Source organism: Castor canadensis, chromosome 15 (genome assembly GCF_047511655.1).
Source record: "Castor canadensis chromosome 15, mCasCan1.hap1v2, whole genome shotgun sequence".
Lineage (NCBI taxonomy): Eukaryota > Metazoa > Chordata > Mammalia > Rodentia > Castoridae > Castor > Castor canadensis.
The window spans coordinates 68,887,229-68,959,317 of record NC_133400.1 but is presented as its reverse complement, the minus strand read 5'-3'; positions in this window follow the sequence as shown (position 1 = coordinate 68,959,317).

Below are 72,089 nucleotides of genomic sequence, written 5' to 3'. Positions count from 1 at the left end.
GGAGAGATCCTGTAACCAGAGCTCTGCCAGCAGAGACTAGGTGCTATGTGTCAAAATTTTCCTTGGGCAATGAAACTACTCTCACTGGGTAATGTGGGTTGCCAACCTCTGGGCCTTTTGCTGCTTCTGATGCTCCTGTCAGGATCCCTCAGCTCTTGCAAGTCAAAACATCTCCCTGTCTACATTTGCCTTCAGTGGCAGTCTTCCACCTGGCAACCGTGGCTGGGAGTCCCAGAACTCTTGGTTTTGCAGTTTTTCCTTAATTATCAATTCTCTTGGGCATCTCAGTCTCAAAGCTTGCCTGCCTGCAGGCAGCTTGGAGGAGTTTCTGTAACCTGAGCTTTCTGCCAGCAGTGGCTAGGTACTCTGATTTGGAAATTGTCCTCAAGCAATAGAGCTGTTCTAACAAGGTAGGGCTAGGATACTTACAATTTTGCCTTTCACTTTTTGAACCCCCTAACCCTGAATCAAAGTTTCTCTCTCTACATGAGCCTCTTGTGGCCATTGCCCTCTCATACGCTATGGCCAGCTGTCTCCAGATTCTTTGAGCTACAATTGCTTCTTCTTTTCAAGACCCTCTGAGTACCTCAGCCTTGAGCAGTAGGCCTTCTCTGAAGATTGTGCCTTGCATAACTTTCCAATGTATGGGGAATGAAAAGTAATCTTATCTGATGCGGGTCTGTCATGTTGGGGAAGTCACCGTGCCACCAAACTTCCACACTGGGTTTTAAAGTGTGCAGGAAGTGTGGGTTTTGTTCCATGGCTAGTTCTGCCAGTTTGTTGCAGAGGCTGCCTGGCTTACTTTATAGTAGAAGGTTTGGCTTCCTCTCCCACAGATCTATAGCCAGAGCTGCAAACTGTTTCTTAATCTACTCTGTGTCTTTCTATTTTGCTATATTTTTTAGCTGCCCTGTCTTTTGTTCATACTCAGTGTTCTTCCTCTGTTCCTCTTCTAAACATAGTCTCTCCTTTGTTATACAGACTCCTCTTTTCATTCATGGAATCTGACTGAGAACACTTCTACTCCTCTACCATCTTGACCTAAAGCATGATGCTGTTTTTTTACTGCCATAACATTTTGCTTATTCATGGGTTGAGTGCTGTAATTCAATTCATGTAAACAATGTGTTATGATCAAATCAGGTCAATTATCATTTCCTCAAACATCATTTCAATGCAATGGAAGACTTTAAACTCTTCTTCTCAATAATTATTACCAATAATTATTGTAGACTATAATTGCTTTATATAACATTAGAAATACTTCTCCCACCCTCATTTGTGCTTTGGTGATCAGTATACCCTCTCACTGTCCCCTTCATCCTCCTTCTGGGCTTCTAGCGACCCCTTTACTTTACTTCTATGTGATCAACCTTAGCTTTCACAAATGAATGAGAATACAGGGTATTTGTCCTCCTGAACCTGGCTTATTTCACTCAGCATAGCATCCTCCTGTCCCAACTCTGTTGCTACAAATGGCAGGATTTATCCATATTATGGCCTAATCATATTCTAATATGTATACATACCATATTATTTTTTACTCATTCATTCATCAGTGGACATAGGGGTTGACTCTAATGTTGGCTATTGTGAATAATGTAATAAACATGGCCATGCAGTTATTTCTTTGCTATAGTGATTTAAATTCCATTGTATATACACCCAGTGGTGGGATTTATGGATCAGAAGATAAATCTATTTTTAGTTTTTTTTTTAAAACTGGTTTCCATAATGGCTGTATAAATTTGCATTCATACCAACTGCAAATGAGTTCCCTTTTCTCTGCATTTTCATCAGCATTCCTTATTTTATTTTTTATCTTTATGATAATTGCTATTATAATGGGTGAGATGACATCTCATTGCAGGTTTGATTTGTGTTTCTTAGTGATTAATGATGAGCAGTTTTACATATGCTTAACACATTCATTTAAGTATTTATTGTCTTATCTTCCACACTAAGTTCTGAGATCAATTCAGTACTGATTATCCTTTTTGCTTTACCTTAAGGTAGAGGAAACATATTTTTTCCATGTAAATATCCAACTTACTTACAGTCATTTATTGAAAAGACCACCTTTTCCTTATCGTGGTATAGTCTCCTTTGTCATAAATCATACGTCATATGTATATGGGTCTGTTTTTAGACTATTTCTTTCCTAACGGAAAGAAATAATTTCCCTTTTACTTATCTTTCACTCCTTCTTTCCTTCAACTTTCCTTCCCTCCTTGTTCTTCTTTGTTTGCTAGCATTATTTTATCTTAATTACTTTAGCTTTCATATCAGGTATGATATCAAATAGTGTAAATCTCCCATTTTTGTTCTATCTTTCAAGATTGTCTTGACCTGTTACATTTATTTTAAGTAGAAAATATAGAATCAGTTGTATTCTGAGAACCCACATCCTCAATTTCTAAACTTACTAGTCCCCTCCTCGTAACCATCAACAACTTAGCTGATTCATTGGTAGCCAACTTTGCCTGGATCAAGACCCAAATTACAGCCCAGAATAACAAGTGGACTCAATGAAAAAGCAGAAAATTATATCCAACTCACCACTGAGAGGTTTTCTGCTAACTGAAATTTGCTTTCTATAGTCCTGTTCATTTTTTACTTTTCTAATGCTTTTAAATACATGATTTTTGGAGAACAGGAGGGCAGAATAGGTTCTGCCCAGAAGCGGGAGTGGGGGTGGGGTAGGAGGAGGGCAGGGGGGAGGTGGTAGAGAAAGGAGTAGGAGGATGGATACTGCTGAAGTAATGCATACACATGTATGTAAATGCAAAAATGATACCTGGTGAAACTGTTCTAGGAATTGGAGGAGGGAGAATGAAAGAGCAGTGGAGGGGGCTCTATGACATACTTGATGCATTGTAAGAACCTTTATAAATGGTACAATGTACTCCTATCTAGCAAACAATAATAAAAAATAAATAAATCATAACAACAACAACAAAAGAACAACAAAAAGAGCTAAAGAACCCTAAATTTCAACTCTGAATTTGCCACATTTTAAAAAGTCACTCTGTGATACTTTACACCAGAAAGAACAAAAATAGCTTAATTTTACCTAAGGATTGGAGAGGCTCAATATCTCTCTTCTACATATCCTGGTGACTAACCTCAGCACTCCCACATATGCTAAATGCCTAAACACATCTTGTCCAAAGGCAGCAGTTGAGATGAGTTTATGATATATATGTTTTTGTGCACAAATACAAGAATTCCAAAAAGTCACACAATCCCACAAGTTGGTGTAAAGTTGGATAAAATTGTCTCTATTTTTGTTTCTCTTACCTTGAATAGGTTAAGAAATAAAATTAAAACACAATGTACATGGTACCTACTATAGTTAATATAAATAAAACCTTTAGACGTTTAACAGTAAGTCATTTTGCCTTCTATGCTTAAATATGTCCAGGCAACTACTGACCTAAAATCCAGACACCAGATTAAGACTGTTCAAATTAATGTTTAACTTATAAGAGCTGTGTGAAATGCACTGTTAGTCAAATCCTTGATCCTGGGTGGAGATGACTATTTGGAAGCAAGAAAAGATCAGACTACATAAAGATAAATAAATAAATGAATAAATAAATAAATACATGATTTTTCTTGTTGTCTGACTTTCTAATTATTTTTGGTGGGACATGACATCAACCTCTTGGTTGTCAAATTTTCTTCAGATTGACAGTTGCACATTCTGCTATTGATTGCTTTAGGAACTCAAATAAATAATTTGCTACAATCAAATATAAATTAGTAGCTTTCTATAAATTGGAATTTTTCAGGCTTATGTTGAAAATCTAGAATGAGAGTTTAATGCACTCTTGTCAAGACTTTGGGTAAATCTTTTTAAAAAATGTTTTCTGATTCTGAATACATTTTCAGTCTCACAAAACATTATCATTATTGTTATATGGTCAATATTCTTTTAGTTTTGGCCATTTATTTATGGGTCCTGGCATTCTGCATTCTTTCTTCAATTTTAATTTTTTCTGTAATTTTTTTTCTGGTTAAGGAACATTTCCATTTGTGTTTTACATAGGTCTGCTGGTGAAAATTCTTTTGGTATATTTTAAATACTTACTCTGCTTGTGTTTATTGTGTTTTTTTTCAGTTTGTGAATTGAAGTCCTTTTTGACTTTGCAAAAATATTGACTATTAACTCTTCAAATACTGTTTCTAAGCAATGTTTTTTCTCTTCCACACTCATTCTTCCTTCCCTTTATGAGACTTCAATTACAAGTATGCCACCATCTCATACATAAATTTCCTGACATAGGGAGCAAAAAACCAGTATTTTACAGTGTAGCGTTGCTGGCATTTTTTCAATGTTATGTTTTGTGTATCAAAGTCCTGTCATATCTATAATACTGAGTGTTTACATGAGACATTCAATATTTTATTACAAAGTAGACTTTGTGTGAGATGTACAATTATGCACATTGCTTTAACTAATGCACATAATCTGAGTGTGTTTCAGGTAAGCTAGAAGAGGCTGTGATGTTCAGTATGTTAGGTCTGTTGAATGTGTATTTGCCTTATGGTATTTTCAACTTAAGTTGGATTTATTAGTAGGTAACTCCATTGAAATTGAGGAGTAGCTATAAATTTCATTTGTTCCTTTCCCTAGGTGCATGTGTATACATGTGTTCATTAGACTTTCTGACCTACAAGCTTCTGCCTGTATATTTTTTACTGACCTACTCTCCAGACCTTTAATCCTGTTTTATGTTTGCTTAATTTCCTATACAACACATTCATTAAGTTTTTGTTTTTAGGTATATATATATTTATTTTTAACTTCTATTTGATTACTTTTAAAAGAACCTCAGTTCTTTGGTAAAACTGAGTATTCTTTCCACATATTTCATTAAACATATTCATAGCTTCTTTCATTAAAGTCTATACCTGACAACTTTAATGTTTGACTCACTTGCGAATCTGTTTCTATGATCTATTTTTTCCACTTATTTCCACTTAATTTTTAATTAAATTCTGGAAATTGGCATGAAAAATTGTAGCACTTCTGAATAGTGTTTTCTTCTACAAACGTGTGACCCCATCTCCTGGCAGGTGATACATTACCTGTAGGGGGAGCACATTACCATAATCCCTTCAGTTGTACAGCTTACTCAAGTTTGGATTTCAGGTTTTGCAAAGGCTTGATCTGTATTCTGTATGTTTCACACCTTCTCTTTTACAGGTATCCTGACTTAGAGCTAAGGGTTTTCTGTGATCCTTAGTCCTTGCTTGCTACTTCTCACCTCAGTACTGTCACAGCTCTACTTCTCACTGCCTTACTGCTTATGTTCTTATGCAGTTGAAGATTCAACAAATAACTTGACATTAGACTTCTTTCTCTCCATCTTCCTTCTCATAATCTTGACTTCACAAGTTTTGACTTTCTTGACATTCTTGTCATCCCAGTTTTATTTATTCAAAATAGTCAGACTGATGAATCTCTGATAAATTTTTTTTCTCTTAGAAAAAGCTTTCTACAATAATTCTCAACTTCTTCTTTAAAAAAGGACAAATGTCCTAAACAAAAAACCAGAAAAAATACATATTATGATTTCATTCCTCTATAGTTTTCTTTTTCCCTGACTGCTTCATCACCTCTCTGATGCCTTCACACACACACATACACACACACACACACACACACACACACACACACACACACAGAGCCATTCTTGCACATTGCTTTGTTTCTTATTATAGTACAATGTGCATTGGTTGATATGCTTTGGGAGTAGATAAAACCCATAGTGTTCTGAATTGCACTATTGTGGGGTCCATTGAAAAATGAAAATACAGAGCCCCTTATTCAAAAATCACTAAGAAATTTTAGACAGCACCAGCAGAGCTTGAACTAAGTGCACAAGCCTTCAAAATGTGAGTCCTATGCAAATGCATCAGTCACACACTCTTATCCCAGTCCTGGTCACAGGACCATTAGACTCAGAAAACACTGGGAAGTGTACTAAATCTATGTCAGCTCTCCTTCATTTGACTCCATTTTAAATAACATCTGATTGACTTGGCACAATTTATCTTATAAATTTGCAAAGATATAACTATTTAATTCTCTCTCTGTTATGACTGCATATACAAGCATTTCAATTTTACCTTTTGGAAACTCTGAGTTTTTGATAAGAATAGGCGAAGATAAGTTTTCAATGTCATATTTGGAATAATTTATATCTGGGACTGTTATCTATAGCTGTTAACTGGGAAAATACTAAAAGTGTTATTCCCTGCAAGCAGAAATAGGATCTTCAGGATGTCATAGAGTACATCTATGAAATCATGCACATTTACAGAGACATCAGTGATATTTATGTCTCATCAAATTTATGTCTTACTGTGGAAGGATATCCTTGATAATTTTCTAACTTATGGTTACAGCTGTGCATGTTTTGTGGGCTACAAATGTCAGCATTCTTCCTCCAGATGCTTCATGCTGTTAACAATTCAGATAGAGGTTTTCACTTTTAAAGTACTAAATTGTGTGATTCTGTGAAATAATAAAATGTGCTAAATGACACAAGGATGATGTATTTGCATAATTCTTTTCAATGTTTCATGTCTTTAAAAAATATTAATGGAAAACTTATGCTCCCTCGATTAGAGTATTCTCCATATTTTTATAAAGCACGGAGACTGCAGCTTCCCTGTAGAGTTCTTCAGGACCCATTTGCAGAAGCATGTACCACTGAAGAAAATGCTGTAACAAATGTTATGAGCTTCTCAAAATAAGAGTTAGAATAGACTTTAACTCAATCCTCATGATTTCAACAGGGTAGTGTAGTTCCTGGACAAATGACACTGCCACAGATGTGCATGAAGCTTTGTATCTCTGACACCTGACAGGCCCTGTGCTGGTTTGTTACATAATATAAAACCTAGCAATCAACTATTTTAGCCACATCTAATGCCTCTCATGAAAATCCTAATCAAGCAAGGTTTGGAGAGAGCATGACTGCCTCAACTGTGGATCCTGCAGCAAGAGGTGTCTCTTTGAAGTGTTGTGCATTGATAAGACAGAAGTGAACACCCTTTGGATTTAGGTTCTTTTAATGCAGTTTGTTCTCTACCATAGAAAGTCATAGCTTCACCTGATCATGAATACCTCCAACTGACCAAAACTCAATCATCTTAGCACATGAGATTACAAAGTTTCCTTGTTTGTTTCATTGTGGTTGTTTGGTTTTATTTTTGATGGTACTGGAGTTTGAATTCAGGGTTTCACACTTGCTAGGCAAGTGGTCTACCACTTGAGCCAGGCCTCCAGCTACCAAAGTTGTTTGAAAATAAGATAATGTATACTTACCTGGCAGGGGAGATAATGTGTGATATGCAGATATTCATATAGAAATGGACAAAGATCATCAATTCTTTCATGTTCTTTCTTAGTTTCACTTGTATTTTAAATTTTCTTTAGTGGGAGGACAGGTTACTGAATACATATCTTCAAACACTGACCTCATACACATTGAAATACATTTTATAAACTGAAACACAATTATTTTTATGAAATCAATTGTATTCTCCCCATATTGATTTCATTTCATATGAGGTTCACTACGTAGAATTAATTGAATTACAAATCATTTCTATCCTTCGGGAAATAACTTCAATGGAACCAGGTATAATAGTAGCAGCTGTTTTGCCTCATGGAAAGTATTTTTTCATTGTTGTCTCAAACCCATCATCAATTTTATAAAGAAAATAAAATCTTTCCTTGGCTGCCCTCCATCTCCATAAGGCTGCTCTGACTTAGTTGAATCACGTGGCTAAAATGCCAGTCAATATTCTGCATGCTTAAATATGAGGAACAGAAAATGCTAAAGGAGAGAAGAACTAATTTAAACTATAGCTTAACCAAATTAAACTATAGATAGAGGGATTGTTGTTAGTGAACAGAGTTTCAAAATATTTAGCTGCCATTTTGCTGAGATTGAAATTTTTAAAAATTGTTTATTTTTCCTGAAGGACATTGATGATATGGTTTTTGTGCTTTGTATTTTTGTGTTTTTAATTTTTTATTTTGACTTCTTATGGCTTATTTAATTGATAGGATGTTCTGAGAAAAACAAAAGAGCCATTTAAACTCTATATAGTGTTCAATTTTATTCATTTGCAATCAGTTATATTTAAAAGATTTAATAATCAATTTGTCTAGACATGTACATATTGTTTAAAGTCTGCATGGATTTAAGAGACTAAAATTTGTTGACATTTACATGCTTTTTTAAAACCATAATCAAACACTTTTAAATTTTAATGAGAATCACAATGCTAACATCCTACAAGCAGATGAGTAGATAAATTATAAAATTACTGTAATTATAAAACTGGTTGGAATACCATACCATAGTATGGAAATATTATTGAAAAGTACTTTCACCAATATCATTTATTTAAATTTGTATCCTTATTGCTATTGTTTTTATTCCTTTTCAAGCTGATCCTCCTATAGGCTTCATAATTGCACTTAAAATGAAAACTTAAGTGTTGTCTTACACAAGTCAAGATCATAAGATCTGGATATTAATCAGTTATTTCCTTTGAAGGCATATACCCTGGTGAGCAATGCAAAGTTCTGTAAAACCACATCATGCATCATCATGCTAAACTTCCTAGCTTCCTTAGCCAAAATTGTGCCTCTTCAGTAATACTTATCATTCATGCTTTCACATTAGCTTTAGTTTTAGGCAACTTTTTGTCTAACTCCAAGTGACGTGCTTCACTATTCACAATAGCCAAGTTATGGAAACAGCCAAGATGCCCCAGCACTGACGAATGGATTAAGAAAATATGGTATTTGTACACAATGGAATTTCATGCAGCCATGAAGAAGAACAAAGTGTTATCATTCACAGGTAAATGGATGGAATTGGAGAACATCATTCTGAGTGAGGTTAGCCTGGTTCAAAATACCAAAAATCATATGTTCTCCCTCATATGTGGACATTAGATCAAGGGCAAACACAACAAGGGGATTGAACTTTGATCACATGATAAAGTGAGAGCACACAAGGGAGATATGAGGATAGGTAAGACACCCAAAACACTAGATAGCATTTGTTGCCCTCAACACAGAGAAGCTAAAGCAGATGCTTTAAAGCAACTGAGGCCAATAGGAGAATGGGACCAGGAACTAGAGAAAAGGTTAGATCAAGAAGAATTAACTTAGACGATAACACATGTGTACAGGAAATCAATGTGAGTCAACTCCCTGTATAGCTATCCTTATCTCAACTAGCAAAACCCTTGGACCTTCCTATTTCTGCTTATACTCTCTCTTCAACAAAATTAGAGATAAGGGCAGAATAGTTTTTCTTTTTCTGCCAGGTAGCGAGGGGTAAGTGGGGGATAAGGGAGGGAAGGGGGGTAAGTGAGGAGGCAGGAGGAAGGGGGGAGAAATGACCCAAACATTGTATGCACATATGAATAAAATAAAAATTTTTAAAAAGTGATGTGCTTCATCATCACTAGTTTTCCTGTAATTATGTCAACCTGCTTTATTACCACAATTAAAATTATATAAATTTTTGTATCATTATGATGTTTACATATGACTGAGAGGTGTCCCTAGAAATGAAGTTTGCTCTGCATTTAAGGCATTTGACTAATTTGTTTTCTAAGAAAACGGCTAACTACTCTTTTTACTAATTTGTTCTATGTGATGACCATTGCTAATTAACACTTGCATCCTCTTTTTCACTAAATAACACATGTGTCAACCATTCTGAGCAGGGGTCCTTCATTTTGGGTAAAGGGTTGGTAAACTATCCTGGGCTTATCAAATGTTTTTGTAAGTAATGTTTTCTTGAAGCACAGCAATATTCTTATTCATTTACATATTATTTATGGCTGCTTTTAGGCAACATCTGAGTTGAGTAATTGCGACAATACTTATTTTTCTGTATTGATTGAGGTTATTAAAAAGATCTGATTTCTTTATTCTTGTTTTCAGAGGCAGGAACATAATATCTTAGTGGGGTTTGGTTTAGCCAATTGTTCAAAGACAATTTCTGTTTTCTTCCCAGAACACCTAGCTTAGTCATATTTCTCATCTTTGGCCATACTGGGAATTGAACTTAGAGCCTCACATGCACTATTTACTTGAGCTATACCCTCAGTTCTTTTGCTTTTAGTTTGTTTTTCTGATAGGATTGAATTTCTGTCCAGATTGGCCTTGAACCCTAATCCTCCTATCAATGCCTCTTGAGTAGCTGCGATCATAGGCACTCACCACCATGCCCAGTCTTCTTATCTTTTTTTATCATTTTTTTATGGTCGTGTGACTGAATTCCAGTCAATAGAATGTGAGTGCAACTGAGATTTGGACTATGATATGAAGAAAAAATTATTACTTATTTTTGTTTTACAATGACTAATACATCTTTTAAAATATGTTTAATTTATAAAAGAAAGAAAATCCTCGTAGACATTAATGCTTGAATTCATTTTTCTATTATTTCTATCATTTTTGTGTTGTAATTCTCTGTGTAAAATTTATGCTAATATTTTTTCTTTTGATGATTATTTTGAAGATATTGTCATTTAAACCTAATTTTTCATTTAAATTTAATAATCATATTACTGTAATGTGTAATTTTCAAGTGAAATATAATGGAACCATTACTGTTTATTTTATGTTCTTACTGTTACAAATTGATTGGTATAGTCTTTAAATTGGCATATCATATTTTCCCTAAAATTTACAATTTATCTTTGATATTTTGTGAAAAAATGTTTTAGGTTCATTATAATAGCTTTTATTTCAAGATTCAGAATCATCTAGCCTAAAAGATCTAGTTCCTTTTACTGGAAGATAGTATTACAATTGATATCTGGGCATTAGCATTGTACTAAAAAGTAGCATTGGCTAAATTTTTTTCTATACTAGAGATGGAAAAATATTACCTTTTGAATTCACATTTATTTTTTCAATTTACAATAGATTTCTGTAACCCCACTGCTTCTAAAGTAATGAGATATGTTGATATTTTACTGTAATGACACTTGGTTTTTTGGTAATCAATACTGCAGTTCATTTAAACTTATTTTTCCTTCTTCTTACTGGTTAATAATGGCTTTACCACCTTATGTGAAAAGAAATGTAGTAACAATACCCAGAGACTTGATTTTTTGGTGAATGAAAGATGTGATTTTCCAGTTTTGAAACTTGTACAAATATGTACAAAGCAGATTAATTTTTGAACAGTGTTCAGTGTGAGCTCAGTACCAACTAACACATAGCTTAACATGGATTCATCACCACAAGACAGGGGCTGGGGGTCCTACCACAGATGTCAGAGATGTGCCATGCACTATTTTGGTTCCTCTTATAGACACACTTCCTTTCCTTCTAACCACCTGACATTAGAAGAACATAGGTATTAAGCTCATAGAATCATTATTTGTGATCTCTGGTTACCAGAGAACATAAAAACAAATGTCCAAGCACCAAATTTTGTATTGAGAATATGTGTAACATTTAGATGCTGGGGTGAACAATGGCAAGTTGGAACAAATCAATTTCAAAAGGAACTTCATTATTAAATGAAAAAAAGTACATGAAGAGTTCATGTTTTTACTAAAAATATGGAAATATGAAAGTGTTTTTCCATCACAGTTTTGGAATTTTGAAATTCTACCATAAATAAGAGGAATAAATGTTGGTTTCAGAGATTACAATTCTACAACTCAACAAGGACAACATTCATAATCCTGACTGCAATGAACACAGATACCAAAACTGAAAATAACAAACTGTGGGTGTATATAATATTGCACTGTGTAGTGAGAATCTGTGTTTCTTTAAAAACTGAGATGAGGTTTTCCAAGATGGTGGCTAGAGGGAGGAAGCAGAAAGCATGTCTCCTAAAGTGAAATCTTGGAGAGACTCTGGAGACACACTTTGCAGGCAAGGCCACCGAGAGGAGGCAAAACTTTGACCCCTCCACACCTCCAGCTGGCGCAGAGCATCTCCACTTCACATTGAACAGAGAAACCAGGAGGGCCCCCAGGCTTCCACCAGCCACCCGTGCCCAGACAGCTTGGGAAGATGCAGACAAGGTGAGCTAAGTGGTATGTGGTACTTCCACAGACATCCCTGGGCCAGATCAGCATAGCCCCCTGGACAGACTGACCCCCACCTGGGGAAAAAAGAGAAACTGAATAATAAGCAATAAGAACAATAAAGACATGTAGCAAAGAGGGTGGGGTGCCCTGAGCACTGAAGAGGTGGGGAGGGGAATCCTTCCCAGAACTGTAAATAAACAAGCCAGGCCGGGCCACCAGAAAGGAGCTGGTGGAAGTGGGGGCACACCTAGCAACCAGGAGTGGGAAAGTTTGTAAAACTGGTGGAGAGAGGAAAACTCCACAGGAGAGGGGGGAAGACCCACTTCCCACATGAACTGTAAATAAACACGCAGGCCTGAGAAAGCAGGTGCAGTGTCACCTCCCCCAGTGTGCTTGGAAAGGGGAAAGCTTGTAGCAGTGGCTTGCACACAGAACTCTGAGTAAACAAAGTCTGCGGGGCCAGGTGAGTGCTAAGCTCACTCCTGAGATCTGCATAAATAATGCCTGCAGCAACAGCAGGCTGAGAGCAACAGGCAGGCAAGCCACAGCCACAGATAGCCATTCACAGAACTGTCTCCAGACTCTTTTTTTTTCTCTCTCCCTACCTTTGAAGAGGAAAAAAAATGAACTACACCTGCATGCTGAAAAACTTACTGAAACTGTATTGCATTTGAACTTGGGACAGTTTGTGGGATTTTTTTTTTCCTTATGTTACCCCTTTGATGAGACAACCACAGAACAACATCTGAGGCACCACTGGAGGCTGAGAGATGAACACTAAAATTATTAAGACTGAAACTTCATTGCATTTGAAATTGTAGGGTTTTTAAAAAATTTTATTTATTTTTTATTTTATATTTTATTTATATATGTACTTTTTTCTATCATTTACTTATTTTTTACTTTTACTCTTATCTTTATTCTTTTTATTTTTTATTTTCAATCCTCTCTCTGTCTCTCTAATGCCTTTTCAGCTTACTGCTGATTAGTATACTCTCTGTCCCAGTTTATATCTTTGAAACTTTTTTTTTGTTTCTTTGTTTTGTTTTTTGGTTTTTTTTCTATTTGATTATTTGTTTTTCCCTTTTCCTTTAACTTCTTTGCTTTCCATCTCCTCTCACCCTTCCATTCTAAATATCACTAGTGCTATTATTACAGCCAGAAAATACTTAATGGCACACAGTACAGGGACATTAACAACACCAAGGGCAATGACGGGAAGACAGAAAACAACAGGGAAACCAGTTTCTCCACAGCAAAAAATTAGTACAGGAACAGAGGGAAATGAAGAAAACAGATACTCAGATCCAGACTCCAACAAAATGAAGGCAAACTATGCCAAAGGACCCAATGAAGCGCACAATCTAATCTAAAAGAAGACATACTACAGGTACTCAATGAGAATTTTATAGAGATGATACTGGATAGGGTCAACCAAAATGTACAGGAGACACTCAAGAAATTCCAAGACAACAAAAATAGAGAATTTGAAAAAGCAAAAGAAGAAATAAAGGAAATCATAGAAGCACTGTATAAACACCAAAGTGAAATAGAGAACATGATTAATAAAGAGATAAATGAACTCAGGACAAAATAGACAACATTAAAAAGGAAATGACCCAGGATGTGGAAAACCTCAGAAAAAAGAACAAAACAGAATTGCAAAACAAAACGGAAGGCAAATCCAGCAGAATAGAACAAACAGAAGACAGAATCTCAGAACTCGAAGATGAAATGGTAATTAAAGGAAAAACTGAAGAACTATTAGTTAAACAATTCAAGACCTGTGAAAAGAAAATGCAAGAACTCACTGACTCCATCAAAAGACCAAACTTGAGAATCATGGGCATCAAAGAAGGAGAAGCGGTGCAAGCAAAGGGAATGCATAATATATTCAACAAAATAGTAACAGAAAATTTCCCAAATCTAGAGAAAGATATTCCCATACAGATGCAAGAGGCCTCCAGAACACCAAACAGACCAGATCAAAATAGAACTACCCCACGACATATCATCATTAAAACAACAAGTTCAGAAACTAGGGAAAGAAGGTTGTAAGAGAGAAAACACAAACACAATATTGAAGGTTGTAAGAGAGAAAACACAACATACAAAGGTAAACCCATCAGTTTCACAGCAGACTTCTCAACAGAAACATTAAAAGCAAGAAGAGCTTGGGGTGAGAACTTCCGGGCACTGAATGAAAATAACTTCAACCCCAGGATACTCTACTCAGCAAAACTATCATTCAAAATAGATGGAGTAATAAAAGTCTTCCATGATAAGCAGAAACTAAAACAATATGTGACCACAAAGCCACCACTACAAAAGATTCTTCAAGGAATTCTGCACACAGAAAGTGAAACCCAACATAACCATGAAAAGACAGGCAGCACCAAACCACAGGAAAAGAAAAAGCAACAAAGTAGAGAGTAACCTCAACTTAGGTGCACACAATCAAACCTTCAAACAACTAAGACAACTAAATGACAGGAATCACCACATAACTATCAGTACTAACACTTAATGTTAATGGACTTAATTCACCCATCAAAAGGCACCTTTTGATGAAATGGATTAAAAAGGAAGATCCAACAATTTGTTGCTTACAGGAGACCCATCCCACTGACAGAAATAAACATAGGCTTAGGATGAAAGGCTGGAAGAAGATTTACCAAGCCAATGGCCCCCCAAAACAGGCAGGAGTAGCAATAATTATCTCTGACAAAGTAGACTCCAAGCCTACATTGATCAAATGAGATAAAGAAGGACATTTCATACTAATAGAAGGGGAAATAGACCAAGAGGAAATAATAATTATCAACCTATATGCACCCAATGTCAACACACCCAATTTCATCAAGCATACCCTGAAAGACCTAAAAGCATATATTAACTTCAACTCGGTAGTTGTGGGAGCATTTAACGCCTCATTATCATGAATAGATAGGTCATCCAAACAAAAAATCAATACAGAAATCCTAGATCTAAAATATACAATAGATCAAATGGACCTACTTGATGTCTACAGAACATTTCATCCAACTTCTACACAATATACATTCTTCTCAGCAGCCCATGGAAACTTCTCCAAAATAGATCAATCCTCAGCAACTATAAGAAAATAAAAATTATACCATGCATTCTATCTGATCACAATGCAATAAAGCTAGAACTCAACAACAAAAGTAAAGACAAAAAACATGCAAACACCTGGAAACTGAATAACTCATTACTTAATGAAGAATGGGTCATCGATGAAATAAAAGAGGAAATTAAAAGGTTCCTGGAAGTCAATGAAAATGAAAACACAACCTACAGGAACCTATGGGACACAGCTAAGGCAGTCCTGAGAGGAAAGTTTATAGCCATGAGTGCATATTAAAAAGACTGAAAGATCCCAAATCAATGACCTAATGATACATCTCAAACTCCTAGAAAAACAAGAACAAGCAAATCCCAAAACAAATAGAAGGAGAGAAATAATAAAAATAAGAGCTGAAATCAATGAAATAGAAACCAAAAAAACCATACAAAAATTAATGAAACAAAAAGTTGGTTCTTTGAAAAAATAAACAAGATCGAAAGACCCCTGGCAAATCTGACTAAAATGAGGAGAGAAAAAACACAAATTAGTAGAATCAGGAATGCAAAAGGGGAGATAACAACAAACACCATGGAAGTCCAGGAAATCATCAGAGACTACTTTTAGAAACTATATTCAAATAAATTTGAAAATCTTAAAGAAATGGACAGATTTCTAGATATATATAATCATCCAAAACTGAATCGAGAGGAAATTAATCACCTGAATAGATCTATAACACAAAATGAAATTGAAGCAGCAATCAAGAGTCTCCCCAAAAAGAAAAGTCCAGGACCTGATGGATTCTCTGCTGAATTCTATGAGACCTTTAAAGAAGAACTGATACCAATGCTCCTTAAACTGTTCTATGAAATAGAAAGGGAAGGAAAACTGCCAAACACATTTTATGAAGCCAGTATTACACTTATCCCAAAACCAGGCAAAGACACCTCCAAAAAGGAGAACTATAGGCCAATCTCCTTAATGAACATTGATGCAAAAATCCTCAACAAAATAATGGCAAACCAAATTCAACAATACGTCAAAAAGATTATTCACCACGACCAAGTAGGCTTCATCCTAGGAATGCAGGGGTGGTTCAACATACGAAAATCAATAAACATAATAAATCACATTAACAGAAGCAAAGACAAAAACCACTTCATCATCTCAATAGATGCAGAAAAAGCCTTTGATAAGATCCAACACCATTTCATGATAAAACCTCTAAGAAAACTAGGAATAGAAGGAAAATACCTCAATATTATAAAAGCTATATAAGACAAACCTACAGTCAGCATTGTACTTAATGGAGAAAAACTGAAACCATTCCCTCTAAAATCAGGAACTAGACAAGGATGCCCACTATCTCCACTCCTATTCAACATAGTACTGAAATTCCTAGCCAGAGCAATTAGGCAAGAAGAAGGAATAAAAGAAATACAAATAGGTAAAGAAACTGTGAAAATATCCCTATTTTAGACGACATGATCTTATACCTTAAAGACCCAAAAAACTCTACTCAGAAGCTCCTAGACAACATCAATAGCTACAGTAATGTAGCAGGTTATAAAATCAACATAGAAAAATCATTAGCATTTCTATACATTAATAATGAACAAACTGAAAAAGAATATATGAAAACAAGTCCATTTACAATAGCCTCAAAAAAAATCAAATACCTAGGGGTAAACCTAACAAAAGAGGTGAATGACCTCTACAAGGAAAACTATAAACTTCTGAAGAAAGAGATTGAGGAAGACTATAGAAAGTGGAGAGATCTCTCATGCTCATGGATTGGTAGAATCAACATAGTAAAAATGTCGATACTCCCAAAAGTAATCTACATGTTTAATGCAATTCCCATCAAAATTCTAATGACATTCATTAAAGAGATTGAAAAATCTACTGTGAAATTTATATGGAAACACAAGAGGCCATGAATAGCCAAGGCAATACTCAGTCAAAAGAACAATGCTGGAGGTATCACAATACCTGACTTCAAACTATATTACAAAGCAATAACAATAAAAACAGCATGGTACTGGCACAAAAACAGACATGAAGACCAGGGGAACAGAATAGAGGACCCAGATATGAAGCCGCACAACTGTAACCAACTTGTCTTTGACAAAGGAGCTAAAAATATACGATGGAGAAAAAGCAGCCTCTTCAACAAAAACTGCTAGAAAAACTGGTTAGCAGCCTGCAAAAAACTGAAACTAGATCCATATATATCATCCTATACCAATATTAACTCAAAATGGATCAAGGATCTTAATATCAGACCACAAACTCTAAGGTTGATACAGAAAAGTGTAGGAAATACTTTGGAGTTAGTAGGTATAGGAAAGAACTTTCTCAACAGAACCCCAGCAGCAAAACAACTAAGAGATAGCATAGATAAATGGGACTTCATAAAGCTAAAAAGCTTCTGTTCATCAAAAGAAATGGTTCTAAACTGAAGAGAACACCCACAGAGTGGGAGAAAACATTTGCCAGCTACACATCAGACAAAGGAATGATAAGCAGAATATATAGAGAACTTAAAAAACTAAATTCTCCCAAAACTAATGAACCAATAAAGAAATGGGCAAGTGAACTAAACAGAACTTTCTCAAAAGAAGAAATTCAAATGGCCAAAAAACACATGAAAAAATGCTCACCATCTCTAGCAATAAAGGAAATGCAAATTAAAACCACACTAAGATTCCACCTCACCCCATTACAGTAGTCATCATTAGCAACACCACCACCAACAGGTGTTGGCCAGGATGTGGGGAAAAAGGAACCCTCTTACACTGTTGGTAGGAATGTAAACTAGTACAACCACTCTGGAAAAAAATTTGGAGGCTACTTAAAAATCTAAACATCGATCTACCATTTGATCCAGCAATACCACAACTGATGAATGGATCAAGAAAATGTGGTATCTATACACAATGAAATTTTATGCAGCCATGAAGAAGAACGAAATGTTATCATTCGCTGGTAAGTGGATGGAATTGGAGAACATCATTCTGAGTGAGGTTAGCCTGGCCCAAAGGACCAAAAATCGTATGTTCTCCCTCATATGTGGACATTAGATCAAGGGCAAACACAACAAGGGTATTGAACTTTGATCACAAGATAAAAGCTAGTGCACACAAGGAAGATATGAGGATAGGTAAGACACCTCAAAAATTAGCTAGCATTTGTTGCCCTCAATGCAGAGAAACTAAAGCAGATACCTTAAAAGCAACTGAGGCCAATAGGAGAAGGGGACCCGGAACTAGAGAAAAGGTTAGATCAAAAAGAATTAACCTAGAAGGTAACACACATGTACAGGAAATCAATGTGAGTCAACTCCCTGTGTACTCCTTATCTCAACTAGCAAAAACCCTTGTTCCTTCCTATTATTGCTTATACTCTCTCTTCAACAAAATTAGAGATAAGGGTAAAATAGTTTCTGCAGGGTATTGAGGAGGGAGGGGGCAGTGTGAGTGGTAAGGGAGGGGGTGGGGGCATAGAGGAGAAATGACCCAAGCATTGTATGCATATATGAATAATAAAAAAAAAATCAAGGTTTAACCCATACATGGTTCCATGCAACTCTATAGGCTTCTTTACTCTAGTGCTAGTGCCCTTCCATCCCTGGTGCTAAGTGACCTTCTTCACATTCAGATTCTCTAAGTTTTATCTCCCTGCTATGCCATCCCCTCCCCACTGCTACATTATCAGAACACAGACCTGCTTGCTTCTCTTCTGGTTCTCCTCCCTGCTACATCATTCCCCCTTTGATGCTAGTCCCCACCTTGGGTCAAAGAGCATCATTTTGATTTAGGGGTTTGTAGTTTCATAATACCATTACATGGATGGCTGTTTTTCTCTCTATAGTGACCGCTATAATGGTCCTGATGGACCACGGTACCAAGGGAGCCAGGCAGAGTGACATCAAACAGTGTCCCAAGACAAGCCCCATCGCCTTGCTTTTCATGACAAATATAGCCTGCATTGTTCCTCTTACTCTGGTACTTTTAGTACCAATTACCAGCAACCTCACAAACCTGGGAGTATATGAGCTGATGTGACATCTGACCTGTTGATATGTACATGATACAAAGCATGGCTGTGTGGAGGTCCCAACAATGGCTCTCTTATAACATTTACTACATGGCGGAAACCTTACAAGGGCCAACCCAAGAGGTAAGAGTCCAAGTGTGTAGAGGAGAGCAGGGGTGCATCCTATGTTCAGCTTCCTCTGTGTGTAGACCAGTCAGCTTTCAGAATGACTAGAGTGGGGCTGTTGTCCCATTGTTTGTGGTCCCCTGTTGCCTCCTGGGAAGTGGGGTCCTGTTGAGGAAGAGTGCAGGTGTTCTGAAGGGTGATCTTGGATGGTGAGGCTGAGTCAGGGATGTACTCCTGCTTGGGAGAGGCTGGTTTTACTCTGCTGTGGTGGATCCAGGGAGTAATTTTTGTTACTTTAACTGTAGTGGGGATAGACAAGACAACAACAAAAGGGCCCCTCTAATGGGGTTTTAATGGATGGACATTTCATTCTTTTACCCAGACAATATCTCCTGTTTTAAAAAAAAATTTTTTTACTGAGTAGAATCGTTATGGCAACAATATATTATCAGTATATATGTCCAAGAAAATACATTGTTTAAAAATAGTTAAAAACCGCATCTTTAATTATCAAAGGATATGTTTAGAGCAAGTAAAAATAGTTATTTTGTCTCTATTTAAGTAGAAGACCGTATCTAAAAATATGATTTTTTATTTGGAAGTGTAGCAGGGAGGAGGATCAGAAGAAAACAGACTAGTCCTGAGTCCTGAGAAAGTAGCAGGGAGGTAAGGATGGCATAGCAGAGAGATAAAACCTGAGAAATCTGAACATGAGGAAGGTCACGTAGCACCAGGGAGGGGAAAGTCACATAGCACTAAGATAAAGTAGCCAATAAAATTAAATATAACCCTAAAAAATGACCTAGTTTCATGGTCAACTCTGAATTGTAAAAAGTTTCTCAAATGAACATTTGGAATATCTAAGCATCAATACTTTTGCTTTGCAAATGCATCCATTTTTAATTTTTCTTTATACTGTTAGTAGCACTTTGTGATTAACCTTGAATTATATATATATATATATATAATTTCAGATAATCATAATTTCAGATATGTTTACATTCTTATTTAGAGTGTCAGAAAGTAAAATAAAATTAGTATTTATTTAAATTGTGATTGACATAATTCAAAACTATTCCTTTATTTTCCTCTTTTCTGGAAAGAGTTATTTTGAAAATCTATTTCCTTCCAGTATTGAGAAACACTAGGCATTTTAAAAGTGTTTAGACTTAAATGGAAATACAATGTCATCACTTTGTTCAAAATATTTTATTCCTTGCATTCGTTTTTCCTTGTCAGATTTTCATTTTTTCCTAAATTTCCCCTGAGTTCCTCTACATTTGTATGGCTTTCTTATCAATTAATAGCCCACTAACAGCTGGTCAAAATAAAACATTAATTTTTCAGGGAAGTTTAAAAAGATAAATCAGGGAAAAAAAGTTACATTCTAGAGTGTATCCTATATTGAGATAAGCTGAAAGTTCTTAGATAATAAAGTATTTGGTAACAACTTCTGGGATCTTATTGTCATAAGCAAATGAAATGGTATTCTCAAAAAGAAAATGCAAAAGTAAATAACAGGAAAAAATTATTATATGTCTTCTACTTACTTTTTCATACACACACACACACACACACACACACACACACAAACCAAAATTTAGTGACAGTGCTATAAAGATAAAGAAATGCACATAGATATGAAAACCTGGCAAGTAATGCAATCATAGTGTCATCATAGATCTGAATGAAATGTGTATGTGTGTGTGTTTACAAATTCCTTCAAGTATTTCCTTTGCAGACACTAGAATATGATTTTAATGTGTTGACTAAAACATTGACTCACTTAGATTAACTCCATTGTGTAGAAATGGACACATCATAGTCTCAGAGATGTCCTTTGTGACACACACCTTTCCAGGATCACAATGTAATGGAAAGATAGATGTAAGTCAAAAGAGTTGTCTTTGACATCACAATTTTCAACCAACAAAGCATTCCAAAAGAAACTCAGATATAAGCCATATGCTTTTTTTATCATATACGCAATCACTTCAGAGCAAAAAGCCATTTGTTATTGCATCTTGAATGCCAAAAGATTGATGCCAATTTAACTCTTAAAAATACATTATAAGATATTGCTTGAGGATGACAAATTTTACTCCAATATTGCTACCTTTAAATCTTCTTCATAATAACTTCATTTTATATACATAAATGTTCATTTTAAAGTTAGCTAAAGTATTTTTGCTCTAAAATACACATTTCAATTTTAATTCCATACAAAATACCAATTTTAGTTCTCATTTTTTCCTTAGCAAGCAGATATCCCAGCCTCATAATCGTTTGGCAAGTCCTGGCCTCGAAATGTTGTATTTAAAAAGCAAATAAAGAATACAAACTTGTTCAAACTCTCAGAATGTTTGAGGCTGCCACTCCAGGACAGCCTTTATCTAAAACCAATGAACTTTTCAGGGCTGTTGAGAAATGACCAGAGGGGCCAATTAGCTGTTGTACAATTGAAATCTTCCTGACGCTTTGTCAATAATTTATAAAATGGAGAGGGCAGAAGGGTCACTGTCACTGAGGGGAAGTTAAAATTAAAATGTTTCTCTTAGATATTGTGCTCTAGAAAGCAAGAAGATACTTTTTTCCAAGAGATAATTCGTTTTGTTGTAAAACAGATGATAAATTGTGCTTTATCAAAATCCAACAATTGTGCAGTAGCTGTAATTTGCTTTTGCATACCATCTTTCTTACCTGTCTTAGATTTCAAACACCTGGTAGATAATACAAATATATTGCTTCTGCTTTTTGTAAACCTCCATTGCTATTTCTACACGTTTGGAATCCTACAAATTGCCATTGCTTCATTTCCTGAAAGAGAAGCATAACCAACCTATCCTCTTCATGCTTTGCTTAATAATATAAAGACGCTCACTAGGCAACATTACTTCCCATTTACCTTTGGCTATCTGGCTTCAAATTCTTTATTATTCACAAAGTAATGAATGTGGATCCCTCATTCCTTGTCCTTTTTAGCATATCCTGAAACTGAGATTCTATCCCTAAAATCTAATATTCAATTCAATTCTCAAGCTTGGGGACATTATGTGAGGCTCTTATTGTTTAGTAAATCCTTAATAAGGCCTGATGAATTAGAAGCTACTATATTTAAAGAATATAAACTGAGAGTTTATATTCTGATAACAAGGCACTAGCTTTATGAAAATTTAGATTTAGGAATTTTGAAAGGAACAGTTTAGGGATATGACAACCCTAAAGGAAGAATGCAGGCAAGAGAGAATAGATGAAAATGAAAATGACTCATGCCAAACTGATTATTCTGTTTACTTAATCTTGCTTAAGAACAAGTCACCATGCAAAAAAAAAAAGCCATAAAAATTCTAATGAACATAATTTTTAGGTGAAAATACATTAACAACATTAACATTCAGAAGAATAAAAAATGTTCTGTATACTTGAACAGAATTAACAATAATGATTCCTTGCTAGCCTCTGTCTTACATTTGATTAAAATCACTTCTTTTTCATGGGATGAAAGACTACATGCTGAAGGTGAAGTGGTGATAACGGAATGGCAACACATGGTAAGTAACAAAATTTATTCTGGAACAAGTGACAGACACAGATTAAGTATATATAGCCATTCAGAAAAACAGTGTAATCCATAACTTCATCAATCACATAATTCTCAAGCACCTATGAATTGTGCCAGAGTTACCATGGCAACCAGAGGATCTTGGTACTAAAGAGTTTGTTCCTGGACCTTCTGCTTTTGGAAAAACCAATTCCTCCATTCAATGCATGATCAGATCCTATTTCCTTCCATTTGAATCATTTGACCATGGTTCTACCCCTTATTTTTACCCTAATTTTTTACCTCCACGTTTACAATAATTTTTTGGGCAGTCCCATATTATGTCCCTTAATTATAGCTTGACATTCAAGACTCAGTACACTCTCCACTCAGACCCATCAAGACCAACTCATTTATTCAAGTTTTCTATATCACATTGTGATTAAGTGCATCCCCCCTGAATCATGTCCAAATCAGTTGTGGACCTTGTGAAATACTTATGCAGATTTTTTTTTACTGATTTCTTTATTTCTCCTTCCATTTCTCACCCTCAGTATAAATTCTCACATGGTTTTCTACTAACTTACTCCTCAAACTCTAATCTTCAGAGTAACTTGTTTGAACATCTATTTGTTGACTTGCAATCATGAAAATATATTATAGACAAGATCTCAAATTACCTTACTTCTGCCACTAATTAAATGATATCATGCTAAATTAGCTGATTTAAGTTTCATGAACACTGATTCCTAGTTGGAGTACAGAATATCATCCTGTTTTTATTGGATAGGGTTATTAGGCATGTCAATTGGAGGAGTTAAGGATGTGCCATCTCACAATATGTCTAGTTGGTACCTGGATTCATTCATGCTGAAATCAGTTGTGAAAATGTACCATTTGTCTTATCTTTTCCTACATGCATCAAGGCATAAAGTTTATTTTCTGGAGGGATGGCCTCCACATGCCTTGGCCTGAAAATAGCCTTGAATACCAGAGACTAGTGTTGCAATAAAACTGAATGAACAAATTCTGAAGTAACCCTTATCTTCCATTAGCTTCTCTATCCCTCCTCTATGTCTGTTTGGGGCATCCTTAGACTTCCCCAGGATCCATCCATCCTGTCATTACTTCCCAAATCTGTTGATCTTTTTCTGAAAAGGATAAAAGCATCATCCTTTGGTCATTTGGTCATGAACTTCTTGTCAATATCCCCATGTAAAATTAATAAAACGTTTATGCTTTTCTCTGGTTAATAGCTCTCATATTAATTGTGTCCCTATATCCAGCCAAAGGGCCCACATTAGAACTAAGGTATAATGGAAGAGACTGCTCCCTCCTCTACAAATCTTATGTGTCCATTTCTTTCATAACATTTTCCATTGATGGTAAAATAAAATGTAAACAATTTATCCTAGTAAACACTCTCTTATTTTTGTTGGTCTAGGTACAAGTTTATCAATATTATTGATTTCTTCAAAGGATAAGGTTTTGGCTGTGTTGCTTTTATCTATCTGTTTTATGTTTTTCAATTTGATAGAATTCTTCTCCAATTTTAATTATTTCTGTATTTATGTTTTTCAATTGTTCTTTTGCTAGTCTCAGATTGTTAATTTTAGTTATTTCATCTTTTTGAAAATATGCATTTAATGCAATTGACATAATACAATTAACAATTTTCCTCTAAACAATATTTTACCATAGCTAACAAATTTTGATCAGTTATATTTTCAATTAGCTCAAAATATTTTTAAAATTAATTGGGAAGTCTGGTTTTGTGAACCATTTATAATTGTATTATTCAATTTTCATAGATCTGGGGATGTCCCAGCTAACTTTCTGTTACATATTTCTGGTTGAATTTTATTGTTTTCTGAGAACATACTTTGTATGATTTTTATCCTTTCAAAGTTTGTCTAAGTGTGTTTTATGATTCAAAGTACTGTTTCTTTTGATGAATGCTCCATGATGTCTTGAGAGAATGTGCATGCTATAGTTGTTGGATGGAATATGGTATAAATGTCAATTAGATCCAGTTGCTTAATATTGCCTTTCAACTTGTGTTCTATTGATTCTCTTCCTGCTTGATCTATCCATCAGTGACAGGTGGGTACTGACATATCCAACCAAATGAGTGCAATTGTCTATTTCTTGTTTTAGTGTTTTCACGTTTTCTGTGTGTATGCTTTATGAGTTTCAATGCCCTGTTGCTAGGAATGAATACTGAAGATTAAGATCATTTCTAAGGGAGATCTGATGTCTTTATCATTATGCAACAGACTTCTTTATCCCTATGTTTGTCCAGACTGCTTTGTCTAAATTAATATGGATATTCCAGCTTTCGTTAGATGAGTATTAGTGTAGCATTTTTTAAATTTTCTTTACTGTTAACCTATCTGTGTATTTATACTTAAAGTGGATTTCTTGTAAATAAAGTTATATGAGGGGAGATTCAGAATGGATAAGGAATCAGAATTCCTGAGCTCCGTGATTTAAGAGACCATTTCTAGATGTGGGAGCTACACGTTGGTAATTCTGATTATTTCTAGCCAAAATAATAACTGCCAACACACCAGATGCACAGAAAATTCAAGGGCTGACTTTTAAGACAGCTTTTAATTGCACCTAATACTCAGGAAAATCTTGACATGGCACAGCCAATAGGGCGTGTCTGCCCTGTGAAAAAGCCCCCTGGATGTTTCTTTCCTTTTTTTCCTCCTCTCTTTCTTTCAAAAAGCAGAAGATAGAGCATCAAACAGAACTGAACCCTGTGACATACTGGACCCCTAGCCTGCCAAAAGCTTATCCATGCCCCACTAGGCTGAACCCAGTCCCAGTAAGTGTCTTGAGAAAAGTGGCATGCCATTTCTCCCTACCAGCCAGTTTCAAATCTGCCTGAGTAAATCTGCAGACCCAACAGGTAGGCACCATGCACCACATGGAACTCTCCCACCCATCCCCCAGCAATATAAACCAGTGCAGCCCCTGGGCAGATTGAATCACCCCTGAACAAAACTGAGAAACATAAACAGTGAATTGTAATCTACCACTGACAGTTGGGGTGGGGTGGAACGCTGAACCAACCTCAGAGAATGGAGGCAGGGCAAGGAGCTGAACTCTCAGTGAGCTCAGACAGCTGCAGGGAGAGGAACAAGCACTGAGAGCAGGGGTGGGGAGACAAGCCAACCTCCCAGAGGAGCTGAACACTCAACAAGCAAAGGCAGGGTGAGGAACAAAGGCTGAGAGCAAGTGTGGGGTGACAAGCCAACCTCCCAAAGCAGAGGCATGGCAGATTGCTAAAGTAGTCTCCTGGGACTGAAGGTGGTACTCAAAATTGAATTGCTCCACCTTGCTAAGAGAGGAGCTGACCAGACAGAATTGCAGCAATAGGGCAATGCAGCTGCAACCTGGCAAAAACAACAACAGATCAGATCACTTTGTACAAATTGGTAATGGGATACCACAGGTCCCAACTGCAACCTGCCTTGTGGACAGAGGAACCAAATATTGCTTACAAGCCTGCTGTCTGATGAGACCACCTCAGAGCTCCTGCTTGTGACAGACCACACATAAGGCCAAAGAAATCAGGGGTGAGAAACACTTCAGGCATCTCTTGTGCCCCAAGCTGTCTGACAAGAATGGTGACACCCTTTCCCACATAGCCTAGAATACCAAGCATCAGTAACAGGATTGGACACCAAAGGAATAATTCCAGAACTTTTGCTGAGCTAACTGAACTTTTTTGTTGTTGTTGTACCTCACTTTTCTTTAGTATTATTAATTTTACCATTACTATTTTCTTATCCCTATTCTTCCCCCCTTCACTTTCTCTTCTTTTCTTTTGCCACAACCATTTTTCTCCCCCACAATTATTCTTTCTGCCCCTTCTTATGCACACTCTACTCCATCCTTGCCTCCCTCACCCTTGCCTTCACCAACCTGAACCATCACTCCTGAACATTTACCACCTGCTGAGTTGCCTAATATACCAACCACAAACGTACCAGACCCCTGGCAATCCCTGGCAAAAGCACCCTCCACTACAACAGAATAACTGTACCAAAACACACATAAGAGCCCCAGAACCCAGCAGCTCCCACAACTCTTACTCCACCTGTCCAACCCTTCTTTCCCCCACTTTTAGGGCTAACTTTACCAATTACCAAAGTTTCTATATCTAACCAAACAACCATTACCCTCCCCCAACTCCCACTGTTTATACACATTATCACCAAAGGGTTTTCTATATCATATGTAAACATCTGGTCTGGCATTGAACTTGTGAATTTGTTATTGCTAATTTACACCTCCAAGCCAGTGATAGAAATAGCAAATCAACCTAGCTAACAACTAAGCCAGACACAACACAAAAATTAAATCAAAGTAAAGAAAACAGGCAATTAAAGCAGCCAACAACCAATCAAGAACATAGTTGCACAGTATCAATTAGAATGATGGGGAGAAAAATGGCAAGGAAAATGCACTCCTCAAAAAAGCAATTTAATAGAGGATTTAGTGGGAAATGAAGAAAATGAGTGCCCAGTTCCTGAGCCCAACAAAACAATGAGAAATATTACTAATGAGCTCAATTATGCCCACAAAAATAAATCTCTCAAAGTGGAAATCGTGGATGAGATCACTGTGAAACTCATGGAGAAGCTACAAGAAGCTATGGTTAACCAGAAAGTACAAGATATACTCAAGAAATAACAAGACACCACAAAGAAAAAAATTGAGAAGACACAGAAACAACTAAATGAACTCAGAAAGACTTTAACAAGGACCAAAGTGAAACAAAGGAGACTATAAAAAAAGAGAGATATTAAATACTGAAGACAACACAAGATATGAAAGAAGAGTTGAACAAAGACATGGAAAACCTCAGAAAAAAGAATCAAACAGAAATCCTGCACATAAAAAGTCTTTTAGTCAAATAAAAAACAAAAAAAACAATGGAAGTCTACTCCAGCAGACTAGAACTAGTGGACAGCAGAATCTCAGGGCTCAAAGATAAAATAGATATTAAAGAAAAAAAAACAGAAAAATTCTTAGTCAAACAACTCAAGAGCTGTGAATGAATATGCAAGAATTCATCTTTTGACTCCATCAAAAGACCAAATCTGAGGATCATGGGCATTGAAGAAGAAGAGGTGCAAGCCAAAGGGATACATAATATATTCAACAAAATAATATCAGAAAATTCCCCAAATCTCAATTAAGTTTTGCACATTTATGTACAGTAATACTCCAGTACACCAAATAGACTTGACCAAAATAGAATTTCCCCATGGCATATTATCATTAAAACAAATATGAAAACACAACCTATCAGAACCTAGGGGACATAGCAGAGGCAGTCCTAAGAGGAGAGTATATAGCTTGAGTGCATATATCAAATACACAGAAAGATCTCAAATAAATGATATAATGCTACATCTCAAACTCCTAGAAAAACAAGAACAAGCTAAACTCAAAACATGCAGAAGGAGAGAAATAATAAAAATAAGGGCTGAAATTAATGAAAAAAAAAACCACACAAAAAAAATCAATGAAACAAAAAGTTTGTTTTTTGAGAAAATAAACAAAATTGAGAAGCAAATTTGACTAAAATGAGGAGGGAAAGGACCCAAATTAGTAAAATCAGAAATGAAAAAGGGGAATAACAATAAATACTAAGGAAATCCAAGGAATCATCAGGAAGTTCTTTGAGAACCTATATTCAAATAAATTGAAAAATCTAGAAGAAATAGACAAATTTCTAGAAACTTATGATCATCCAAAACTGAACCAAGAGAATATTAACCACCAAACAGTTCTATAACATGTAATGAAATTGAAGCAGCAATAGTATCTCCCAAAAAAGAAAAGTTCAGGACCTGATGGATTCTCCTCTGAATTCTACCAGATATTTAAAGAAGAACTAATGCCAACACTCCTTAAACTTTTCAATGAAATAGAAGGGAAGGAACACTACCTAACTCATTTTATGAAGCCAGTATCACACTCATCCCAAAACCAGATAAGAACACATCCAAAAAGGAGAACTATAGGCCAATCTCCTTAATGAACATTGATGCAAAAATCCTCAATAAAATAATGGAAATCCAAATTCGACAACATATCAGAAAGATCATTCACCATGACCAAATTGGCTTCATCCCAGGGACGTAAGGATTGCTCAACATAAGCAATCATTAAATGTAATACAGCACATCAACAAAAGCAAAGACAAAAATCACTTGATCATCTCAATAATGAAGAAAAAGTCTTTGATAAGATTCAACCAAATTTCATGATAAAAGCTTTAAGAAAACTAGGAATAGTAGGAATGTACCTCAACATTATAAAGGCTATATATGACAAACCTATAGCCACATCATACTTAATGGGACAAAACTGAAACCATTTCCCCTAAAGTCAGGAACGAGACAAGGGTGCCATTGTCCCTACTCCTATTCAACATAATCCTGGAATTCCAGCCAGAGAAATAAGGCAAGAATAAGAAATAAAGGAATACAAATAGATAAGGAAGTAGTCAAACAATCCCTATTCACAGACAATATGATTTTGTACTTTAAAGACCTGAAAAACTCCACCCCAAAACTCCTAGACACCATAAACTGCTTCAGCAAAGTAGCAGGATACAAAATTGACTTTAAAAAAAGTAGTTTTTCTATATACCAACAATGAACAGATTGTGAAGGAATATATGAAAACAATTCCATTTACAATAGCCTCATAAAAAATCAAATACATAGTCATAAACTTAACAAAGGATGTAAATGACCTCTACAAGGAGAACTATAAAACATTGAAGAAAGACATCAAAGAAGACTGTAGAAGGTGAAAATATCTCCCATGCTTGTAGATTGTCAAAATCAACATAGTAAAAACGGCTAACCTACCAAAAGCAATTTATATCTTCAGTGAAATTCCCATCAAAATCCCAATGACATTCATCACAGAGGTTGAAAAATCTACCCTAAACTTCATTTGGAAACACAAAAGACCATGAATAACCAAGGCAATACTGAGCAAAAAGAGAAATGCTGGAAATATCACAATTCCCAACTTCAAATTCTACTACAGAGCCATAGCAATAAAGGCAGCATGGTAGTGACACAAAAACAGACATGAAGACCAGTGGAACAGAATAGAGGACCTGGATGTGAATTCACACAGCTATGCTCACGCTATTTTTGACAAATGTGCCAAAAACATACAATGGAGAAAAGACAGCCTCTTCAACAAATGTTGCTGGGAAAAGTAGTGATCTGCCTGCAGAAATCTGAAACTAGTCCATGCCTGTCACCCTTTACTAGTATCAACTCAAAGTGGATTAAGGACCTTAATATCAGACCTGAAACCTTGAAACTAGTACTGGAAAGAACAGGCAATGCTCTGCTGGAAGCAGTAGGCATAGACAAGGACTTCCTCAATAAGACACAAGTGGCTCAGCAACTAAGAGAAAGGATTGAAAAATGGGACTATATGAAATTAAATAGCTTCTTCAGAACAAAAGAAATGGTCTCTAAATTGAAGAGACCACCCAGAGAATGGGAGAAAATCTTTACTAGCTATACATCAGATAAGGAACTGATAACCAGAATATACAGGGAGTTCAAAAAATTAAACTCCCCAAAAATCAATTAACCAATAAAGAAATGATCAACTGAACTAAACAAGCTTCTTTCTTCCTTCTTCAAAGGAAGAAGTCTAAGTGGCTAAAAAACACATGAAAAAATGTTCACCATCCCTGGCCATAAAGGAAATGCGAATCAAAACCACACTAAGATTCCACCTCACTCCTGTTAGAATGGCTACCATCAAAAACACTACCAACAACCAATGTTGATGAGGATGCAGGAACAAAAGGAGCCCTCATAAACTGCTAGTGGGAACGTAAGCTAGTACAACCACTGTGGAAAACAATATGGAGGCTTCTTAAAATACTAAACCTAGATCTGCCATATGATCCAGCAATACCACTCCTAGGGATATACCCGGAGTAATATGACTCAGGTTATTACAAAGGCACCTGCACACCCATGTTTATTGAAGCACTATTCACACTAGCCAAGTTATGGAAAAATCCAGGATGCCCCATTATTGACAAATGGATTAAGAAAATGTGGTATTTATACACAATGGAATTTTATTCAGCTACAAAGAAGAATTGAAATTTTGTCATTTGCAAGTGAATGTATGGAACTGGAGAACATCATCTTAAGCAAAGTTAGCCGGGCTCAGAAGACCAAAAATCAGATGTTCTCCCTCATATGCAGATTATAGACCTAAAACAAATGCAGTAATATTTTTGGACGTGGGTCACACACTAAGGGGAGAATGTACACTGCAGGAATAGGGAAAGGAATGGAAACCTGAAACTTGAATGCGGTTGAGGTGCTCTCTGTAGAGGAGTGAATTAAGTAATCTTAAACTGGCAGAGGCCACTATGGGAAGGGGACCAAGAAATAGTGAAGAAGTCTGGTAGAGATGAAGCAATGTGGGTTGCAATACACAAGTGCATGCAAGCAATGCTAGGAATCTCTCTGTATAGCTATATTTACCTCAATCTACCAAAACCACTATGTCTTTCTTATTTCTTATATTTTTAATTCAATGTATACACATGAGTAAATGTAAAAGTGATAAAATTAAAAAAAAGAAATCTCATGTACTGCTATTACACAGCAGGGACAAAGAAGTCATCAGGCCAGAGGAAACCACACACCCAATACTGACCACGCACACACACATTCTTTTATTTACACTCACACACACAAACAAGAGCCAGGTACATCACTTAGAGGTGCAGACAAGACTCTGTCTCCATCTACTAGAACAGAGGATGTTCAGGACATGCAGTCTCTTCCTTTGAGGAAGTCCTTCCTTACAAGGACTTGAAGAGTCTTTGTTTTCTGAAGGCTTCTTCTAGTTTTCCTCTCTGCCATGTCTTTCATGCAAGGAATTACAAAGCCTACTTCAAACAGGAAGAGGAGAGAATGAACAGGAGACACAGAAAAAAATGCTTAAAATAATACCTCATGAAGCAACCTGGCCAGCAATACTGAACATAGAACTGCCATATGATCCAGTGATACCACTCCTGGGCATCCCTTAAAGGAATTTAAGTCAGGATACATTGAGACACCTGTACACAAATATTCATTGCAGCACTGTTCACAATTGCTAACTATGAAAACAGCCCAGATGCCCTACAACTGATGAATGGATCAAGAAATTGTGGAATATATACACAATGGAGTTTTACTCAGCCAGAAGGGATAATGACATATCATTTGACTGTAAGTGGGTGCAATTGGAAGACATCATGTTAAGTGAAGTGAGCCAGGCTCAGACAGACAAAGGCCACATGTTTTCTCTCATATGTGGAAGATAGATCCAAAAGATAAACATATACACAAAATAAGCATGATCATATACAAACTCATATGTAGAACATGTTTGTAATAGTGGAATTACTCTCTGAAACTCAGGGAAAGAGGGAAAAGAAAAGAGAATGAGAGAATATCAGTATTTTCATAAAACATGGCATCTGCAAAGGTAGAGGATATAAGGATGTGTGTTGGAAGCTGTTGAAAAAGGGGGGGTAGGTGGGAGGTAAAGGAGAAAGGGAGAGTAATGGAATGGATTGAACCGACCAAAGTAAAGCATATTCACTGTAGGGGTGTATAGAGAAATGCTTTGAAGATCAACTTAAATATTAATAATGAAATGTATGACTGTAAAATAGGTGCAGTGTGGGGGTCATAGTGAGAGGGGGAGGGTGAATGAAGGAGATGAAGGCAAGGATATATGGTTGATGGATTTCAAATACTTATCTGAAATAGAATAAAGAAACCTCTTGGAATTGCTTTAAGTCTGGCCAGGAAGGGGTTGAGGGGGAGAGAGAATGGGTGTTATCTGACCTATGAACAATACAAGTCTTTTTGGAATTGTTTCTATGAATCCCCCTCCATTTAACTGAATATATCCTAATAAAAATTTTTATAGTAAAAATTATATGAGTATATTTTTTGCCTCACTGACAATTTGTGGGTTTAGATTATACACTATAAAACTACTTGAGACAGTAGGTTGATGGCTCCTATGTTCATAACTCCTTTACAAGCTACATCTGCTCCCTATTTCTCTGTTTGTTTTTCTGCTTTCTCTGGTACTAGGGGAACATTTTTTAGAATTGCATCTCATCTCCTACTGCACTCTTTTGTAAAAAATACCAAAAACTCCTTATTAGCTTGTCCAGAAGTTGCAATGTACATTTTAAACTAATTAGAATCCATTTTCAAATAATGCTATATCATTTCATGTATAGTACAAGAATTTTATATTACCAATTCCTCCTTTCTATTCCTTTTGACATCGCTGTCAAAGTTCTCACTTATCTGCTGTCATCACCTAACACATTGTTACTATTATTGTTTTCAATATTTATCATTTAAATTCACTAAAAAATAGAAAGGATTAAAAATTTTTTACTTTCATTTAATATTTTTGATGGTTTTCCTTTTCTTTAGGTTGTCTAAATTCCTGTTGCATTATTTTCATTCTGTCTGAAAACTTCCTTTAACATTTTCTGTGGAGCAAGTCTTCTGACCTTGAATTTCCTGTCTTTGTTTTCTTTTCTTTTTCTTTTTTGGTGCTGGGATCGAACCCAGGGCCTTGCACATATTAGGCAAGTGCTCCACCATTGAGTTTCCTTGTTTTGTTTTCTGAAACAGTATTTATTTCTTATTCACATTTTAAGGATAATTTCACTGAGCATAGAATTCTAGATTGGTGTTTTTCTTTTACTTCCAACATTTAAAGTATTACATTTCATTCATGTTTCTTATGAGAAGTCCACTGAAATTGTCACCTGTGTTCCTGTATAGCTAAAGTGTCTTATTTTTCTCTGTCTTCTTTCAAGACTTTGTTTTTCTGCAGCTGGCATATGATTAATACCTAAATGCAGGTTTCTTGAGGGGTAGGGAGCTATTTATTGTTCTTTCTTCTTTCTTTCCTTGTTTTTGGTATTCCCATTACTCATATGTAAGACCTTTCAAATTTTCCCATAATGCTTGGTATATGGGGGACTTCATTAATTCTATTAGTCCCACCTATTTCCTCATTGTTTTAGGAATTTTCTATATTCTTCAAGAATACTGAATATTCTCTTGGTTGTGTGGGGTTGACTAATGAGCCTATCAAAGACATTTTGAAATATTTTGTGCTTGGTTTTTAACATTAATTTTTATTCTTTCGTAGAGTTTCCATCTCTCTGCTTTCATTATCTGTCTGTTTTTATATGGTGTTTACTTTTCTCATTATGTCTTTAAGATTTTTCTCATCATATTTTAAATCCTCTGTCTGATAATTTCAACATCCGTGTCATATGAGTCTGGTTCTAATGATTGTTTTTTTCTTCAGAAGATGCTGTTTCTTGACATTTGTGATGCTTTATATTTTTTCTTTGTTAAAATCAAGACAGTTTGTATTGGTCAATAGAAATCAACATAGATTTTTAGTATAAGGTTTAAAGCTATTCTGTCTACAAGTTAGACTGTGTTTAATATTTGCAATAGCAGTAGTCATAGAAGCTTCAAGTTCTTCTTGTGTCCTTATTTTTGCTTTCCCTCTTGGACTTGGGCTACTGTAAAAACTCTTTCTCAGAGACAGTCTGTTCTTTACTTTTCTTTTAGTTATATTCCACTGAAGTTGTACTGGAGTTCTGTGAAAGGAGAGCATTAATAATTGAATCATAAATTAATTACAATAACTCTATAATGAGTGAAATCTCAGTATTTCTGTGAGCAGTATCTAGGGGCTGTGAATTTCATAAGAGTTTCTCCAGTGGTGTAGCTTTTAGTCTTCCTCCTCTTTGCTACCTTTTCTCTTCCCTGGCTTCAAGGTATTCAATCTATTTTCTCGAAACCTTGATTGTTATTCTCTCTTTCTCTTTCCATACACACACACATATATGTACATATACACATATATGTATATACATATTTTTTTAAAACTATACTAATTTAAAAGATAATTGTAGACTCCCTGAGGTTGTAAGAAATAACATACATCCCATTTACCTTTTACCTAGTTTCCCCCAGAGGTAAGAACTTGTACAGCCATATTACATAATCACAACCAGTGTGTTGACATTGTTGTGGTCAGCAGTACATTTCTATCAGCACAAGGATATTTTATGTTGCCCTTTTATAGCCATACCTTCTTCCCTCCCAGCTCCATCCCATCCTTAATCCCTGGTTATAGTTAATATCTTCTTTCATTCTATAAATTTTTGTTTGAAAAATGCCATAAAAATAAATGGAATTCTACAGAATGTAATTTATTAGAATTGGCTTTTTTCCCCACTTCTAAATATTATCTGGCAGTTAATCCAGGTTGTAGTATATCTGAACAATTTATAAATTTTTACTGCTAAGTAGCTTTCCAGTTCACATCCATACAGATATACCACAATATGCTTAACCGTTCACGTATTGAAGGACATCTATTTTGTTTCCAAATTGAAACTATTGTGAATAAGGCTGGTGAGTAATATTGTGTTACATATAGGCTTTTGCATGAACATAGTTGTCGCTTCTCTAAGTTAAGTACAAAGGAGTATAATTTCTGCTCCTATGTAATTGCATGTTTAGTTCGTTTTTGTTTGTTCTTTTGTTTTTTTCAAGAAACAGTCAAATTGTTTCTAGAATGGCTATAAAACTTCTGTTTATACTTGCCTAGATACATTATTCTGTTATATTCATCTATCTGTTATATTGATATATGTTCTTATCCTTCTCAGCAATTCTACATAGTCTCCATTACTACACATAATCAGGTAGACAGATTCTTGAAACTTTATTTTTCTTTCCAAAAATCATATTTTCATTTTTGTTCATCTTCTTTTTGAGAACTCTCTTTGAAAAATGGATTATTAATAAATGAGATCTTTGGAGTTTGGACTTTTTTATGCTATTGATTTTAAATCTTACTTCATTGCCATTATAAAACATACTGTATAATTTCAATTACTTTAAATTTATTTTTCTTTTGTTTTTGAGCTCAGAAGATGGTCTATTTTGGTATATGTTCACTGCTGTTGTTAGGTGGCATGTTCAATAAATATTAATCAGATCATGTTTGTTGATAGTACTATTGAGTTTTGTTGTATTATTGCTGATTTTCTATCTCATTGTTTTAGCAACTGAGGAATATTGAAGTCTCCATGTATAATTGTGGGTTTCTTTATGTCTCATTTTGGTTCTATCAGTTTTGCCTCAGTATTTTATATCTCTTTTGTTCAAGACATATATATTTAAGATTGATATATCTTCTTTATGGGCCAATTATTTTATTTTTATATGATGTCTTTCTGTCACTGGTAAGTTTCTCTGCTCTAATATAGCTGATGTTAAAATAGATACTTTGCTTTCATTTGATTAACTCTGTATAAGGTAACTTTTTCCCATATCTTTATTTTCTACTTGCCTTTACCATTACACTTGAAGTGGGTTTTGTTTGATGTATTTAAACCACTTATGTTTAATGTGACTCTTTGGATTTTAGTGCTAAGTCTTTCATTCTATTTTTTACTATTTTTTCTTTGCTTTTTATCTATATTCATTGATGGTATTGTTTAGTGGGTACCATAGGTGTTAAATCACACATACATACTACAGTCTACTGGTGGTGGCATTTACCAGTTTAAGTGAACTATATATAAAAACCTTAACCTCTCTTTACCTCCTTTCCTCTCTCCTATTTATAGTTTTCTTAAAAATTTCCTGTACATACATTTAAGAAACACATGTGTTATAATGTTTTGCTTCAACTATAAACATAAATTAGGAAAGTCTATTTGTCAGTAGCTCAGCTGAGTTGTAGAGAGCTAAGCCTTCATGTTTCAGAGTAACAAAAGCAAAGTCCATAGTGAAGTGGTTTAAACCACTTATCATAACAGCATAAAGCAAGAGTCTAATCAAAACAAAAGGCTAATGCAATCTTGTGTCTGAGAGTGGGGAAAGAGAGAAGGATAAGGGCTAGGGGCGAAAAGTACCAGGTACTGACTCATGGGGGTAATAGCGATTTCAAGGTTTTCCCTCTTTTTCTGATAAGGTCTCTGCAGAGGCTCTTAAAAAAGAATTCTGCTCCAGTTCAGATAAAAAGACTAGGAAAGAGCACACTTGGGCTAGGAATGCAAATACGCACTACAGTATGGCTGGCCAGGGGGCCTGAGTCCTTGACATCAACTACCCTGTGAAACTCCAGTGCCCCAGTTGTGCACCAGGCCTGGTGTGGAGAGGACAGCTGTCCTCTGTGGAGTCTGCCAGGTAAGCCTTTGTTGTTGCCTTTGGTAAGTCCTGAAAAATGACAGTCAACTATGTGTGGAAATCCTCTGTACTTAACCATATTTGTGCTTCTTGTGTACTTTCTTTTGGAGGACCAAGATAGAACCTGATGGCCCAAGGTTCTTTCTTTTATTGTTTCCTTTGTATTTTAGAGAACATTGTTTAGTCTTTGTAAGAGCAGGTCTTGTGACAAACTGTCTTAGTTTTTCTTCACCTGATAATATGTTCATTTTTCCGGAGCTACTTCCTTCAGTCCTCCATGGTTTGCTTCCTTTATTTTTTGTTTTACTTAGATTTCTTTGAGACAGGGTCTTGCTGGGTAGCCCAGACTAACCTGGAACTCAGGATCCTCCTAACTTAGCCTCCTCCATGCTGTGATTACAGGTGTGTACCACCATACCTGGCTTCTCCATGGTGTCTGATGAGAAAACTTCTGTCACATGACTGTGATTGCCCTATTGGGTAGATGGTGTTTCTCTCTTGCTACTGTTAAGATTTTTTTGTTTTTTAATGTTTAGAAGTTTAATTATGATGTATCTATGTGTGGATTTTTTTCATGTTTACACTGTTTTGGATCCACTTACCATCTTAAATCTGTAGGTTTATGTCTCTTGTCAGATTTGGGAGGTTTTTAGACATTATTCCATCAGGTATTTCCTTCAGCCTTACCCTCTTTCTGTGTTTTTGGGACTTCAGTAATAGGTTGTTGGATATTATTCAATAGTCCACAGATCCCTGAGTCTGCTTACTTTTAAAAAAATTCTATATTCTTTCTGTGTTCACACTGAGTAATTTGTTTTTCCCCTCTTCCAGTTCACTCATTCTTTCTGTTTCTTCTCTTCTGCCACTGACAGAACTTTTGCCACTGTCTGTTCTCTGAACTTTAAGAAAATTGTAGTTTTCAATTTTGAAATTTTCACTAGGTTCTCCTTTGTACCTTTTACTTCTATACTGAGGTTTTTTATTTTTTCACTTCTTTAAAGTGTGTTTGTAATTACCTACTGAAGTTTTAGGGGGTTTTTTTTGTCTGTTTTTGTTTTTAGTGTTCTTGGTGTGGTACACCATATCACCTGACTTAATAAAACTTTTTTCTGCTAGTATTCCAAAGCCCAGGTTTTCAGTAGATTCTTTTTGGTTAGGGAGAGGGGTGATATGCCACCAGATTTTTTGATTCTTTTATCCATTGGTGCCTTTTTGCTTCTTACTCCATTCACCCTCATCTCCCAGAAGATGCCTCTCCCTCTACCTTATTGATACTATAGCTGCACATGATCTAGTCTCCTAATACTTATTCTAAAAACATAGAAAACAAGAAAGAAAAATAAAGCAAAAATACAAAAATCCCAAGGATCCATGTGACACATACTGTCTCACCCCTGCAAGGCTTTGCTAGGTATGAGCAGGGGCAGGCTTAGAAAGACTGGAGTGAAGAAGATCCAATCATGAACTATGTCCATCTACAGCCATGTGTAAAAGATTCAGAAAACACAAATACATAAGCAGTGCCATGCTACATTAGAGCAGAGTGTATCTGTCCATTGAAGTATTTTTATGACTGCATTAAAGTCTTTACCAGATAGTTGTATTAGGTCTGTAGTCTTGATGGTATCATGTGTTAACTGTCTTTTTTCATTCAGTTTGACACTCTCCTGATTTGGGTACAATGAGTGATTTAACATTCAAGTCGAACCTTTTGTTGTGCAATGAGACTCTGTATCTTATTCAAATCTTCTGTTTTAAGTGGAAGGAGAAAGAGGCACTTTCATATCTTCCAGCTGTGAAAGTTCAGAAGTCCAAGTTCACCACTGATATCATGACAGGTAACTCACAGGTGTGGGGCTGGGTAAATCTGAGCAGTAGAGTTCCCCACGAGCTCCACTGAGGAGCACCAGGGAGGGAGTTGACCTCCAGTGACACCAGCTCATCCAGAGAGGGTGATGATTGTCTTGGGTGTGTGTGAAAGTTCACATCACCCATTGTGGTCTTGTCACTGGGACCAAGGTGGGCCAACAAGATCCCTAGAGGGAACTCGGACATTGGGTTTATGATGTTGCCCCCAAAAGTTTTGGGACAGTTGAAATAGAGAAATTTATTAATAAAGCAAAACAAATAAAGGACAGTACACACCCACACACGGGTGTGGGCATGCCTAAAAAGAGGCATGTTGAATGCTCTAACATTATGGGTATTTATGTTGAAAAAGTGGGGTGGGGGTTGGTTTAAATGTGCTTTAGGATAAGAGATATCCTTTGTTTTAGACATTCATACACTTCAATCATTCTTGTCACTATTTTGACATTATCTGCTGAGCTCAGAGATATTGTCTGGCTGATGGGCTAAATTCAGGTCTTTGTGACATAGAAATCTCTTCTCCTTGAGCATACCTTTAAACAAAGGAAGAGTTTCATCAAGTGATTATTTTAAGTCAGGTTCCTTCCTTAAGATAAACACTTTTCCTTTACTAACACTTCTGTAATCAAAGGACTCATTTTTCCAAATGTTTGTTCTCAGGATAAGTGTCTTTCTTTGAGATATTATTATTGTTTAGTTTCCAGAGTACAGTACTGTTTTCGGCAAGTGGGCAAAGGCAGAGAGAGAGAGCTGAATTTTTTACTCTAGGCTTCTGCTAGTGATGGAGTTGTGAGACCAAAGAGAAAAGCATAATGAAAAATCAAGTTATTCATTAATACCACCTTTTTCTTAGCTTCTGACTTTTGATTCTTATGCCTCATTTTCCATAATCTACCTGTACCTTTGAGTAGGAGGGCTTGTTTCTAGCTAGTGAGGGAAAATGTCAAGGATCCCTGCTTGGTGCTCTCAGACATAACCCAGGCAGGGATCTTGGAGCTCTTCATGTTGTCTGGTGAGGGTGGAAGTCTATGCTCTGCACTTGGACTTTAGTGATATGCTTGGAGTAGAGATCACATATTTTTTGTTGTGTTTGTGTGGAACAAAGGGGTATTTTTTTTATCTTGCTACACTATCCTTTTTAGGTCCTTTGGCTCATGGGGAAAGCTTTTGGGGGTCTTTGATTGTCTCTTCCCCTTGACATTTCCATATTGCTGCTTTCTCCAGCTCTTAGTTATATGAAACAAAAAGCAAACCCAGGAATTTACCACCATATGATTTTTGGAACCCCAAGTTCCTTGGCTGATCTGCTTTCTTCTCCCCACTTTTCAGAGTCTCTTAATTTTGTAAAAATTGCTGATACCAAAATGAAACCATTCTTGTCAGACTCATATAAAATTAAAGCTGGGAAATTATGAAGGGAAAGACCTCAGACCTTCCTGTCTGAGATAAGTACTGTCTCAAGACTTTCTAAGGGTCACTAAGAAATTCTTACTCATTCTACATACATCCTGTGTTTTATAGGCCTATCATACATGCACATAATTTATTTTTCACATTCTTTAAGATTGCTGCAATTCAGGTAAGAAGATACTTTCTGCAGAACAATTGTTTAGCAGTGGTACCTAAACCAAAGGGCTAATAGCAACTCCAGCCTTCTGTCTCCAAGTTCAGCAAATTATGTAGCTTATGCAAATTTCTGTGATTTTCTCTTTTGCCTTTAAAAACTTACCTTTGTCTCAACATTCTGGAATATGCCCACAGTTTACTACCATACCTGTATTTATTTTGTATAGCTTTGCCTTTACCCACTATATGACATTCTTTAGAAAAATATCTGTCTCTGATTATTAGTTTGACAGTTTTAAATACAATCTTCAGGATTTCGTTGGGAGAAATAAATAAAACCATGTGTATTGAATCTTTGCAGAAGAAAATACTATATTTTGTGTTTGTCATTCTCTTAGGTAAGACAGGAAGGCTGGAGTGGGCTGGCATGAGAATTCCCTTCCTTCGACTGATGTGATTAGGAAAATTTCTGTTTCTCCATTCCCCCAGTAGATGTGTAGACCTCCCCCTCTCTGACCTCATCTCATAAATGTAATGTAAAGTGGTATTTCATTGTCTTTATTTGTATGCCTTTTATTATGGAGACCAAACCATGTTTCTGGTTTTTTTTTTTTTTTTTTTTTGGTATTGGAGTTTGAACTCAGGGTCTCACACCCCATACTTGCTGGGCAGGTACTGTACTACATGAGCCACTCCAGGTATTTTGGGTTTTCTCTACTCTAAACTTACTGGTTTATACCTGTTACCCATTTTTTAAATTGAATTCTTTCATGCTTTTGCTTTTTTTAGGTGTTATCCATCCTAATTACAATCTAAGTTCTTGTCTGAGAGTTATGATGAAATTGATTGTTGTGGTCACTTCCTTATCTCCAAATTCCCATGCACTCTAGATCCTCATCCTACTCAGTATTGCCACAATATTCATGGAGTCAACTATGCCCTTCTCTTTGTCAATTTATTCTTTCTTGGTTTGTATTTTTCATTTTCCTGTGTATGTGCTCATGTTTTCAGCTATGAATTGTCAGTACGAAGGACAATTGCCTAGAATTTATGGAACATTTAATAATTGTTTAAATTTATAATTTCTGATAACTAGTTTCTAGTAGGATCAAGATATACATTGCAGTTCTACATCTGGTTCTTTCATCAACTACCAGGGGCATCATTGCAACCTCTAGGGTTTCATTCAGTTTTAATCTACTAATTCTTATAAGGTATTGTCCTTCCTTTTGCCCTCAGTGTACTTATAGTTACAATCAGTTTGCTTTTTTAATGAACTGTGATCCTGACACTTGGTAACATTTATTCTAATAAGCTTGGGTATAGATACAAGAAATTGTGTTAAATTATGACATGCATATGTGATATGCTAAATTAGTGTTTAAAAGAAATCATCACACTTGCTTTCCCTGATGACTAATATAGAATTCAAGGCCAGTTATCCACAGTCAATTTATTCTATCTACTGAGCTGAATCACATTCCTGAAGTAGAATTGTTCAATGTTTCATTGTTTCTTTTTTTCTCTTTTCTCCTTTTCCTCATCCTTATCTTCCTTCTTCTTTGATGCACATTATTCTGAAAATAAAATAAAACTAAAAAATTAATACTTTTACCAAATGTAAAACATTTTAGAGGGCTGAACTCATTTTTATTCCAAAATTTCAAAATATTAGAAAACATCTAAAATATTTTCAAGATTTTATTAATTAAATAACTATAATTCAGTAAGGTCAGAAACATATAAATGCTTTTAATAGTAAATGAGCTGAAAATTACAAGTTGGTTTTTTTTCTAACTATAAGACCCTGTTTGAAACAGGGTCTTGCAATGTATCCCAACCTGGCTGGCTTGGAATTGTCTATGTAGCCCAGGCTGGCCCCAGACTTGCAATCCTCCTGCCTCAGCCTCCCATGTGCTAGGACTACAAGCATGCTGCACCATACCTGACTAAAAGTTACTTCTTTTTCTAAACACTGAATGCCACAAATAAGTTTGATTCAAAAGAAATGAAATTGTGTACATGTTTATTGTAATAACAAGTAAAGATCAATACTGCTTTTTTGTTTAGAGTACAATTTGTTCTGTAGTGACTTTAATATCTCTATTTTTAACAAAGAAGTCAAAAGTATGGCATGAAAATAGAATTAGACAAAATGTGAGTCCTTTCTGTTCTTCCTTCTCACCTCTCCTCTCACAATTCATAGAAAACAGGGTTAAATGGAGAATTTTCTTCTCTCATATATTGAAAATCATTACGTATTAAGGCTTAAAATAAATCATTTGGATGCATTCCATTTTTCATTTTAGAAAAAAAGGTAGTCTGACAACAAAACATTGATTTATTGTTGTTCTATGAAAAAATAATGCTGGTAAGTATGTGGATGAAACAGAATGAAAAGGGGTGGCTATGTGTGACAAGAATGGCAGTGAGGGCTTAGCTTCCTAAATTTATGTCCTGTATTGTTTTTTTCTTTTAGAAGTAGTGCTGACAGTGGGGGAATGAAAACCAACTCTACCTTTTACATTTTATTTTTTTCACCACAAATGAAATGGGAGGAAGGAATGAAGAAGCAATGGAGGAAGCCAGCTCTGTGAGATGGGAGTCAAGATGATTTTCTTCTTGGCCTACACAACCGTGATGTTGCTTAGACAATTTTCCTTATTCAATGAGCTACATGGAATTTATTCCTTCTACTTAACCCATTCAAAATCCAGCTGAAACACAACCAGAACCATGTAAACCCAAACTTAGGTCCATGTTTTAATATGCAAAGGTACAAGAAAAGAAAAACCATGGACTTTATTGCTGAAGAGACTAGCTTTTCAGAAATAAAGAAATAACAAAGCCCAGATAACTCACTCCAGGCAAGTGGGAGAAGAAAGAGAAGACTTGCCATATTTCACTGAATGTAGTCAAAGGGAAGTCTTTGTCATTCTTGTGAAAGTCTCTGTCCATTCACAGTGTTTTATGTTCACTAGAGCCTGTATGTCACCCTTTGAAAAACTCTAGTTTTTGCATTGGTATGAGGAACCACACACATTTGGAAAAGGAAAGTGACAAACTGGAATGTAATATAGTGTTCAACAAATGTAGTGGGACTAACACCTTCAAATGGGCATTCCCTCTTTAAATTAACCACCTGGGAAGATTATGCAATTGTAGTATTATTGCTACTGCCTGAAGTAATTCAAAAATTCTTTTTTGTTGGTAAAGTTCCTCAAGAGACTATTCTAGCCCTTACATGTTTTTATTCTTTTGGTAATAATTTTATTTTTATAGCAGCCAAACAAATTTTAAGTAGTATCATGAATATTTTTAAGTATTGTAATTTTGTTTCCTATTTGTAAATTAATTATACAATAATTGTGTGGTTTGTGAAATGATAATAAGGTGATTACCACTATGATTTGATTAAGGTATCCTATAGCAATTAGCCAACAGCATACGAAGGTAGATACATAAAAGGGTGATATTAACTTGAACGTATATTTTTAAAAGGGCAGTCATTTCAATTTTAATGTCACGGTTCAACGAAAAAATAATTCATCCATGTGGTATTTCCTGAGGGTCGTGAAGATTGTGAATCATACAGAGATACATTATATTTGCAATTGTCTTCATTACAAATCAAATTAAAAAGCCAATGCAAAAACATCCGAATTTTTGAACTTCTAATTTTCCATTCTTTCTGTGTCTAGGGATGAAAAACAGCAGATTAAGAACCTTCAAAAACACCTCCCAATGAAAACGTGGGGGCTAAAATTACTGTAGCCTTGTCCTTTCACATATAAAATTGATGTGCTTACCGTCTAGTAACTGAAGTGTGGTCTCTGAGCTGCTTTTCCAGCCTGGTGATGGTTTTATCCCAGACCCTTCCAATGTGCTGTGTTGTCCCTTTTAGCCACAGCGTACATTTGCCAGCCAGCTGCCTGGAGTTGGAAAGTGTTTTCTAACTAGTGTAGGCACAGCAAATTGAACTACACAGTAGCATGCAATAGTTTGGTACTATTAATTCTTAAAGAAAAAAAAACCCAAAATCTTGATGTCAATTTGAAAACAAAGTTCACCACTACTCAGTAAAGTCACGTGCAGGAAATTACCCACCAGGGATATGATTCTGGTGAACAAATAGCAGAGCTGGAGAGGAATGTGTTATCCTTTAAGTGAGGGGTGTCCATTTTAATCATGTAAATCACAATCTATAAATTCACATACATCATACAACTACACAATTTCTTATCACTTTGATCTTTTACAAAATAACAAGAAAATTCAATGGAAGTATCCATTCTTACAGTTAGTAACTTAAAAGAGAAATCTAATCAATGTGAGAAATGCACTGTGGAGAATGATATCTAATAAGCATCTTAGCTGTTGTATTTACCCTATCAGGTATCATTGGGTATTTTTCTCAATTTATCCTTTGAATAATCTCTGATTATAATCTTAGGTTGAAGAATCTGCATGTTCCCTAAATTGTGGAATTTGATGTAAAATGTCATTTTACTTATTCTATAGATTTTCAAAATTCAGTGGTGGCCCAAAACTCTACCACCTAAGAAATAATCTTGATGACCACTGCACCATGAAATGGCAATTGAGCAGCGGGAACCACCTCCTGCAGAGAGAAGAAAAGCTTATGTCAAATTGCCTTAACTGGAGATCCTTCTGGCAAAATGCATCCTTCTTATGGCACTGTCAAGATCTTGAATAATTTAGAGATACGTGGGTTAAAATGTCAGTACTCACTGGTACTGGGAGAAGCCTACCACCTTTTCACAATTCTGAAAGCTACTAACCATGGTACCCCAGTTCTGCACCTATTAACACAGAGAAGAAAAGGATACCTTTCTAATCACCAGAAGAGACTGTCAAATTGCCAGAAGACTAGAACTATTGTCACAGGCGATTAAACTGGGTGATATGGATGTTCCTGCTAAAAGGTTTTATGTCTGTTTATTTGTAGACATAATCCTTTCTCCTCAACTGTCACCTTTTCTAAAACATCAACCATTTGCCTGGCAATTTAGAGTATTACCTCTTTTTAAAAATGTTTGCTGTTTTAAATTACCCAATTGTGAGTTGGTGAATTTCAATAGAAAAATCATTTTCTAAGATCTGTAAGTAAACCTGTTAAAACTGGGAAACTTGCTAAACCCATTAAGATAGCCTAGGGCTAAGGACACAGGCTTGGGTCATTGATCACCAGTGACAGCAAATTGTGACCTCACACCAACAGAATGTAAACTTGCAAACTCATTGATGGCATTCCTGGCTTAGGGTTAGAATTTATGTTCTCCCTCTATAAACTGTTTGACTTAGATGATGAATGGTGGGCAAGGTACTGGAGCAGAGCAACTCTGATGAAAATGCTGGTGGGTGCAGGTTATTAAGCCTGCTTTCCTTTGAAGTTCAGTGTAAATGCCTTGGTACTCTATGAAAGAAATGTCACTGTCACTACCTTGTCTTTTCTACTTTAGGAATTAAAGTTCATTTTGCAAACGTAATTTATTTCATCATTTAGTGAAAATAATTTTCTTTTTAATTTAATAAAATACAAATTTTAACTAGTTATAGAATTTTTTTCTATTATGTATTCCATTTTTTAAATGTCAGTTTAGCTACCATTCTTTCAAAAGCCTAAAGAAATTAATTTCTTAGGCCTAAGGAAATTATTATTTTTGTGGTGGTCCTGGGGTTTGAATGCAGGCCCTCATGCTTGCCAGGCAAAGGATCTACCACTTGAGCTACAACACTGCCCTAGTTTTCTTGAAAAAGTATTCTTAAAATTCTTTTAATTCTTTTAATTTTTTTGGTCATGGTGTAATATTTCAAAATCAGCTAAATCTTTCAAAATTTTCCAAATGAGTTGTCATTTCAAAAGAATATATCTTATTACCTCAAAATTTTATATCCTTTACATATTCATTTTTAGTTTGCCTAACAAATATTTATATATTTATACATGTGTCCATGTATCCAAGTATATAATAGGTTACAGTAAACTTGAGAAAATAAGACAAAAGTCATAAAAATGCAAAGGGAGTAAAATATATGCATCTATTCATAAAATTATATCTACCGTATATTGAACAACCAATAACAATGCATTTTTTTGCTTACAACATCTTCACCAGGCTGGATGTTATAGGTTCAAGTTACAGAATCATATTAGGTCCTGTCCTTCTTTATAGATGAGGATACTAACCTCTGCAAGGCACAAGCATAATAAGGAGTGAGCTATGGTTTGGATCCGGTTTGTCTCCTGAAGCTTCAGGTACTGGAAGCTTGGTCTCCAGAGAAGTGATGTTGAGAGGCAGTGGGGCATAAGAGGTGGGGCATAGCGGAATGTCCGTGGGGGTGCTGCTCTGGGAAGGGATTTGTACTGGTGTCACAGACTGAGCTAGTAATTCTAGTGAGAGTGAGCTGTCTAAAGGAACAAGTCTGACCCCTGAATCACTCTCTAACTTCCTATCTCACCTTGTGATCTTTTCTTTTATGATGTCATGCACCATGAGATCTTTACCAGAGTTGAACAAATGCTGACCATTTCCATGTAACCTCTAAAACTGTGGCTAAATAAAATTGTCTTCATAAAGTGTTTGGCCTCAAGCATTTCATTACAGTCACAGAAAAGGAAGAAATACAGGGTAGATCCATGATTTAATCAGAAGCCCCAGGAAAGGCAGAAAGGAATAAATATAAGCATATGTTATTAGATCATATAGATCAGAGGGGAAAACGGACTTTATGATTAAAATGATTGTCAAAGGCTTAATGCAAGATATGGAATTCACACTGCAACAAAGATTGCATGAGACTGTGGGATGAAAAGAGAACTAGATGTAGTTATGTTTATCTCCTATGCTGATCTTTTGAAGATGAAAATTAGCTCTTGAAGAAGAGAACACTTTTTCAGAAGGGAATTCTTTTGACTGGGAAAGTACTGTTTCATCATAGCTCACAGGTTAACTTCCCTTAATAGAATAGATGCTGAATTACAAACTAAGAGGACTTTTTATTTATTTATTTATTTATTTATTTATTTTGGTGGTACTGGAGTTTGAGCTCAGGGTTTTGCACTCACTAGCCAGGCACTCTACTTCATGAGCCATGCCTCCAGGTCTTTTTGGTCTGGTTACTTTGGAGATAGGGTCTCGCTTTTGCCCAGGCTGGCCTGGATCTCAGTCCTCCTAATTTACACTTTCTGCAGTTGCTGGGATGATAGGTATACATCATCATGCCCAGCTTTTTCTTGTTGAGATAGGGTCTCATGAACTTTTTTTTTTGGCACCTGTAACCACAATCCTCCCAATCTCAGTCTACCAAGTAGCTAAGATTAGCTAGCCACTGGTGCCATGCTCTAAAATGACTTTGTAAAGTCTCCAAATCCTTGAACAAATGGGAAGAACCACATCACTAGTTTTCTTTTGTTTCAGTCATATTTATTTATTTTTAATTGCCAAATAAAATTTGTATATATTTATCCTGTAGAACATTATGTTTTGATAAGTGTATACCTTGTGGAATGCCTGAATAAAACCAATTAACATATGTATTTCCTTTCATTTTTTTTGTGGTGAGAACACTTAACATCTATTCTGTTAGTAATATTTTTTCTTTTTAAAAACTTTTTAATTATCACATTATTGTTGTACTAGAGGTACATTTATGACATTTACCAAAGTTCTTATAATAGATCATAGTTGAATTCAACCCCTCCATCATTCTCCCTTTTTCCCCCCTCCTCCCATTCCTGGAATAGTTTCAGTAAGTCTCATCTTTCCATTTTCATACATGAGTGCACAATATTTCCTACACCCTGCTAGTAATTTTCAAGAACAAAGTGTATTGTTGTTTATAGTCACCTGGTCTTACAATAGATCTCTAACTTTTTTGGTTTTTTTTTTTTTCTTTTTTCTTTTTTGGTTCTACTGGAAATTGAACTCAGGACTTCATGCATGCCAGGCAAATGATCTACCATCTGAGCCATTACTCCCTGTCCATTTTGCCTTTAGTTTGTTTTATAGATAGGATCTCATGCTTTTACCCAGGCTGGCCTCAGACTACAATCCTCCCACCTCTGTCTCATGAGTAGCTGGGATTACAGCTGTGAATTACCATACTCGGCCCTTGTACTGGTTGTTACTAAATATGTGTGAATAAACTCCAGACAGCACAGGGTCATCTAAAACCAGATGGAAGACTCCATGTACTTCAGTGGCAATAACAAAGAGTCCATTGTGATCCCCAGCTCTAACCTTGCCCAAAGCCCTAGATCTATAATGTCATTGCCTATTTGATATCTCCACTTGGGTGTCATGGAGTCATTTTAAACTTCATAGATTCAAAATCAGACTCTTGATTTCCTCATACAAAACCTACTCCTACCTTCATCTTCTTCATTCCAATAAATGGCAACTCCAAGTTCATTCAGTTGTTTATCCAAAACTATGAATTCTTTTGTGACTTTATCCTTTCTCTCATATCTAAGCTCTTCAGTTCATTTTCACAGTATGTTCTCACCAATCTCTCCTGTATTAGCTTTATCCAGACCTTCAGCCTCTCCCTTGGACTGTGGCAATGGCTTCCTCACAGACCTCTCTTCCACCTGCCCTCCCAACCATCATTCCTGAGGCAGCAGCTCAGAGGGATCTTGAGAAAAATCAATAAGATTGTTCAAGTCTTCTGCCTCAACCCCATCAAGGGCTTTCCATATCACATAGAATATAACCTGAAAGCATTTCAGTGTCTCCTCAGGACTTTAGTCTTCTGCTACCATTTACTCAGGCAGATCCTCATCCCCAGGTCCCTTGCTTTTTTCCAAGGACACAGAGTATATTGTTACCTTGGACTTTCCTGTTGACACCTTGTTGGTCCTGGCACATGCTTCTCCACGTATGTGTAGTGCCCACTTCATTATCCTGTTTAGGAATCCACTTACATGTCATTTTTTCAAAGAATTCTAAATTGAGCATCTTACATTAAACAGTACTTCTGCAAAGTGTCGTCAGAAGGGCCACATTCACAGTGGGTTCCCTTGTATCCAACACATGGACATCTGAGGGAGAGGTAGGCTAGGGTGGAGGGTGACTGTTGCTCTGTTGGCCAAGCTCTGTCCTCCAGCTTTCTGAGTAAAAAATATGTAGCTGTCGAATTAATGAATAAGTCAATAAGAGAATTAATTTATATGTGTTTGGGAACAAGTGTTATAAATAGGTCTCAGCATAGAAGTTAAAAATTAAGAAATCTTTGTTTGTAAGACATTGTAAAATGTAGAAAAAAAACCAAACCACAAAGAATGAAGGCAAAGTTGAAAATTTAAATTTCTAGTAATTGTTTACTGAGTTTGTTTGAAAAGATAGGCTTTAGCATTGGCAAATCTCTCTCTGCTAATTTGGGGTAATTCTTTTAAACTATGCCCTAATATGACACATTATAAATGATTGATTTGGTTTAAGTATGTTTAACCCATACATCATAAAGGAAAACAGTGTTTTTTGCATAGATGGGGATTTCAGTGAAAGACTGCAAACCTTTGTCCCAAATATTTACAATCTTCAGTGAAGAAAATGATTAGTTTTCTTCTTGAAAACCTGGCAGAGCTCAAGTACATGCACGCAGATTTATGCACGGAGCCCTTGGGGTTCAGTAGCACTTGTGAGCAGGAAGGTCAAATTAACTCTCATTATATTTTATCATAAGGAGCATTCCTGGCTGCAATAGGTCTTCCTAATCTGGTTTTAATTCCTCAGAAACCATATATTGGCTAACCATGAATGCTCAACATCATGTAGCAGGAAGAGTGCTTTTGTGAGCTATAATTAAAAGGCTATTTATACCACATATGCAATTATGTGCTGTCTATTTCTAGTTGTTAGAGGTGCCTATGTTGAGGCAGACCCTAAATTAGTTTCACATGTGAATGGTCTTGCTGCAATATTGCCCACAGCTGCTGAGGATAGCAAAGTTTATCATTCTATTAACCCCACAATTAACCCTCATTATATGGCCTGTTCATTGCAGGGGCATCCCCAGAATATGTTTGGTTTGTTAATGGCCAATCCCATTACACAAGCAGACACAATGGTCCCTGAAGAGAACTTGTTTATCACACCTGCTCTTCATTTAGAGAAAGGTTGGTTGCCTAATTCAATTGAGCAGAGTGTCTTCAGCACCCACAGATGAACAACAGACATGGACTATCTGCAATAGATATAATTTCAAGCGTGACTGCTTGCTACTGGAAGGTACTGTCTCTCTTAGCTGAAGCCATGTAAGCACCATACATATAGGTTAGACCCCTGCCCACTCTAACCATCATGGTTGCAGGCAGGAAGAGCATAGCATGTCTTAGGTAAGTTAGGAAGACAATGTAAGTAGTTGTATACTGAACTCTTTCAAATCCTGTCAAATCATGTTCCTATTTTGGTCCTCAAATCCATATACTGGGTCCTTTGATGTTGAATATTTTCCTTGTTTTGAAGATTATACATATTGTGGTGTTGCCATTATAATAGCAAAGCTCAGTGCTTCTGTTATTCTGTCTGCTTTTTCGTGGTTGTTTGCTTGTTTTAAGAGACAATTTTCTGTCCAACCACCCCAATCCAAGATATTAGAATAATAAATGTCTTTGATTTGATCACCTAGTTAAGTGCATCCCTCAATTTGACATTAAAAATCCATTTTACTTTTCTTTCTTAGGAGAGAGTGGTACCTTCAGCACCACTTTCTTGTTACACTGAGTTTGTCTGTCTTGCATGTGGAAGAAGAGGCACATTCCTAGCTATACCACATCCATACCCATCACCCAAGAAGGCCAGTTGAGGCTGACAAGCTGTGACACTGGATCCCTTGACTTGCTGAGAAGTGAGCCCAGTGAGCCTGAGAGCAGATGCTCCCTGGAAGGAGGAATAAGACTTGGTGGCCAGTGAGTCAGACTTTGGTTCACCAGTATTCCTTTCACTTCCACCCACTTTGCTGGAGAGGATTCTTGAGTCAGTGCACACAGCTCCTTCTTTATTTATCTTAGACTTACTGGCCTCAGTCAATGAAAAACAGCTGTTTTCACACTGATGACTTTGACATTCAGTGGAATTCAGTGTCCATGATTACTGCTGAATGGTTATTTGAGTTATATGATCAAAATTTATGTCTCCTGAGTCATTTTCAATTAGCAAGACTCTCTTAGATTGATGAATTGATACAAACAGTGGAAATGTAATGAAAAGCATACTGCATGGAGAGTAGAAACTCTGGCTCTGCTACTTGCAAAACTGTGGCCTCAACAATTCAGCTTAACCCTTCCAAATGTCAGTTTTCTTATGAAGAAATGGACTGGGTTCATATATTGAGAAACAAAGCAAAATACACATAGCAGCCAGTATACAATGGAGAACAAACAGAAGTGAGCTGTTTTTATAGGGTTCAAAGTTTAAGCAAACTAAACAAATGCATATGTGATGAGAGGTGACTATTTGTCATGTTATCCTCAGGGTACTTGGGGAAAGGAGAGTAATGAGAGGAAAGCTTTCTCAGGAGGTCATGGTTAAGAAAAAATATAATGAAGACAAAAAGTAGGTATATGTACAAAGTTTGGAGAAACAGAGGAGGACAGATATTGGTGAGATTATAGATACAAAACAGCCAGGTACCCATGGTTCACATCAGTAATCCTAATTACTTGGGAGGCTGAGCTCTGGAGGATTTCAGTTGAGGCCAGCCTTGGGCAAATAGTTCTCAAGACTCCTTCTCCAATATAACTAGAGCAAAATGGACTGGAGGTGTGACTCAAGTGGTAGAAGGCTGGCTTTATAAGCATGAGGCCCTGAATTCAAACTCCAGTCCCACACAAAATAAATAATAAATGAATGAATGAATAAATAAATAACCAAAAGAGCATTTGTGTTCAGAGAGCAGTGACAGAGGGTGGAGGATGAAAGGATGCTAGAGAGATGAAGACAAAATCTTGTGACAACTGTGGTCCATGTTAAATGTTGGAAATATAAGCCCAGTGGGAGGCAATGGAAGAGTTTGAATCAGGGAAGTTTGATAATTCTAGCACAATTTTTAGTAGCTAAAAATTCAGAGAATAACCCCATTATACTGGGGGAAAAATTAACAGGGTTAATTTGTGCAAAGAAAATGAATTAGCTTGAACATTTAACTAAGAAAGCAATGAGAGTGCAGGAGATCCAACATAGCAACTAAGGTATGGAAGCAGAAAGCCTAACCTCCATGACTTCAAAACCTCCCTGAGAAGTTGGAACTACACCTGGGTAACTCTGATTGCCTCTAGCCAAAATAATAACCACCATCACACTAGATATGGGAAAAAAATTCAAAGACAGACCTACAAATCAGCCTTTATTTGCACCTAGCAGCTTCAACCCTCTGCACAGTGGTGGGGCTGCCAGCACCACCACTGCAACTGCTGCTGCCAGCTCCAAACCTGCCCGTGAGACATTCAACAGAACAAACAGGTGAGCTCCACATGTCATACAGAATCCTCACAGCCACCCCCAGGATAAACCAGCACAGCCCCTGGATAGACTGATCACCCTCTCCAAAAAAAACCTGAAAAACAAACAGCAAACTGTAATCTAGCACAACAGCAGAGGGGGTGAACATACTGAAAGTGCACAGGAGAAATGGGGAGAGGCAAGGAGCTAATCTCAGTAAACAAACACTGGAAAGGCAGGAAGGTGGTGAGAGGGCAGGCGATAAGCCACTCCCCAAAGCAGGGCAGGTAGTGCATCATAGAGCTCATTTCCTGAGTCAGTGAGCAACACCCAAAGCCAAATTGCCCTGCAAAACTGAAAAACAAACAGTGAACCATCATAACACACTGACAGCAGAGGGGGCTGACAGAACACTGAATCTGCCCCAGAGAAAGGGAGCGGGGCAAAGAAATAAACCCCTAGTGTGGAAATCCCAGTAAAAAACCACAGCAAAAAACCACCACCAAAGCAGGGCAACTAGTAAACTACAGAGCTGACTTCCTGAACCTGAGGGCAGCATTCAAACCTGAAGTGCCCCACCTTGCTGGGAGAGGAGCTGACAAAGCAGCTGCAGCTGAAGGGTGACGCAGCCATCAGCTGAGGAAATCAATAGCTCTGACCATCCTGCATGATCTGGCAAAGCTACCACTCCTCACAATTTCAATTTAACTGGTAGACAGAAAAACAAAATACTACTCACAAGCCAATCACCTGGTGAGACCATGTCAGAGCTTCTGCTTATATGCAAAACATGGACTGGATGCCAGGGGAATAACTCCAGAACTTAAACTAAGACTGAAATTCTACTGTTCCTGAACCTGGTGTTTTTCTTTTTTGTTTGTTTGTTTGTTCCTTTTTTTCCCACTGATTTTTTTGTTTGTTTCTTTATTGTGGGTTTTCTATTTTTATTTCAATTCCTATTGTCTTTTTTTTCTTTCTATACTATCAACATCACCATCATCATCTTCTCATCCCTACTCTCACCCCTTTCACTCTCCCTCCTTCTTCTTGCTAAAAATCCATTGCTCTCCTCCCCAACAACTCGTTCTCCCCTTCTTATCCACTCTTTCCCCCTGCCCTCACCTTCCCCTCCCATTCTCCCCCAACCTGTCACCAGACTTCCCCTCCCTCCTACACACTCATCATCTGCTGACCCAACCTACTATAGCAACTTTATACAACCTCAACCCCCTGCAATCCCTGATACAATCTCCCTACATTATAATAGAAATACACCCAAACACATACAAGGACCACAAGAACCAGTAGCCCCCACACTGCTTCCCCCACTCATCCACTCCACTTCCCTCCTCCCCCTTTAGTGCCACCCTATCCAACTCCTCCAAATTTCTGTAGCTATCCTTACAAATGTTAACCGCCCAACTCCCACTGCTTATAGATATTACCACCAAGGGGTCTTCTGTGTAACATATAAACTACTAGTCAGGTATTAAACCTGTGAATTAGTTATTACTAAATTACACCCAGACTGTGACAGAAATAGCACACCAACCTAGCTAAAAATCCAAGACAGCCCCAAAACAAAAATTAAATCAAGGGAAGGAAAGCAGGTGACTGAAATCACCAACTAGCTTATCATGAACATAGTTGCACAGTACCAAGTGGAGCAGTGGGAAGAAGAAAAAGAGATGGAAACTATTCTCCTCAAAAAAATAATTTAATACAGGATTCAGAGGAAAATGAAGAAAATGGATACCCAATTCCAGACTCCAACAAAACAAAGACAAATGACACCAAGGAACCCAGCGATGCCCACAAAAACACCCTCAAAGATGAAATCCTGCAAGTAATCACTGAGAAAAATGTACAAGATGCACTCAAGAAATTTCAAGACACCAAAAACAAAGACTATAAGAAGACACAGAAACAAATAAATTAATTCATAGGAGCCTTAAATAAACACCAAAGTGAAACAGAGAACACTATAAATAGAGAGATAAATGAATTAAAGATGAAAATAGACAATATTAAAGAAGAAGTGACCCATGATATGGAAAACCTCAAAAAAAAGAGTCAAACAGAAACACAAATATGGTTGAAGGCCACTCCAACAGACTAGAAAAAGCTGAAGACAGAATCTCAGAACTCAAAGATAAAATAGAAATTAAAGGAAAAACTGAAGAATTATTAGTCAAACAACTCAAGACCTATGAAAGGAATATGCAAGAACTCACCGACTCCATTAAAGGACCAAACCTGATAATCATGGGCATTGAAGAAGAAGAAGAGGTCCAAGCAAAAGGGATTCATAATATATTCAATAAAATAATAACATAAAATTTCCCAAATCTAGAGAAAGTTATGCTTATTCAGGTACAGGAAGCCACAGGACACCAAACATACTTGACCAAAATAGAACTTACCCACCACATATTATCATTAAAACAACAAGCATAGAGAATAGAGAAAGAATATTGAAGGCTATAGGAGAGAAAAAAACAAATAGTATATAAAGACAAACACATCAAAATCACAACAGATTTCACAACAGAAACCTTTAAAGTAAGAAGGGCATTGAGTAAGATATTCTGGGCATTGAATTAAAATAATTTCAACCCTAGGATATTCTACCCAGAAAAACTATCATTCAAAATAGATGGAGCAATAAAAATCTTCCATGATAAGCAGAAACTAAAACAATATATGACCACCAAGCTACCACTACAAAAGATTCTCCAAGGAATTCTGCACACAGAAAATGAAAGCAAACAAAACCACGAGGGGACAGGCAATATCAAACCACAGGAGAAGAAAAGATAAGGAATTAGAGAGTAACACTGATTCAGCTGCATAATATCAAACCCGTAAACAACAAAAACAACTAGATGGCAAGAATCACTACATATGTATCAATACTAATGCTGAATGTTAATAGACTCAACTCCCCCATTGAAGACACTTTTAGGCAAACTGTATTAAAAAGGAAGATCTAACAATCTGTTGTTTGCAGGAGTCCTATCTCATTGACAGAAATAAACACTGGCTTAGGGTGAAAGGTTGGAAGAACTTACAAAACCAATGGACCCTGAAAACAGGCAGGAGTAGCAATACTTATCATAGACAAAGTAAACTTCAAACTTACATTGATCAAACAAGATAAAGAATGAAACTTCACACTAATAAAAGGAGAAATATACCGAAAGGAAATAAAAATTATCAACCTATATTCACCCAATTTCATCAAACCTACTTTAAAGGACTTAAAAGCACATATAGACTTCAATACAGTGGTAGTGGGAGACTTTAATGCCCCCCTATCACCAATAGATAGGTCATTCAAACAGAAAATCAATAAAGAAATTCTTGAACTAAATCACACCATAGATCAAATGGACCTAACTGATGTCTACAGAATATTTCATCCAACATCTGCACAATATACATTCTTCTCAGCAGACCATGGAATTTTCTCCAAAATTGATCCTATCTTAGGACACAAAGCAAGAATCAGTAAATATAAGTAAATAGAAATAATCCCCTGCATTATATCTGACCACAATGAGTTAAAAGTAGAACTCAACAACAAAAACAACAGCAGAAAATATGCAAACAATTGAAAGCTGAACAACACATTGCTTAATGATCAGTAGGTCATTGATGAAATAAAAGAGGAAACTAAAAGTTTCCTGGAAGTTAATGAAAATAAAAACATGACCTACTAGAACCTATGGGACACAGCAAAGGCAATCCTAAGAGGAAAGTTTGTAGCCTTGAGTGCATACATTAAAAGGACAGAAAGATCTCAAATAAATAATCTAATGCTACATCTCAAATTCCTAGAAAAACAAGAACAAGCAAAACCCAAAACAAGCAGAAGGAGAGAAATAATACAAAAAGGACCAAAATTAATGAAATAGAGACCAAAAAACCATACAAAACCACACAATAAGCTGGTTCATTGAAAAAATAAACAAGATTGACAGACCCCTGGCAAATTTGCCTAAAATGTGGAGGGAAAAAACCCAAATCAGTAAAATCAGAAATGCAAAAGGGGAGATAACAACAACACAAAGGAAATCCAGGGAATCATCAGAGACTACTTTGAGAATCAATATTTCAATAAATTTGAAAATCTTGAAGAAATGGACAAATTTCTAGATACTTACAACCATCCAAAATTGAACCAAAAGGATATTAATCACCTAAATAGATCTATAACATAAAATGAGATTGAATCAGCAATAAAGAGACTCCCAAAAAAGAAAAGTCCAGGATATGATGGATACTCTGCTGAATTCTATCAGATCTTTAAAGAAGAGATAATACCAACTCTCCTTAATCTTTTCCATGAAACAGAAAGGAAAGGAATATTGCCTAATTCATTCTATGAAGCCAGTATTACACTCATCCCAAAACCAGACAAAGACACATCCAAAATGGAAAGCTATAGGCCAATCTCCTTAATGAACTTCAATGCAAAAATCCTCAATAAGATAATGGTAAACCAAATCCAACAACATATCAGAAAGATCATTCACCATGACCAAGCTGGACTCATCCCAGAGATGCAGGGGTGGTTCAACATACTCAAATCTATAAATGTAATATAGCACATTAATAGAAGCAAAGACAAAAATCACTTGATCATCTCAATACATGCAGAAAAAGCCTTTGATAAGATTCAACACCACTTCATGATAAAAGCTTTAAGAAAACTAGGAATAGAAGGAAAGTGCCTCAACATTATAAAGGCTATATATAACAAACCTATTGCCAACATCATACTTAATAGAGAAAAACTGAAACCATTGCACCTAAAATCAGGAACAAGACAAGGGTGCCCACTCTCCCCACTCCTATTCTACATAGTCCTGGAATTCCTAGCCTAAGCACGAAGGCTAGAAGAAGAAATAAAAGGAATATAAATAGGTAAAGAAACTGTCAAAATATCCCTATTTGCAGAGGACATGATCCTATACCTCAAAGACCCAAAAAACTCTACCCCCAAACTCCTAGACACCATACACAGCTTTAGCAAAGTAGCAGGATACAAAATCAACTTACAAAAATCATTAGCTTTTCTATACACCAACAATGAATAAATTGAGAAAGAATATATGAGACAATTCCATTTACAATATCGTCAACAAAAACAAATACCTAGGAGTGAACTTAATAAAGTATGTGAATGACCTATACAAGGAGAACTACAAACATCTGAGGAAAGAGATTGAGGAAGACTACAGAAGATTAAGAGATTTCCCATGCTCATGGATTGGTAGATTCAACAGAGTAAAAATGGCTATAATACCAAAACCAATCTACATGTTCAATGCAATTCCCATCAAAATCCCAATGACATCCATTGCAGAGATTGAAAAATCTACCCTAAACTTCCTTTAGAAATGCAAGAGACCACAAGTAGCCAAGGTAATACTGAGCAAAAAGAGCAATGCTGGAGGTATCACAATACCTGGCTTCAAACTGTATTACAAAGCAATAGCAATAAAAACAGCATAGTACTGGCACAAAGTGAAGACCAGTGGAACAGAATAGAGGACCCAGATATGAATCCACACAGCTATGCCCACCTTAATTTGACAAAGGCACCAAAAACATGATGGAAAATAGCCTCATCAACAAATCTTGCTGGGAAAAGTGATTATTTGCCTGCAGAAAACTGAAACTTGATCCATGTTTATCACTCTGTACTAGTATCAACTCAAAATGGATCAAGGACCTTAATATCAGACCCAAAACTCTTAAGCTAGTACAGAAAAGAGAAGGAATACTCTGGAAGCAATAGCTATAGGATTTCTTCAATAGGACCCCAGAAGCCCAGCAACTAGGAGAAAGGATGGACAAATGGGACTACATGAAATAAAAAACCTTCTGTACAGCAAAAGAAATGGTTACTAAACTGAACAAACACCCACAGAGTGGGAGGAAATGTTCACTGACTATACATCAGACAGGGGACTGATAACCAGGATCTACAGGGTGCTCAATAACTACACTCCCCCAAAATCAATGAACCATTTTAAAAAATGGGTAACTGAACTAAACAGAACATTTTCAAAGGAAGAAATCCAAATGGCCAAAAAACACAGGAAAAAACTGCTCACCATCTCTGGCCATAACAGAAATGCAAATCAAAACCACACTAAGATTCCACCTCATTCCTGTTAGAATAGTTATCAAAAACACCACTACCACCAAATGTTGATGAGGATGTGGGGAAAAAGGAACCCTTATACACTGTTGGTGGGAATATAAGCTAGGACAACCACTTTGGAAAACAATATGGAGGCTTCTTAAAAAACTAAACATAGATCTGCCATATGATCCAGCAATCCCACTCTTAGGGATACACCAAAGGAATGCGACTCAGGTTACTCCATAGGCACCTGCACACCCATGTTTATTGCAGCACTATTCACAATGGCCAAGTTATGGAAACAGCCAAGATGCCCCACTACTGACGAATGGATTAAGAAAATGTGTTTATACACAGTGGAATTTTACTCAGCCACGAAGAAGAATGAAATCTTGTCATTCTCAAGTAAATGGATGGAACTGGAGAACATCATTTTAAGCGAAGTTAGCCAGGCTGAGAAGGCCAAAAATCTTATGTTCTCCCTTATATACGGACTTTAGACCTAAAACAAATGCAGTAATATTATTGGACATGGGTCACACAGTAAGGGGAGAACACATACAGGAGGAATAGGGAAAGGTAGGAAACCCCAAACTGAAAGCATTTGATTTGTCCACTGTAGAGGAACTAACATACTAATCTTAAACTGACAGAGGTCATACGGGAAGGTGACCCAGAAGTAGTAATGAGGTCTGGTAGAGATGAATCAATTCGGGTTGTAAAACACATGTGCATGGAAGCAATGCTGGAATCTCTCTGTATAACTATCCTTATCTCAAACTACCAAAACACTATGTCTTTCTTATTATTGCTTATGTTTTCTCTTCAACAAAATTGGAGAAGAGGGCAGAACAGGTTCTGCCTGGAAGCGAGGGAGGTGGGGGGAGAGGGAGAGGGCAGGGTTAGAGGGCAGAGATGGCCCAAACAATGTATGCACATATGAATAAATGAATAAAGAAACCAAAAAAAAGAGAAAGCGATGAAAACTCAACAGAGAGGCAAACAATTCAGAGGGAAGTAGTCAGATGTGTAGAGCGCTTTGTATTATTTCAATAGTAAGAATAAAGAAAAGTTTTATTCTGGGTGCTGGATTTAATTGTGTAAATAACCGGTTGCCCCTGACAGTGAGCCCCCACACTGTGATAAAGGTGGGGATAACAAAGCCTATGAAGGAAAGAGTAATGAAGATCAGAGCTACATATGGTGTGGCTAGCATCCCCTTGGGAAAGATTTGTGCCTCAAATAAAAGACGATGCCGTGAAGGAAAGAATTGATATTTTGATAAAAAGTTAAATTTAGTCTACTGGCTCAAAAGCTTCTGATGGGACACTGTGAAGCTACTAAGCCTCATGCTACCTTTTCTCAACAAATGTCAAAAAATCCAAATGTTACAATGTCCTCCTCTCTCCCCACCTCACCCCAACAAACTGCCAAAAAGTGTTTTAAAAATCACTCCATTGCCACGTCCTAAGGTGTCACCTGGAGATGTGAAAGTGTGGATTCTAGGCCATCCCATCTGGAGTGAAGTCTGAGATCCCATTTCAGAGAGGCCCCCGTGTGACATTGGTACTGGTCCACAGACCTCACTGAGTGGCAGGTTCAGAAAGAATGGATGGAGGGCATGGGAGACAGCTACATGGCTGTCAGAATATCTCAGGTGAGTAACAGCAAAGTAACTGCTGAGAAGAAGACAAAATGTAAGCAAATGGGAAAATATTCTCTCGGTCAAATCAGCAGGATTGCGGCCAGGTTGAACGGAGGGGGGCCGAAGGAGGGAAAGGCCCCTACATTTCTAGGTGAGTGTGTGTGTAGTTACCAGAATGGGTCAGGTTAGACGAGCTCTACAGTCCCTGCTGGCTCTGAAGTCTGGACTCGTAGGCCATCGTGAGATTCAGTATTTTCCCAGATAGGGTGCTTTGTAACCACGGAAAAATAATGGGGTAGGGATCAAGTGATCACCAGCATGGCTTAGGAGTCAGGCAGATGAGTTTTTGTCTTAGCTCTAACCAAGTCAATAATCCCCTAAGCTTCACTTTCCCACTATGTAATTTGAATAGCATGATCTCTACACATAGGGTCATTGTCATAACAAAATGAGAACATGTGGAAGGGCACTTTGCCAGCTGACCAGCACCCAATAAATGTTATCTTAATTATTATATAACAATTATTCAATTAGTTTTCTCTGGAAACACAAAACTCCAGTGTAAAAAATTATGTACTTTTAGAAAATTTAAAGCTAATTTAACATGTAAAGCATGAAAAATGGCTAAAATATTTTTAATGCAAAATCTGATTCTTTTAGTTTTCGTTTCAAAAATATCTTAATGTCTCCATAAAAGGAATGGATTGAATTTATTTATTCTTTTCCAACAAGTGGTTCAGTAACATTAGTTCTAGATACTGATTTGCTCTCTGTGTGTTGTGTATGGCAAGCCATTGTCCTCTCAGTTAAGCCCTGGGCATTAACACCTCCCCACTGTCACCTCTCTCTCTTTGTCTACATACCCAACTCCTACTAGAAGTATATAACTAACTTATGTGGAACAACTACATTTGTGTTCTTATACTGATAACTCTTGACTCTGAGGAACTTCTTAATAAATGCTTCTGGAATAGGAGAACTAATATACATATGAGCCAGGTGAAGTCTTATCCTATTCATGTAAGGAAAAGATTATTTTCAGTCATTTAGGTTACTTTTATCAGTGATAAAGACACCAACTCCACTGAACTTGAAGATACTTTTGATAGGAACAAGTGACTGAATTTAATGAATTCCAGTATTTCAAGATTTTCCTGCCACATATTAAATAAATCTCTCCAATACTTTGTAAGCCTGTATAATTCAGCAGAACATCTGAAGCCACTTTTGCCAGACAGAGCTTTGCTTCTAAGAGATGTTATGTTTGGTATTTCTATTGTTGTATTTTGGAAATATTTTTATTATCAAAGGTCAAATCTACAATCAATTATACTGAAGATCACAATCATCTCATCTTCAGAGATGCTCTGAGGTCCTGCAAATCATCCACGACTATAAAGAAAAAATCCAATGGCAGGAGTTACCCTCAATAAGATGTGTAAATTCATTCATTAAAATTAATAAATGTAATATATTGCTAATAATTAAGATGAAAACTTTTTGACAGGTCATGGCATTTTTTCTTTGTAAGTCCATATTGTTCATTCATTACAATAATTGTGGTTTATATGTCCTGAGAGTATAATACAATACTTGAGAAAATATCTGCCATGCAAAATAGCTATCCACTGCCCAGGTCACTTTTTGTTACAACATGCAGAACTAAAATGAGTCAAATGAACTGTCTGATCATGTTAACTGGGTTGAAACCCATGTTTGCTGACCAAAAACATTTCTTGTCAAATTGCTTTTGTGATGTTTTATTTTTCAATTGCATTATAGTCTGACAGGTCTTTTTGGATTGGGAAAGTTTTATAAACCCAACAGGCACTATTATAAATCTGTGGATGAAGTAATTGAATACAAATATGCATGTCTTTCAGACCATTTTCCTAACATGAAGCATTTTATATTTTTAGAGTATTTATTTAACCAGAGGAAACACATGGAAAATAAGAGGAAATAGACAACAATTTGTGTTTTTGCTAACTTTTCCCACAAACTCTTGTGGACTCATAGTTTAAGAATATATTTTTAAAAATCTTGTAGGGAATATCAGCTAAATATAGTATAAAAGTGGCTAAGACACACCCTATTTTTATGTAAAATTCAGTAAAATTAACTGGTGGTGGCTCACTACTCTTGAACCAAATGTATTTGAATTTTACTCTTGGTGTATCCAGCAAGAGAAAAGAAGTTGGAACTCACTGTTTCATTTTGTTTAGTTTTTAATGAAGACTGATTAGCATAGAGATGTGAATTATTACAAAAATTCCTGCTCATGCTTCTTGACAGTAAGACATTAGAAAAGTCTGCCCAAGTCCATGACATCAGAGTCCTGTTACAGAGGCCAGGATGTGGTAGAACAGTTGTTTTTTCTTAAGATGGAAAAAGTGATCTGGATTTCTCTTCTCATTTCTGGCTCCTCAGATAGTTCCCTTGCATTAGTTTGTTCTGCCACAAGTTGGAATGTTACCAGAGTCAGAAAGCCAAGCTCTGCTGTGAGCTGGCTAGATGATGGCAAGTTGCTCAAGCTTGCAAAATGAGCTTGAGGGTTCCCTCAATAGTTACAGTCTGTATTTTACGAATTCTCCCTTTTTAAGAAAAATATCACTTTCCCCTTAGATGTTCTGATACATTCTAATTCACTTTCAAACATATAAGGAGAGTCAATGAAATTTAATCTAGTTTAATTCCTTCTATTCAATTAAATTTAATTAAAATTTGAAACTTAAATGAGTTAACTGCATTAATCAGCTTCCTGTTACTATGACTGAATACCTGAGGCAATTAACTTCTATAGAGAAAAGTCTTATTTTACTTCATTGTTCTGGAGGTTCCAGTCCAAAATGAGTGGTCCCATTACTTTGGGCATCTTGTGAGAGAAGCAGATGTGGACAAAAGTGTGTGACAGAGCAAACCCATCCACTTCATGAGTCAGGAAGTAGAAATGGAAGAGAAGACCAGTGTGAGTCCCATAGCCCCCTTGGGTGCCCTAAACCATCTAAGGACCTCCCACTAGTTCCCACCTCTTCTCTCAATGGTGCCATGCTGGAGCACATATTTAACATCATGCTATGGTATGCACAATTCAAAAGTATTTGTAGTGAAGCTTCACAACATTGAAGTAGGCAATGATTTTTTCACTGAGATACCAAGGGCACAAGCAACAAAAGAAAAATAGGCAAACTAGACATGAAAACTAAAAATTTTAGTGTCAGAAGACACTGTCAACCATATAAAAAGGTAACCAAACCCACAAGATGGGAGAAAATATTTATAAATATTATATCTGATATGGGCTAATATTTGGTGTATAAGGAGAACTCCTAACACTCAATAACAATAACAAAAAGAAACAATTCTAACATGGAAGGGACTTGAATAGACATTTCTCCAAATAAGATATATAAAGATTCTCAACACCACTAATTATTAGGGAATTGGAATCAAAACAACAATGAAATAACACCTCACACCTATAAGGATAACTAATGCTATTATCACCACCACCACTAATGACAACAGCAACCCAGAAAATGGCAAGTGTTGGTGAGGATGTAGAAAGTTGGAACTCTGGTGCACTATCTGTGGGAGTGTAAAATCAGGTAGGTATTTGTAGAAAACAGTATAGTGGTTCCTCAAAAAGGTGATCATAGAATTACTCTATGACCTATCAATTCCATTTCTGGTATATACACAAAAGAATTAAAAACAGGGTCTTGATAATATGTTTCTACATCTATGTTTGTAGCAATAGTATTCACAATAACTAAAATTTAGAAGCAATATGGTTCATCCATAAGCAAATGTTGAAATATACATAACAGCATATCATTCAGCCTAAATAAGAAAGGAAATTCTAACATATGCTTCAATATGGGTGAAACTTGAGGACATTATGGTAAGTGAAACAAGCTAGTCACAAAAAGACAATTACTGTACTGTATGATTTCAGTTTTATGAAAAAGTAAAAATCATAGAGGCAGAAAGTGAATGGTGGTTGTCAGGTATGAGAGGGGAGAGAAAGCAGGAATTTATGGTTTAATGAGCAAGTTTCAGAACTCTGGAAATGGATAGTGACAGTGGTTACATAACAGTATGAGTGCACTTAATACACTGAAGCATATACTTAAAATAGTAAATTTTTATGTGTAATTTACCGTAGTAAAAAATACTGAATCTTTTGATCTTAAATGGTAAAAATCATTTTCTAATTTATTATTCATTAAAACATTAGTATATTCCATCCTAATATTTGCAAAAGGAGCTATTTTTTCATTGCTTTCAAAGAAGTAAAACATCAAAGAACATGTACAGCTCAGTAAGTGTTATGTTTCTGAATGGAATTAGCATGGAAGAAATTTTTTTATAAAAGTGATATCTTTCCTGCACAAAATTTTCTAGAAATAATTCTTTGAGAGATACTTTTAGGAAGTATGTCAAGAATTATTTGACATAATTTTAATTAGAACATATTTGTCTACTTTGGAGGTAGCTTTTGAGTTTTGGAGAAGCAATGTGTCATTTATAACTGAAAAGAACTAAGAATGTGACCAAGTGGAAAACTACTATTTTGGTCTAAAAAGTAAAATTTTTTTTGTTATACTGGGGTTTAAATTCAGGGCCTCATGCTTGCTAAACTGGTGCTCTACCACTTGAGCCACTCCTCCAGATGGATGTAATTTCTACAAAAATTGTAAAATCATATTTTCACAATGATTTTGTCAATTACATAACCCTCATAATAATGGTACAGTTTAAAAAAATTTTTTTTGATATCTATTTAGTTGGATACATCTATTACTGTTCTATTTCTATTGTTTCAGAGTATGCTAATAAGTATACTTATATTCTATATACATATATTAAATTTTATGACTGTTATTTATATTTTTTATCACATAACTATAAATGTGCCTTTGTTCCTGCATATGAAATATTCCTTTGAATTAGCAAGTCAGTAGAGTGCAGACAGAAAAAATACTGACTCTATTTTTTCTTTTTTATTACTTCATTCTCTAGCAGTTTATCGTCATTATGCATCCCTAAACATTTCAGTGCAAACTAATGTTAACGTTCCCTTAGATACACTTGGACAAGAATCTCCTTGATTTGAGCTTCTATAGCTTATTATACTTTCAGTTTTGCTTTCTATCACTCATGAGAACATGCTCATTCTTCCAAAAATATATCAGATGAATTTTGCCAAATCATTACATTAAGAAAACCTTATTTTAAACTTTTTAGGGAGTTATCTTAAGATCACACAAATTAAATACATGTGCATTTCATTGAGTGATATATGCATCCTTTGCACTCAAAATATCAAGTGCTAATATGTTGAAATACACCAAAAAGGATAAATTAAATATCCACTGTCTTTAGATGAATCTAATAAGAGAAAAACTGGCTGGGATACTTGGGTGATTAAAAGGATTTGAAAGTAAAAGTTTTAACATAGAGATGTGGAATGAGAAGAGGTACTCTCCACTAAGGGGACGTCATGCACAGGAGGAGTAGGGTGAAAGAAAGGAACTAAGAACCTGAATATGGTTGATATACTCTCTATACAGGAATGAATATAGAAATCTTAAACCAGCTTAAACTGTCATAAGAAAGGGACTAAGGTAGAATGTAGAAAATGAGAGGAGATAAACCAGTTAGGGATATAACACATATATAAATGGACATATCACTAGGAGACACCCTGTGTAGCTGCCTTTATATTAAACAAGTAAAAATGTCATGTTTTTCTTTTTCTCTTTTCTCTTCTACAAAATTGGAGAACAGAAGGGCAGAACAGGTCATTTCCAGGGGGAGGGTTCGTATCAGTGGTAGCGGGGAGATGGTGTGGAAAGGGGGTAAGAGGGTGAATATGGTGTAAAAAATGTGTACACGTGTATGTAAATAAAAAATGATACCTGTTGAAACTGTTCCAGGAATCAGAGGAGGTGGGGATAAAGGAGAGCAGTGGAGGGGGTGAATGCAAATATGATATATTTGATACATACTAAGAACCTTTGCAAATGCCACAATGTACAACCACCCAGCACAACAACAAAGGGGAAAAGTGAGAAGAGGTGCTTTCCATTTGCCAGAAAGAAGCAAAATATACTCTCCCAGTTCTGCCCATACTCCCATAAACTCTTACTCTGTCACATTTGATAAGACACAATTGTTGCCGGGCTCAGTGACTCACATCTGTAATCCTAGCTATTCAGGAGGCAGAGATCAGGAAGATCACAGTTTGAAGCCAACCTAGGGCAAATAGTTCGCAAGATCCTATCTCAAAAGCACCCACCACAAAAAAGGAGTGGTGGAGTGGCTCAAAGTGTGGGCTCTGAGTTCAAACCCCAGCACTGCAAAGAAAAAAAAAAAGACAATTGTCAAAAGAATTGGTGCTCAAACTGTTTAGGTTTCCCAATTTTTGCTATTTTTGGTGGGAGGGGGAGGCAGTAAAGGATAGTTTTACATTCATAGAAAAATTGTGAAGTCAGTTCAAAGAGTTCTCATATACTTCCCTGTTAATGTCTTATATAGGTAGAACTAAATATACATTAATTTAATGTGATTATGTTAATTTGTCACAAATAGCTAACAAATATCAATGCACTATTATTAATTAAAGACCATGTTTTGCTCATGTTTCCTTAGTTGCCTTTTTCCAAAGACCCTTTTAGGATACCACAGTATATTTAGTTATCATGTCTGTTTGGGCTCCTTTTGGCTATGACATGACTGATTTTCTTTGTTAACAACCTTGACAGTTTTGAGAAATGTTGGTGAAGTATTGTAGAAGTTTCTCATTTGAAAATTTTTTTCCATGCAGGCTGTGGAGCCCAGAGCCCTGTACATACTAGGCAAGTGCTCTATGACTTAGACACACCCCCAGCTGCTCTTGAGATTTCTATGATGCTTGTTTTCCCAATTTTCAAGTACCATGTATTCAACCACTCATTATGTTATTGGGTATTTTATTTTCTATTCCTGTTTGAAGAAAAAAGTCAATTTTAAACAAATGCCATGTTTTGTCCTCTTTCTCTACTATGTTCCTTTTATATAGAACTATATTAAATATCATAGATAATGCATGAAAATCATTTAAAAAATAAGTGTTTCTCTCTGCTTATTTTCTTTATGTCAATATGTTCTGTGTTATAACCTTTATATATTATTGTCAGTACTTTTACATCATTAACAAAAATTCCATTGATCACATTCCATGCACTAGGCTCTGCTATTTATACAGGGACATTAACCCAGGCAGCCACAATTCCAGGAAAAGTTGCTGCACACAGCCCTTATTTCAGGGCAGTGCAAGGCATCCAGATTTAGAGTTCCCCACCCCCAAATATACTAATAATGAAATCAATTTTATGCAAAAATCAATCTTTAATTGCATGAGAAAAATGCCTTTAGACTTTGCTCCATTTTTTTCCTTGCCAGTGTACATTCTTCTCATTCTAAGCCTTGACCCCTACACAAGGGAAGTGTGAAAATCTAAGTAATCAACACACTCGTGAGTGACTCATTATTAAACTTAATAAGGTGCATATGTTTTTGAAAGTCTCTTTTTTGTGTGAAATGTATTATAACTGAAAATGATTGAGGCCATAAACAGTGGTTATAATTGAAAGGCCAATATATAAATATTTCAGATAAGTCTTTGATTTGAACTTAATCCTTAGAAAAAAAATCTTCCTGGTCTGATTTGAGCTGTTTTTATTTGGTGTTGCTTGGTGCAGGTAGAACATTTTATTAAATATTTTGTATTTAGAAAAATGAAAACAAAGAAAATCTTAGAATCACAGAAATCAAAGCAGAAAACAACTAATGATTCACTTTTCCATCCCTTTCTAGTACACATTTTAGCTTTATTCAAAATTTCTGTGTGTTGTAGAGTAGTTTAAAATAGTATAGGTTAGGAAATAGACCAGTATTGAAAACATTCACTTTTGCCTGTATTTCTTACTTGTCTGCAGATTTACTTTAAAAAAGAATCTAAGTTATGTAACTTTCATTTTTAATTTATAATGATGAGATTTATTTCATTAAATCCAGTGATGGCATCATTGTTGATTACTGAGATTGAATGGGTTATTTTGGATTTTTTTTTTTTGCTAAAATGGTTATATTTTATTGAAGCAGCATTTTATTAAAAAGAGATCTAATTGCACATAAAACATCAATATTCAAGTCAGTATATTTGTTAATTTACTGAATTCTTACTGGATGTCTTTGGTATGCTCTGCTAAAACTGAGAAAATGAAGAGCAACAAGGCATAGACATTTTTCTCAGGAATTTTAGTTTATTAGAGGCTGAGAAAGGCATGAGAATAGAAACAGTGATGTGTTATAAATTTCAGCCCCTTCCAAGTTTTTATCTTTAGTCTAGACTTTCACCTTAAAGTTTAAACTTACAGTTTCTATCTACTAGTTCTTTAATTACTCACCACCATCCAAGTAATTGCAGATGCTAAAAACTCATGTCCTCCCCCCATTCTTGACTGTCCTTTTCCAACCTAGCTAAACAATCATGAAGTCCTACAAATTACATTTACTAAAACATTTTTTTATCTGTCTCTTTTTCTCTATAACTTTTGAACTGGTCTTTCCACCACATATCTTATCCCAGTGCACTCAGGCACAGCACAACTACCATTTTAAATAGAATCCTGTTTCAAAATTGTCGGCAGCTCCAATGACCTACAGCACAAAGTCCCAACTGTTTATGAAAGAAAAAATTGGTCTCTGTAATCTATTCTCAACCCTACCTTCAGCCTCATTGATAGTCATTTCTGACATAAAACTCTAGCAGTTGCAAAACACAATTGGTTTTCTGAACACTTCTCTCTTTCTTGACATGCTCCTTTTCCATTTGATTAGCTCACATTCAAATTGAGAGCTTCAGCTCAGTGAGCACTTCTTCCAAGATCCTCTCCTAGTCAGTTATGTTTCCACATTCATGATGATTTAGGGGCTGGGTAAGCATTTATTACCTCTGGGCACTTCTGCATTACTCTGTTAGTGTATGAACAGATTTGCCACAAGCTTGGTGGACTAAAACAACAGAAATGATTTTTATGGCTTTGTTGGCTAGAAGCTCAAAATCAAGGCACTGGCACTGGCAGAATCTGTCCCCTGCCTCTTCTATTTCTTGTGGCTTTCAGCATTCTAACAACCCATGGCTTGTATCTGCATCATTGCAATCATTGCTCACACCTCCAAGTTGCTTTCTCCTCTTTTTGTCTACCCCCTCTCTACTTTTCTCTTTATAAAACCGTATGAAATTTTCTTTAGCACCTACCTAAATAAACCAGCTAAGTTTCTTTTCCCAAGATCCTTAATTTAATTGCATATTTTGCCAATCAGTGTAGTACTCACAGTCTCCAGGGATTAAGAAGTGTATATATGATTAAACAACCACTATTGTTTTCACCACCTTCTCTATTAGGCTACAGCTCATTTTCTTTGTATTCTCAGTACCAAGAATATAGGCTAAGTAATGATTAGAATGTGCCAATTAGAACTCTAACTAGGGTAAAGACAGAAAGAAGCAGAACTTCTTGGGCAAGGTGACAGCTAACTTTAATCTTAAACTCTGATTCCAGCAGACAAAGCAGAGGATGGGATAGCTAAGTTGCAATGGTTCAGGAACCATGATAAAACTAAGTGAAAATAGACCAGACTAAAGAGGGCACAAACAATCCCTGTTAGACTGAGTGCAGTCATGACCAGTTCTTAGTTTAGTTTTAGCATTCTGATAGCAGTAGGAAACATATGCTGGAGAAGTATGAAGTGGACCCAGTCCTGTCTTGGGGGTTTGGTACTAGTGGGAGGGGGAAGATGTGGGGAAAGGGTGTAGGAGAGTGAATATAGCACAAATATGGTGTACACATGTATGCAAATGAAAAAATGAGACCTGTTGAAACTATTCCTGGAACGGAGGAAGGGGGGGATAAAAAAGAATGATGGAGGGGGTGAATTCAAGTATGATATACTTGATATATTGTAAGAACTTTTGTACATGCCACAGTGTACCCCCACTCAGCACAATTAAAAAAAAGGAGATAATGAAAGTAGCAATTAGATCAATAGGAGTGATGTATTAAGGAGATGGAATTGATAGAATGGGCTTTATAATGGATGGCTTTCTCTGAAAAAGGGAATCTGAGATAAGGAGACTTATGAGGAATAAAAACAACAGCTAAAACTTAGTGGCATTCACTCTGTTTGGGTTTGGTGCCAAGTAGCTTATTTTAACAGCATGACAACTTTGTGAGTTTATCACTACCATTATCATCTGCAGTAATAATGGTGCCTAAAGATGTACACTAAGTTCAATTTGATAATCACAAAAGAGCTTTCTACCCTTAGAAATAATGGTCTCCCAAAGCTATCAAGCCCTGACTTCTAGGTTCTATTGATTTTACCTTATATAGAAAAATAGTCTTGGCAAATATGTCTAAATTAGGAACCTAGAGATAGAGAGATTTTCCTGGTTTGTTTCAGTGGTCTTCAAATATCATCTGTGTTCTTCTGAAGGCAGAGGACATTTGAAAGAAGAGAGAGAAGCAGTTGAGCATTGATGCAGATGGGAGTGATGTGGCCACAGGTCAAGGGATGCCAGCAGTCTCTGAGAGCCAGAGGAAGCAATGAACTGATCTTCCCCCCGCTCTGGCCTCTGGGGGAGCCTCACTGATTTTGGTCCAATAATATTGATCTATGACTTCTAGCTCTGAAGCTGTAAGAAAATAAATTTCTTTTATTTTAAGCCATTAAATTTGTGGTAATTGGTTACATCAGCCAAAAAAAAATACATGTTATGACTTCATTATAAAAAAAGAACACATTGATATTAATTGACTGGCTAAGTCACATACCTAGTCAGTCTCAAAACCAGGACTTGAACACAGGCAGCCTTCCCCCGAGCCCATGAATGTCAGCGTGGCAGTGCTGTATTTGACATCAAGTTGGAGGGACAATTGTATTAAACAATTGCAAATTTGGAGAACAATTGACAGGATGTGGGTGTCATCAAGGCACAGATGAAGGTTAGTTGTGGGGATGACTAAAATCAGTCTTAGTTGTACTTAAGCTTTGATGAAAATGACCTGAAGGTAGACTCTGGAGGGAAACACATAGAAT